This window comes from Oncorhynchus kisutch, linkage group LG6 (genome assembly GCF_002021735.2).
Source record: "Oncorhynchus kisutch isolate 150728-3 linkage group LG6, Okis_V2, whole genome shotgun sequence".
Taxonomy (NCBI): domain Eukaryota; kingdom Metazoa; phylum Chordata; class Actinopteri; order Salmoniformes; family Salmonidae; genus Oncorhynchus; species Oncorhynchus kisutch.
Window position 1 is genome coordinate 32941628 of NC_034179.2, and position 72089 is coordinate 33013716.

General features: G+C 42.3%; 4 protein-coding genes across 5 annotated transcripts in view; 1 reads left to right on the top strand and 3 right to left on the bottom strand.

Annotated features, from left to right (window-relative positions):
* The window catches only part of LOC109892722 (UV radiation resistance-associated gene protein-like), a 142685-nt gene extending 141845 nt beyond the window's left edge, over positions 1–840 (bottom strand). The window contains exon 1 of the mRNA XM_020485461.2: positions 385–840. Coding sequence (XP_020341050.1) covers positions 385–486 — 102 coding nt within the window. The 5' untranslated portion in view covers positions 487–840. The remainder of the gene's footprint in view (positions 1–384) is intronic.
* An 8406-nt stretch (positions 841–9246) lies between these two features.
* On the bottom strand, positions 9247–28765 carry LOC109892723 (diacylglycerol O-acyltransferase 2). The gene is made up of 8 exons (XM_020485462.2): positions 28440–28765; positions 25294–25425; positions 23372–23479; positions 19342–19412; positions 14086–14290; positions 13503–13677; positions 11289–11488; positions 9247–10855 (listed from the first exon to the last, which is right to left on the bottom strand). Exons 1-8 carry the CDS (start codon positions 28477–28479, stop codon positions 10701–10703), a joined length of 1086 nt encoding a protein of 361 aa, XP_020341051.1. The 5' UTR covers positions 28480–28765; the 3' UTR covers positions 9247–10700.
* A 13159-nt stretch (positions 28766–41924) lies between these two features.
* Positions 41925–51286, bottom strand: LOC109892124 (2-acylglycerol O-acyltransferase 2-A). Its single transcript, XM_020484545.2, has 6 exons — positions 51095–51286; positions 50027–50205; positions 44417–44621; positions 43772–43946; positions 42994–43193; positions 41925–42482 (listed from the first exon to the last, which is right to left on the bottom strand). The coding sequence occupies exons 1-6, from the start codon at positions 51186–51188 to the stop codon at positions 42328–42330; spliced, it is 1008 nt and encodes a 335-aa protein (XP_020340134.1). The 5' UTR covers positions 51189–51286; the 3' UTR covers positions 41925–42327.
* Positions 51287–56324: 5038 nt separating this feature from the next.
* LOC109892725 (microtubule-associated protein 6) overlaps positions 56325–72089 on the top strand; it is a 32644-nt gene continuing 16879 nt past the window's right edge. Inside the window, exon 1 of one of the 2 annotated variants that reach the window (XM_020485463.2) lies at positions 56325–57427. In XM_020485463.2, the coding sequence (XP_020341052.1) occupies positions 56712–57427 (716 nt within the window). In that variant the 5' untranslated portion in view covers positions 56325–56711. The remainder of the gene's footprint in view (positions 57428–72089) is intronic. The other variant, XM_020485464.2, reaches the window with a different exon arrangement.

The following is a 72089-nucleotide window of genomic DNA, read 5'->3' on the forward strand; positions in this document are numbered from 1 at the left end:
CCATAATAAGGCATTTGATTGGTTTGACGTGTTGCGAGGCATCACTGATTTGCACCGACTTCCAACCCCTCTTTAGCTGATTTCTGCCATTGAACTTCCCCAGGCTTCCAGCAGTGTTTGCGACAAGGCTAGGGCTAACTAAGCTGGCTAGCTAGTATATTCATCTCTGTTACTTGCAAACTAAATATCTAACAAAGATATCTAACATTTGCACATGTATCTAACTAGCTATTATAGACAACGTATAACTGTATCGCTACCCAAGAGAGCTGTAATAGGCCTGCTGTATTCATCTTGCAGTTTTGACATGTGACACACAGCATTATTACAGCATGAGAGTCAATCATAAAAACATTCCACCGAGCTGAGGGTCCATGTCCTTACCTGCTGAGATGTGAGTTCTACGTGCAAGCCTCGAGAAGATGAGGCTCCAGAGTTGACAGAGGAGGCGGGTACAGGGTGATCCCGACCGGTGATGGAGTTCATTCTCCTAACGGCACCAGAGGCGTTCGTACCAAACAACCCCGGATCATGTAAATCTAGATTCACCTTCTACGCCAGAAATGTATGTATCAGTGCAGTAATCCGCTTAATAAGAAAACAAAGCACTTTTGTAGCCGTCAGTTAGCTAGCTAGCTACGTGACATAAACAAAGTAGGACTTGCTCAGGAAGCTGTCATCCGTCTGTCAAAGAGCACTCTACGCGGGGTCGAGACAACGCGGATGTTTCCGGTTTTCAACCGAACTTCCGTTGCTACAGAAAAAACTAATATGGGGACTCCGCTCAGGTATCGTCACTAGTTAGCACAACCCCACCTATTCATACAATGTATATATATTTTTAAAATGTAACCTTTATTTAACTGTGCAAGTCAGTTAAGAACAAATTCTTATTTACAATAACGGCCTACCCCGGCCAAATCCTGACGACGCTGGGCAAATTATGCACCGCCCTATGGGACTCCCAATCACGGCAGGATGTGATACAGCCTGGATTCGAAACAGGGATTAGTGAGATGCAGTGCCTTAGGCTGCTGCACCACTCGGGAGTCCGATTTATCTTCTTACATTTTTAACCTAACCACACAGCCAATCGTATGCCTAAACTTAAATCAATAACAAAAAGTCACCTTTTGTTTTATTGTATTTTTACGATATAGACTATTTGCATCTTTATGACAAACGCCAGATTTGACCTTTCACAGCAGGTTAAGAGTATTAATGTAGCAGGTTAGTATAATTAGGTTAAAGTTAGGAAAAGGGTTAGGGTTAGCTCAAATTCCCCCAAAATAAAAATGTTACGTTCATTTGACAAAATCTGTATGTATACTCTTAAAATGTGATTTAAAACCGAATCTTAACTCTAACCGTATCCACACTGCTAACCGTGTGCCTAACCTTAAATTAGGACCAAAAGGCTATTTTGTTTTCATACATTTTTACAGCGTGGACAATTTTGACTTTGTGGCTGTGCTATCTTGTGGAAAGAAACTTCCTCTAAATATGAGGAAGTGAATGTTTCTGCATGTATGTATCTATCTATCGCGTGACCTGCTGGTGACAATTCACTTAAGTACGGTAGTGGAGAGTAATTGGTGAGGACTGTTTTTTGTTTGTCCTAAGCATTTGATTGCCTAATTGGCTAATTAACTGAATGGAGATAGAACATTTATTTTATAAACTTTGTCAACTGAAGTTAAGAACACAATCATATTACATGGGTCAAGGCCAAACATATTTACAACAAACTTGTACATATTTTCACATCAATCAAGCCAAATCAATACATACTTGGCCTATGTGTCCATACATCAAATGTACAAGGAACAAAAATATAAACACAACATGTAAAGTGTAGGTCCCATGTTTAATGAGTTGAAATAAAAGATCCCAGAAATGTTCCATATATACAAAAAGCTCATTTCTATCCAATTTTGTGCCCAATGTTATTTACATCCCTGTTTGTGAGCATTTTTCTTTTGCTAAGATAATCCATACACTTGACAGGTATGGCATATCAAAAAGCTGATTAAACGGCACGATTATTACACAGGTGCACCTTGTGCTGGGGGCAATAAAAGACCACTCTAAAATGTGCAGTTTTGTCCCAGCAGGCGGCCGCCCAGTGGCACCCTCCCCCACAGCAACTGAAGTTCAGCAAGTTGCTTCCCCATCGGATTCCATCACGAGCACCATCATTGTTGGCAGCTCGATGGTGGGTTTTGACCTGCCTACGATCTGTTGATCGACCAAGGTCCACTGTCACCCAGGAGCCCGTGTCCATGACATCAACTCCCTCCTGCCCACGGTTCTGGCCAACTAATCCAATATTGACACCCTCATCACTCACCGTAGGTTTTAACGACCTTCATTTTACGCGATCTGAGGGAGAACTACAAACATTTTTTAAAACACCCTCGCTAGGGAACAGGGAAGATAATAATTATCTCTGGCTCCCTCCCGTGCTACCGAAGGGATTCGGCAGACACACCACATATTGAATGTCTCAGTCTTGTCTCGGTGATGGATACATTTTTACTTGGTCTTGACTAGGTATTGGACAGTGAGGACTCGTAATTTCTTCCAGAGACCAGCAGAGTAAAAAAACTAATAATTATCCGCTTCCATTAAGTCAGCGCATAAAACCGCTTCACTAGGCCAAATATATACACTGCTTTCTTGAAACATCAATAGCCTATGTTATTGCCTATTGAAACCTGGGATTCCTATTTCACTTGTAACATTACTATTTTAATTGAAAAATATCCTCAAACTTTGTCATTGTTTCCTTGACTCGTTGGTAGGGAAGAGTGAGTGACATTTGAACATCTTGGCCATGTTCTGTTATAATCTCCACCCGGCACAGCCAGAAGAGGACTGGCCACCCCACATATGCTCTCTCTAATTCTCTCTTTTTTTCTCTCTCTCGGAGGACCTGAGCCCTAGGACCATGCCCCAGGACTACCTGACATGATGACTCCTTGCTGTCCCCAGTCCATCTGACCGTGCTGCTGCTCCAGTTTCAACTGTTCTGCCTTATTATTATACGACCATGCTGGTCATTTATGAACATTTGAACATCTTGGCCATGTTCTGTTATAATCTCCACCCGGCACAGCCAGAAGAGGACTGGCCACCCCACATAGCCTGGTTCCTCTCTAGGTTTCTTCCTAGGTTTTGGCCTTTCTAGGGAGTTTTTCCTAGCCACCGTGCTTCTACACCTGCATTGCTTGCTGTTTGGGGTTTTAGGCTGGGTTTCTGTACAGCACTTTGAGATATCAGCTGATGTACGAAGGGCTATATAAATAAATTTGATTTGATTTGGGGAACTGTGTTGGAAATTTGCACGCTCATTATTACTAAGGGGAGACCGGGGAAATTGTAACAGTCTATATTTATTATAGACATGTTTGCGCAGTGTCGAGTCTATTGGGCCTTCGGTATGTGACAGGCTTGTGATACTGAAAGGACAGCAACCCTAATATCAGAGCACTCATATAGGTCAGAGAGTGCACTAATTTGAATGGGTGTCCACACACTTTTGTGTATATATATAGTGTATATAAACATGTGTGCAGCACACAGCCTAGTTTCAGTGGAAAATCATCTGCAGGCAGCAAGAGCATGCAGCTCTCAACTGGTTGTCTCATGGAGCAGCTCACAGAGAATGGCATCGATAGCTGGTAGGTAGGAAAGATGTTTCAGCTTATATCTAGATGTAAAAAAGTAGTCACACTCAAAACCATGAAGAGGAATAACCCAGGGTGGCTGAGATGCAACGATAATATACAGTGCCTTGCGAAAGTATTCTGCCCCCTTGAACTTAGTGACCTTTTGCCACATTTCAGGCTTCAAACATAAAGATGTAAAACTGTATTTTTTTGTGAAGAATCAACAACAAGTGGGACACAATCATGAAGTGGAACGACATTTATTGGATATTTCAAACTTTTTTAACAAATCAAAAACTGAAAAATTGGGCGTGCAAAATTATTCAGCCCCCTTAAGTTAATACTTTGTAGCGCCACCTTTTGCTGCGATTACAGCTGTAAGTCGCTTGGGGTATGTCTCTATCAGTTTTGCACATCGAGAGACTGACATTTTTTCCCATTCCTCCTTGCAAAACAGCTCGAGCTCAGTGAGGTTGGATGGAGAGCATTTGTGAACAGCAGTTTTCAGTTCTTTCCACAGATTCTCGATTGGATTCAGGTCTGGACTTTGACTTGGCCATTCTAACACCTGGATATGTTTATTTTTGAACCATTCCATTGTAGATTTAGCTTTATGTTTTGGATCATTGTCTTGTTGGAAGACAAATCTCCGTCCCAGTCTCAGGTCTTTTGCAGACTCCATCAGGTTTTCTTCCAGAATGGTCCTGTATTTGGCTCCATCCATCTTCCCATCAATTTTAACCATCTTCCCTGTCCCTGCTGAAGAAAAGCAGGCACAAACCATGATGCTGCCACCACCATGTTTGACAGTGGGGATGGTGTGTTCAGGGTGATGAGCTGTGTTGCTTTTACGCCAAAAAGTTTGCATTGTTTCCAAAAAGTTCCATTTTGGTTTCATCTGACCAGAGCACCTTCTTCCACATGTTTGGTGTGTCTCCCAGGTGGCTTGTGGCAAACATTAAACAACACTTTTTATGGATATCTTTAAGAAATGGCTTTCTTCTTGCCACTCTTCCATAAAGGCCAGATTTGTGCAATATACGACTGATTGTTGTCCTATGGACAGAGTCTCCCACCTCAGCTGTAGATCTCTGCAGTTCATCCAGAGTGATCATGGGCCTCTTGGCTGCATCTCTGATCAGTCTTCTCCTTGTATGAGCTGACATTTTAGAGGGACGGCCAGGTCTTGGTAGATTTGCAGTGGTATGATAGTCCTTCCATTTCAATATTATCGCTTGCACAGTGCTCCTTGGGATGTTTAAAGCTTGGGAAATCTTTTTGTATCCAAATCCGGCTTTAAACTTCTTCACAACAGTATCTCGGACCTGCCTGGTGTGTTCCTTGTTCTTCATGATGCTCTCTGCGCTTTTAACGGACATCTGAGACTATCACAGTGCAGGTGCATTTATACGGAGACTTGATTACACACAGGTCGATTGTATTTATCATCATTAGTCATTTAGGTCAACATTGGATCATTCAGAGATCCTCACTGAACTTCTGGAGAGACTTTGCTGCACTGAAAGTAAAGGGGCTGAATAATTTTGCACGCCCAATTTTTCAGTTTTTGATTTGTTAAAAAAGTTTGAAATATCCAATAAATGTCGTTCCACTTCAAGATGGTGTCCCACTTGTTGTTGATTCTTCACAAAAAAAATACAGTTTTATATCTTTATGTTTGAAGCCTGAAATGTGGCAAAAGGTCGCAAAGTTCAAGGGGGCCGAATACTTTCGCAAGGCACTGTAATTAATTCAATCCATGCTCAAAATAATGCAAAAAGTGAAAGTGCAAGGTGCTAATAAAAAGAAACAGGACATATGGTATGTTTCGGACTTATGCCTTCATCAGCGCTGTACAAACATATTAAGAACACATACAGTACCAGTCAAAAGTTTGGACACACCTACTCATTACAAAGTTTTTCTCTACAATGTAGAAATGTAGTAAAGACATCCAAACAATGAAATAACACATATGGAATCATGTAGTAGCCAAAAAAGTGTTCAACAAATCAAAATAGATTTTAGATTCTTCCAAGTATCCACCCTTTGCCTTGATAACAGCTTTGCACACTCTTGGCATTCTCTCAACCAGCTTTTCCAACAGTTTTGATGGAGTTCCCACATATGCTGAGCACTTGTTGGCTGCTTTTCCTTCACTCTGCTGTCCAACTCATCCCAAATCATCTCAATAGGGTTGAGGTTGGGTGATTGTGGAGGCCAGGTCATCTGATGCAGCACTCCATCACTCTCCAACACTTTCTTGGTTAATACATGATTCCATATGTTATTTAATCATTTTGATGTCTTCACTATTCTTCTACAATGTAGAAAATAGTAAAAATAAAGAACAACTCTGGAATGAGTAGGTGTGTCCAAACGTTTGACATGTACTGTGCTTAAAACACCTTCTGTGTGTAACAGGCGCAAGCTGTGCAAGCAGATAGTTAATTAGAGACTAGAAAATAGGGAGTCAATGCATATTAACAAGGAATATATAGAAGAGTTTCAAAAATTGACCATCCATATGTCACATAGAATTGGGAATATACAACAGTTTGGGGATGGGGAGGGACTCCTAGTGTGAGTAGACAACAAGAAACATACAAGGTCCTCCTCATTAAGCCCTTGGGGGTGTAGAGTTTTTAAGTAGGAGACCATTAACATATCTACCAGTAAATGATAACTAAGGTAACAATGGGTATGCAAAACAGATATTGAAAATGTTTGGTCCGAAGTGTTGGTTAGTAGGCTATTTGTGATGCGGAATTTAGTAATCATACACTGTTTTCATAAATATTTAATGACTTCCCCCAAAAAAACTTCCCAATTAAATGTTGACTGCAATTTAGGCCTACTTGACAAAGTTATAATACTGATTTATATTAATGGGGAGGGCATTTGTATTGCTCAATTTAATTAAAATGCAACTACACCCTCCAAAAATATATTTTTTCAGTTTTTCCCAGATCTCAAACATGGTCTTCTGGTGTGGTTTAAGGATTGTTGTGAACTTAGAAGGTTTTTTTTTGTGGTTTTGAGAATGACATCTGAAAAAGGATTTTTCACACAGGGCACCTTTCCTTCACACAGGCCCCACTTCTCCAGGCATTACTACACCACTGCATAGGGCCGATGGAAAGACAGCAATCACACACAGAATGATGTTAATTAAAGGATAAGCAGTCCATTCACTTGGACAAAATAAGCCAGTAGGTCCCAATCATAAGAATACAAAAACACAACCATTAGGCTAAGCATTTCCTTATTGAAATGTACAACTATTACTTCCCATTGCAAAAAACATTTCACGTTTAGCACACAAAGTAACCTAAAGTTTAAATGCAACAATGTTTCACACATACACAAAAGTTATTTTAAAATAGATGGCTAACAACAGCATGCCCACTGCAATAAAAATCAAAGTTCCACTCACGAGATTATGATAATTTGAAAGTTATTCAAATTAGCAACAACATCTGTAGTATTATCTAAAATCAGGAGGCACGACAATGAGGTTCTAGCTTCAGCATGTTTACTAGCCTAGTCTGCGCATGTCATACATAGGTACGGATACCCCCAAGGGACATCCTACTACATCTTCCCCTCTCCAATGAACAAGAACTCAACATGCATAACCACTGAAGCATAACTGAAATGCAATTTGGAAACCAGTATTATTCTCTAGCATGCTACTTCACATCCTGAAATAGTGTGAAAGCATTAAATTACACAGTATGAACTTAGGTACAGTCTCTTTTTGGTCTTTTTTTACCAAGACCAGACGAAGAGCACACATTACACCCATTTTAAGGTCTCTGCACCGGCTGCCTGTGAGTTTTAGAATTAATTTTAAGATTGGTTTTTAAATCAATCCACAATTGTGCAGCCCAATACATGTCAGACATGCTTTTAAGTGATGTACCCAGTAGGTCCCTCAGGTCCTCTGGCACTGGCCTTTTATCTATCCCAAAGCATATGACCAAGAGGCATGGAGAGGCAGCCTTTAGTTATTATGCCCCCACCATCTGGAATAGCCTGCCAGAGAACCTGCCAGGGCTGAAACCATGGAAACATATTTCTAACTTTGCTTTTCCTTAGGGTGCTTTTTAGTTGTTCAGTTTGTCATTATTTTGTTTTTTATTTTATGTTTGTTGTGTAGTAAATATTTCAGCTTTTATTTTCATTGTTTTTTATGTTTTTTTTTCCTGTAAAGCACGTTGCGTTACATTCCATGTCTGATATGGGCTGTATAAAGCTTAATTTGATTTGATGTTGTGAACAGAGTGCCCCATTGTGGCAGTGGAGCTATGGTATGGGTAGGCATAAGCTATGGACAACGAACATAACTGCATTTTAACAATGGCAATTTGAATGCACAGAGATAACATAACGAGATCCTGAGGCCATTTGTTGTGCCATTCATCTGCCACAATCACCTCATGATAATGCATGGCCCTGTGTCGCAAGGATCTGTACACAATTTCTGGAAGCTGACAATTTCCCAGTTCTTCCATGGCGTGCATACTCACCAGACATTTCACCCATTGAGTATGTTTGGGATGCTCTAGACTGACGTGTACAACAGTGTGTTCCAGTTCCCGCCATTATCCAACAACTTTGCACAGCCATTGAAGAGGAGTGGGACACAAGATGCAGTTCATAATAATGGCCGGAACGGAGCTAATGGATTGGCGTTAAACACGTGAAAATCAGGTTTGATGTTTATTTATTTAACCTTTATTGAACTAGGCAAGTCAGTTAAGAACAAATTCTTATTTACAAAGACGGCCTAACCCGGCCAAACCCGGACGATGCTTGGTCAATTGTTTGCCACCCTATGGGACTCCAATCACAGCCGGTTGTGATACAGCCTGGAATTGAACCAGGGTCTGTAGCGACGCCTCTAGCACTGAGATGTAGTGCCTTAGACCGCCGCGCCACTCGGGAGCCCATGTATTTGTTACCATTCCACCAATTCCACTCCAGTCATTAGAACGAGCCGGTCCTCCCCAATTAAGGTGCCACCAACCTCCTGTGGAGTGGGACAACATTCCACAGGCCACAATCAACAGCCTGGTCAACTCTATATGAAGATGATGTGTTGTGCTGCATGAGACAAATGGTGATCACACCAGATACTGACTGGTTTACTGAGCCACGCCCCTACCTTTCTTTTAAAGTACCTGTGACCAGAGGATGATCTGTATTCCCAGTCATGTGAAATCCATAGATTAGTGACTAATGAATTTATTTCAATTGACTGATTTGCTATTATGAACAGTAATTCTGTAACTCGTAAAATCTTTGAAATTGTTGCATATTGAGTTTATATTTCTGTTCAGTGTGTTTGTACTAATGTATTCATGCAACAGTCCGTAGGACCTTTTTGTTTCTATTGTCCTTATGTCTTAAGAACAGCTCAAGGACAGCACTAATGATGTTCTGTATTATGTCATGTTTTATGTGAACCCCAGGAAGAGGAGCTGCTGCTTCAGGGGATCCTAATAAAATACAAAACACTAAAAAGATGCAATGTTGTTTCTATGATGTGATGACAGGAAGAAAATAAATGTTTACGAAGACATGTTAAGTTTTATTCTAAAAACAAAAAGTTTAATTTAAGTAGTCAGATTTTGCTCAAGCTATTCATTCACAACATAAAAGGCCTTGGCTGCTGTTTATTGCACGAGTTAAGAGAGTGAGATGTTTACAAGAAGTTCATGTTGAAGCTAGAAGAATTTGCATTTCAAATGACACTTCTATTTAGCACTCATCACCAACCTCAACATTTCACCACATTTGCAAAATAATTGTAGTCTTTTCATCTTGCATAATATATAAACAGTTCTGCACCTAAGATAATTGGCAGGATGATGGCATATCAAGTCTCAGTAATTTCGCTAACACTTCTTGGAAATTACCATGGGAGTTTGACTTTTAACTCTAATCCAAATGTGTGATAGAAAAACCCTTATACTGTACATTTACCATTTTACTCAATTGAGTAGAACCCCACAATAAGTGTATTTTTATGACATTCATCACTGATCTGCCCTCTGTGTGGAGGAAGAATTGTTTTTACATCATCAAAATCATCAACAACTACAGTACATGGGGCATCAAGGCACTAAACAACACTCTGCAGCCCAGTCAATAAAAATGTGACATTGAAAAATTCCTGAGGCACATTTTAGAGCAATACCTCAGAGGGTTGTAACAAATACAAAAAGTGCATCAATATATAAATTTATGGACAAGGGAGGACAGGTTTTTCCTTATTTACATAATACAATACTTAGTGGCATCATATAAACACATGTACACAATCTAAATCCATTAGAATTACTTCTCCTTCCAGTTTCAATGAAGTATGTGTGTGCTGGGAGGGGACACCCATCAGCTCTTTGGCTCAATTATCACACTATATTAACTTCTGAGTGAGGCCATACCCTTACAATTGCATTGTTTGTGCATTTAGCAAAAAATAAATAAAGGCCTCAAAACATCTGATATTGAACTTTTTTTTAGGGCCTAATATATGGGACAACTATATGGATACATGGGGGAAACAAACATGGTGCTTGTGTGTGTATATAGCCTTCTAGTGCCACCTAGTGGGAGTTCTACTGCACATGAAAGCAAGTGATCGTATCTTATCAAACTATACTCCCTCATCTCTTCTGTCATGGAACATATCTATAAATGTGGCATACGCTGGAGAGACTCCATTTGGAGACATTTAAGATAGTCAACTTTGCTATTGGCAAGGACTAGGTCAGGCGGAATAGTAAAGCAACCTAAAACATTAAAACCTGCCATTTTCACCCTGAGTGGAGTAGGGACGTGAGCCTTGTATACTGGATGAGGATGAGAGCGCGGGTGGGTTTATACACACCCACAACTTTATGTATATCGATTGAATTCCAGAGACAATCAATCAGATCCATGCACATGAATGGGGTGTCGAGGCTGAACAAACAGCTGCCACAGTTCTGAGGTTCCGAGGGGGTCCCGCTCACTCTTTTCTCATTGGATGTGCAGGATGTCACTCTCTTTCAATCCGAAGCGGGTCTTATACTTGTCAAAGAGGCTCCTGAGGGACTTGATGTACATGGCATGGTACAGTTCCACCATATCCCGAGTAGGCTCCTCAACTTTTGGTACCGTGATCGGTTCACCCACTAAGAGAAGGGGGTAAAAATCAATATCTGCAAAAATCAACTGATATTTAACTTTTTGGTTTGACGAACTGCAACATTTAACATGAACATGGCCTTTTATGCAGGGGAGAGAAAATTTACTGTGGATGGTTATGTTAACACAGAGGAGCAAGAGTTGCCCTTGAACTGCTTGGTAGTAACCATAACCCCGACCTAGCATTGCAATTACTGAAGATTTTTACAGATGGACAATAATCTACAGATCCTGGCTGACAGAACAATTTGAGTTGAGCATATATTTTGATAGATAAGATCAATAAGATAGATGGCTAAAGGGAGGATGGCTCATAATAATGGCCGGAACAGAGCGGTTAGCAAACACATGGACTGATCACTACCAGAAACGAAATGCCTGTTAGATCCTTTCAGTGGGGTCTTGGAGAGGGTTTCTCACCGATGGTGGTGATGGGTTTATTGTAAGGCACCATTCCCCAGGAGTCAGAGAAGAGGCCACAGCCATGGAACAGACAGGGAGCAAAGCCCAGAATCTTCTGCAGCCGCTTCTGAGCTAGCCGACACCAGGTTCCCTCCTCAAAGATCACCTGCTTGTACACATTGTTCTCCCCAAAGGAGTAGACCGGCACCAAGTCGGACCTGACAGAGAGCAAGGGTTACATTAGTCTTCAGAAGTTACTCATAGGGCATAATGGATATCATCTGATCTCTGAATGTTGAGCTGACTTGTTTTGGAGCTTCCCTGCTCTAATTAATTCAACATCTGTCATGAAAACACATGAGGAATTTAGAAAATGAACCTTTGGGAAGCATTTAGCCAGGGTAACATAGGCCTACATGCCACTTGTCTTATGAGGTCCTAAAAATATGAGCCAGTGACCCAGATACGTACTGTACATGCCAGGGGAAATTAGCAATCATGCATGTTATCGAAGGTTGTAATGAATGAGGGTCTACTCTACATAAAATGTTATACAACCTCTAAGACACTGAACCAGCGTATCTACAATCCACCATCAGACAATATTTATCACTGAAGTAGGCTTGTTTGGATAAGTTGTGCAAGTCAAAATGGCAGCCTAATGGCCCTGGAATAGAGTGGGATTCCCAGTTAGTCTGATCTGGTCTATACCAGCTCACTCAGTGTGCTGAAACAGTGTTCTCAGGAGTCACAATCTGAGGGAGTCTATCCTTTGGCCTTGACCCGGGTGTGTGTACTCTATGCCAGGAGGAGCTCTGAGCAATTGAGGACCAATTACCACACTAGTAAGTGTGTGCCAATCAGGGTTGTGGTCAATTCCAATTTAAAATTCCAATTAAATTCACTCATGAAGTGAAGAATTTACATTGAATTCAATATAATTTCAACAATGTTGAAATTAGACCGTATTGACAAATATTGAATTCTAATTAAATGCAGTTAATAAACTTAGTATCACAAATTGACTACAATTTAAATAATTTCAATATAGCTAGGTTGTCTGAACAATGACATGTTCAGCCTGAGGAAATTGGAATTTTCAGGGATAATATTGCATTAGAAATTGAATCCTTGGAATTGACCCAACATTGGAATTGAGAGGAAATTAATGTCTGAATTCAAAGATTGACCTGGAATTTTAATTAAATAGAATTTTCAGGGAGGGGGAATTTAGAATATAATTTTTAGACTTAACCCAAGCCTGGTGCCAATCAAACCTATTGTTGAGCCAATTATCTCGATTCAATCCAATTGGTCATAATGACACCCATGTCTGTGCTGCCCGATGAGATGTCTTACATAAAAACAAACACCATGTAGTCAGATCAATTGATGTGTGTAACAGATGTACACTTTATACAAATAAGTATGCAGACACCCCTTCAAATGAGTTGATTTGGCAATTTCAGCATCAACCTTCCAGCATTGGCTGGAGTGGTGTAAAGAGCACCGCCATTGGACTCTGAAGCAGTGGAAACAGGTTCTCTGGAGTGAATCACCACACTTGACCATCTGGCAGTCCGACAGACGAATCTGGGTTCGGCGGATACCAGGAGAACGCTACCTGCCCCAATGCATAGCGCCAACTGTAAGGTTTGGTGGAAGAGGAATAATGGTCTGTGGCTGTTTTTTATTTTTATGGTTCGGACTAGTTAGTTCCAGTGAGGGGAAATCTTAAAGCTACAGCATACAATGACATTCTAAACGATTCAATGCTTCCAACTTTGTGGTAAAAGTTTGGGGAAGGCCCATTCCTGTTTCAGCATGACAATACCCCCGTGGCCAAAGTGAGGTTCATACAGAAATGGTTTGTCGAGATCGGTATGGAAGAACTTGACTGGCCTGCAAAGAGCCCTGACCTCAACCCCATCGAACACCTTTAGGATTAATTGGAACGCCGACTTCCCAGGCCTAATCGCCCAACATCAGTGCCTGACCTCACTCATGCTCTGAATGGAAGAAAGTCCATGCAGCAATGTTCCAACATCTAGTGGAAAGCCTTCCCAGAAGTGGCGGCTGTTAAAGCAGCAAAGGGGGGGACCCACTCCTTCTTAATGGCCATGATTTTGGAATGAGATGTTCAACAAGCAGGTGACTACATACTATTGCTCATGTAGTGTATGTGTGTAGCCAGGATTTGTGTATGACGGAATGTTTGCGCTCTACTCTCACCCTTGCTGGAGGGCCAGCCTCACAAATCCCTTGCGGTTATTCAGGGTGACAGAATTCATGCCTGGAGCACAGTCCAGAGATTCTGCTGCTCCCCCGACAACGATGACCACTGCGTTGCCAGTTCCATTCTGAGAGAGGAGGTAGTCGATGGAGTTACGGTTCACTGGGCAGATACCTAACGCATGGGAGAGAATGGGGTTAGGCTCAGCAATCAAACATGGGCCCAAAGACCAAACCATAAAGTCTGTTTTCAGTAGACATTATTTAAGAGAAACTGCATACTCGTTGAGCACAGACACATATTATTGCTGTACATTTTACATTACACTGCAATACTACTCTAAATGACCAAATTAAGATAACCTGCACTGTTAGCTTTAGACAGAAGCAGCTCCCTACAATAGCGAGCTCAGCAAATACAGGTAGGTAGACAGAGGCTGGCTGTTTCGTCCTGGCTGCGTAATAGGACAAAGCTCAAGAGTTCTGCGAAATTACAGTCTGTAGCTAAAGGGCTGTTATCAGCAGTTTAAAGAGAGAAGAGGCAGCCTCTTCAGAGGGACAAAACTCCCAGAAACCATCTCACCCCCAGACATGAGATAGTCTCTAAGGATTGGCATCCGGAAGTTTCCAGCCAGGGTGGCAAGAGAAGGCTTGATGCCCGGGAACTTCTTGGAGAATCCAGTGGCCTCAGTCCCAAAGTTACAGAAGGCTCCGAAAGAGAAGATCCCATGGGGGTGGTACCCAAAGATGTAGTTTCGGCTGGGCAGCAGGTTATGTGTCTTGATGAGCTGGAAAAAAAGTTGACAAAAAGAGACATGATTAGACTGTTCTATCACACCAGTCTCAGAGGAGAGGAGGTTTAGAGGATGTGTTAAGACTATTTTCCTGTAAATGGAACAGCTTTTCATTTTAGCCCTGATATGATGCATCTTTTACGCTCAAGTAATAAAATAATTCACATGCAAATAAGGCAATAAAATGTGCTGTGTGTCTGGGATGTTTACCTGCAAGTTTCCACTAAATAAAATCAAATTTATTTATATAGCCCTTCTTACATCAGCTGATATATCAAAGTGCTGTACAGAAACCCAGCCTAAAACCACAAACAGCAAACAATGCAGGAGTAGAAGCCAGTTCCATTCTGAGAGAGGAGGTAGTCGACGGTTTACAGGGCAGATAGTGTGAACAGTAGTTCCATTACAGAGATGCAATACTTCTGCCCTGCTAGAGCGGCCCCGGTCAACTGTAAATGCTGTTATTGTAAATTGGAAAGGTCTAAATCAAGTAACATTTTATTGGACACATACAAATGGTTAGCAGATGTTAATTGGAGTGTAGCGAACTGCTTTTGCTTCTAGTTCCGACAGTGCAGTAATCTCTAACAATTCCACAACGACTACCTAAAATCACACAAATCTAAAGGGATGGAATAAGAACATGTTTTTTTATTTCACCTTTATTTAACCAGGTAGTTTAGTTGAGAACAAGTTCTAATTTGCAACTGCGACCTGGCCAAGATAAAGCATAGCAGTTCGACACATACAGAGTTACACATGGAATAAACAAAACATAGTCAATAATACAGTAGAACAAAAAAGGTTCTATAGTATGTGCAAATGAGGTAAGATAAGGGAGTTAAGGCAATAAATAGGCCATGGTGGCGAAGTAATTACAATATAGCAATTAAACACTGGAATGGTAGATGTGTAGAAGATGAATGTGCAAGTAGAGATACTGGGGTGCCAAGTAGCAAGATAAATAAATACAGAATGGGTAATATATGTACATATAAATATATAGATGACCGAGCAGCATAGGCAAGATGCAATAGATGGTACAAAATGTAGTATATACACATATGAGATGAGTAATGTAAGCTATGTAAACATTATTACAGTGGCATTATTTATTGTGACTAGTGATCCATTTATTAAAGTGGCCAATGATTCAAGTCTGGATGTAGACAGCAGTCTCTGTGTTAGTGATGGCTGTAACAGTCTGATGGTCCAGCTTTGATGCACCTGTACTAACCTCGCCTTCTGGATGGAAGCAGGGGGAACAGGCAGAGGCTCAGGTGGTTCTTGTCCTTGATTATCTTTTTGGCCTTCCTGTGACATCGAGTGCTGTAGGTGTCCTGGAGGGCATGTAGTGAAGCGCTGTTACACCTTCACCACACTGTCTGTGTGGGTGGACCATTTCAGTTTGTCTGTGATGTGTTCGCAGAGGAACTTAAAAACGTTCCACCTTCACTGCTGTCCCGTCGATATGGATAGGGAGGTGCACCCGCTGCTGTTTCCTGAAGTCCACAATCATCTCCTTTGTTTTATTGACGTTGAGTGAGAGGTTGTTTCCCCTGACACCACACGCCGAGTGCTTTCACCTCCTCCCTGTAAACTGTCTCGTCATTGTTGGTAATCAAGCCCACTACTTTTGTGTCATCTGCGAACTTGATGATTGAGTTGGAGGCGTGCATGGCCATGCAGTCGTGAGTGAACAGGGAGTACAGGAGGGGGCTGAGCACGCACCCTTGTGGGGCCCCAGTGTTGAGGATCAGTAAAGCGGAGGTGGCATTTCCTACATTCACCACCTGGTGGCGGCCCGTCAGAAAGTCTAGGACCCAATTTCATAGGGCGGGGTTGAGACCCAGGGCCTCAAGCTTAATGATGAGCTTGGAGGGTACCATGGTGTTGAATGCTGAGCTAGAGTTAATAAAAAGCATTCTTACATCGGTATTCCTCTTGTCCAGATGGGATAGGGCAGCGTGATGGTGATTGCATCATCTGTGGACCTGTTGGGGCAGTATGCGAACTGAAATGAGTCTAGGGTGGCAGGTAAGGTGAAATGATCCATGACTAGTCTCTCAAAAGCACTTCATGATGACAGAAGTGAGTGGTACGGGGCGATAGTTATTTAGGAACTTCACTGGACTCAGAGGGCTGTCGTGATATCTGCTTGGGATGGGATATACACGGCAGTGACAATTATCAACGAGAATTCTCTTGGAGCGACAATGGCTCAGCCACAAAGTGGTAGGCCACACAAGCTCACAGAACAGGACCGCAGAGTGGTGAAGCGTGTAAAAAGTGTCCGTCTTCGGTTGCAACACTCACTGAGTTCCAAACTGCCTCTGGAAGCAACGTCAGACCAGTAACTGTTTGCCGGGAGCTTCATGAAATTAAATGGGTTTCCATGGCCGAGCAGCCACACACACACACACGCAAGCCTAAGCTCACTGTGCGCAATGCCAAGCGTCGGCTGGATGGGTGTAAAGCTTGCCGCCATCGATCTCTGGACTAGTGGAAACGCCTTCCCTGGAGTGATGAATCACACTTCACCATCTGACAGTCCGACGGACGAATCTGGATTTGGCGGGTGCCAGAAGAAAGCGACCTGCCCCATTGCATAGTGTCAACTGTAAAGTTTGGTGGAGGAGGAATAACGGTCTGGGGCTGTTTCATGGTTCCGGCAAGTCTCCTTAATTCCAGTGAAGGGAAATCTTAATGCTACAGCATACGATGACATTCTAGATGATTCTGTGCTTCCAAAATGCCCATGTGCACAAAGAGAGGTCCATACAGAAATGCTTTGTCAAGATCAGTGTGGAAGAACTTGACTGGCCTGCACAGAGCCCTTACCTCAACCCCATCGACCGCCTTTGGGATGAATTGAAATGCCAACAGCGAGCCAAGCCTAATCGACCAACATTAGTGCCCGACCTCACTAAATGCTCAAGGCTGAATGGAAGCAAGTCCCTGAAGCAATGTTTCAACTTCTGGTGGAAGGCTTCCCAGAAGAGTAGAGGCTGTTATTGCAGCAGAAGGGGGGCCTTCTCCATATTAATGCCCATGATTTTGGAATGAGATGCTCGATGAGCAGGTGTCCACATAATTTTGGTCATGTAGTGTACCTTTGATAAGCAGCTAGCTAGATAAAATTGGCATTGGAGCTTTCTAAACTAATATCTGACGAACTCGGAAATATGAAGTTATTTCAGAATGAAAGTTAACTGGCTAGCGCATCATGCTTTGTGACATTGTTAGCTAGCCATCCTGGTGAAATCGATCTTTTGTGAGCTGACTGCTCGGTCTAAATAGTATAATCTAATCTGTTTAAAAACAGTGGCAGCATGTGTAGCAGTGGTTATTCAGTTTTTGATAAGCAAAAGTTAAAAGTGTATTTATGCTGTTGCTCAAATGCACAAATCTTTGAGAAAATATATTTTTTTATTTTAAAAAATATATAATTTTAAACTAGATTATATTTGTGTCATGCTGCTTTGTTGACAACTTCAACCACCTTGTGCCCCAGTTATTCAGCCAATAACCGGCCACCGCTGTATTTGATAACATACATGCAGTAAGTGGAAGAGAGAAGGAGCCCTTGCTGGCACTGCAAGATGTAAGCCACAGTCCCTGCATGCACTGACACCAGCCAGGCCAGACCAACAGCTGACATCCAACTGCATTAGTTGCACAAGCTAAAACAAGTTAAGCAACCATTCATCTGAAGCAGGATGTTGACATGTGAAGTTTCTAATGTGTCTCAAGCCCAACAAATACCTGGCATACAGTGAGTCTTTGAGTCAGAAAACCCTACAATTGAAGCCCCTTAACTCCACATTACAAAACAGCAGTAAATATCATCCTGATTACCAACCCAAAAAATAACAATACTGTAAGCCTCAAATCAATGCAAAGACATGTTATCAAACACAGCCATCTTATTCAGTTTGCATCAGAGCTACTTGATGCAAATAAGTGATCAAGCCACTCCGACAGAAACAGTCAGTGCTCAAAGTATGGATCACAAGCAGGGCCAAAGTCCATGCTCCAGAGGCAACACACACTTGAATCCCCCCTGGCTGTTAACTGTCAATAATTGAGTCATTATGGTTAAGACAACCTTTATTCTTAAATCGGCTTTAAGAGCCTTTGACTATACTTTCTATGTATGAGTGAAAACGATTGTATGGTAAAACATTTATTGTAGGGTTAATGTTTCTAAAATGCTCAATTTTAAACACTTAAATCAAATAGCTGAACTGACTGAACGACAATTAAACATAGCAGATGTCATTTGAATGCCGTTGGTTCATTGATATTCATGAGGAGTGTGAAGGCATACAAACAACTCAGCTAACTGTTCCTAGGCCGTCATTGAAAATAAGAATTTGTTCTTAACTGACTTGCCTAGTAAAATAAAGGTTAAAAAAATATATAAAAAAAATAAAAATAAAATAAAAAATTCATTCCTTGGTCAGGAGGGCAGCGCGAGAAAGCACAAGTGGAACTTGCCCAAAAAATCTGAAGGCAAAACATTTCTTGCTGTTAGGACACCAAGAGAACGTGTCTCCCAACAATCTCCAGGTGCGGAGGAGCGCAATAATCAGGGAAAAAAAGAAGAAAAAAAAAAACTCAGCAATGAGCTGTCGCCTATCAGGCGGGGCAAAGCCTAACCTTTCAACTGACACGTCAACTCCTTATTGCATCATCAGGGAACAGGAACCAACAGCTGACACTGGATACAGTCACAGATAAGCTTGTGCTACATCACACAATAATCAATAAAAACCAAAAGCACATTTTAGCATCTGTACAGGCAGGCATATCTATGTTGTATTCCATCACAAATTTCCAGTTTGATAGCAAACCTAATTATCTGGCCTTTTGACACCGCTTACACACTGACAAGTGAAAACCACCCCACTTTTATTTGTTTATACATCCTCCAATATAAGAGGTCAAGATGCTACATAGCACTGAACAGCCCATTCCCAAATTACACCCGTAAGTTCACACACTACACCTTTAAAATGTTAGGCCTATTCTTTTCCACTCACCCTGATGGGAAAGTAATCTCTGAAGTAAGTCCACACAGTCCAGTTCCTCACCCAAGAGGACCTCCTGCCACCTGAGAAAACCGAGGTAAAGGATAGATCTCCAGTCAGAATAATAAATCCCACATAATGATTAATGTAAATAAACAGTAACATAGTGCCAATTAACTCAATTTCCCAGCACAGCTCCTTATAGTCACAGACACAAACCACTGCTTCTGAAATTACATCAGTTTCACACACACACTCCCAGTCAAAAGTTTGGACACACCTACACATTCAAGTGTTTTTTAGATTTACACATTGTAGAATAATAGTAAAGACATAAACTGTGAAATAGACATATGGAATCAGGTAGTAACCAGAAAAGTATTAAACAAATCAAAATATGTTTGAAGAATACATGTAGCCATCCTTTGCCTTGATGACAGCCTTGCACACTTGGCATTCTCTCAACCAGCTTCATGAGGTCGTCACCTGGAATGAATTTCAATTAACAGGTGTGCCTTGTTAAAAGTTAGTTTGTGGAATTTCTTTCCTTCTTAATGCATTTAAGCCAATCAGTTCTGTAGTGACAAGATAACCCTATTTGGTAAAAGACCAAGTCCATATTATGGCAAGAAGAGCTAAAATAAGCAAAGAGAAATTACAGTCCATCATTACTTTAAGACACGAAGGTCAGTCAATACAGAACATGTCAAGAACTTTGAAAGTGTCTTCAAGTTCAGTCACAAAAACCATCAAGCGCTATGAGGAAACTGGCTCTCATGAGGACCACCACAGGAAAGAAAGACCCAGAGTTACCTCTGCTGCAGAGGATATGTTAATTTGAAAAACTGCACATTCAGATAGCAGCCCAAATAAATGCTTCACAGAGTTCAAGTAACAGACATATCGCATCAACTGTTCAGAGGAGACTAAGTGAATCAGGCCTTCATTGTTGACTTGCTGCAAAGAAACCACTACTAAGGAACACCAATAAGAAGAGACTTGCTTGGTCCAAGAAACACAACCAATGGACATTAGACCGGTGGAAATCTGTAATTTGGTCTGATGGATTTTTGGTTCCAACTGCCGTGTCTTTGTGAGACGCAGGGTAGGTGAGCGGATGTTTTCCGCATGTGTGGTTCCCACCGTGAAGCATGGCGGAGGAGGTGTGATGGTGTGGGGGTGCTTTGCTGGTGACACGGTCAGCGATTTATTTAGAATTCAAGGCACACTTAAGCAGCATAGCTACCACAGCATTCTGCAGCGATACGCCGTCCCATCTAGTTTGTGCTTAGTATGAGAGTGATGGAGTGCTGCATCAGACAACCTTGCCGCCGCAATCACCCAACCTCAACCCAATTGAGATGGTTAGGGATGAGTTGGACCACAGACTGAAGGAAAAGCAGCCAACAAGTGCTCAGCATGTGGGAACTTCTTCAAGACTGTTGGAAAAGCATTTCAGGTGAAGCTGGTTGAGAGAATGCCAAGAGTGTGCAAAGCTGTCATAAAGGCAAAGGGTGGCTACTTTGAAGAATATAAAATATTATTTAGATTTGTTTAACACTTTTTTGTTTACTACACTTCATAGTATTGATGTATTCACCATTATTCTACAATATAGAAAATAGTGAAATTAAAGAAAAACCCTTGAATGAGTAGGTGTGTCACACACACATTCAAAAGTTTGGGGTCACAAATGTCTTTGTTTTTGAAAGAAAAGCTTATTTTATGTCCATTTAAAATAACATCAAATTGAGCAGAAATACAGTGTAGACATTGTTAATGTTTCAAATGACTATTGTTGCTGGAAACTGATTATTTGTGGAATATCTACATAGTCGTACAAAAATAAAAGAATCTGACGTTTCCAGCTACAATAGTAATTTACAACACTGTATTTCTGATCAATTTGATGTGATTTTAACATTGACAACAAAAAAAAAGCAGCTTTTCTTTCAAAAACAAGGACGTTTCTAAGTCACCCAAAACCTTAACAGTAGTGTATGTATATAAACTCAGCAAAATAATTTTGTAAAAATCCAAATAACTTCACAGATCTTCATTGTAAAGGGTTTAAACACTGCTTCCCATGCTTGTTCAATGAAACAAACAATTAATGAACATGCACCTGTGGAACGGCCATAAAGACACTAACAGCTTACAGACAGTAGGCACAGTTAAGGTCACAGTTAAGAAACCTTAGGACATTAAAGAGGCCTTTCTACTGACTCTGGAAAAAAAAAAAAAGGATGCCCAGGGTGTCTGCTCATCTGCGTGAACTTGCCTTATGCATGCTGCAAGGAGGCATGAGGACTGCACGTGGCCAGGGCAATAAAATTGCAATGTCCGTACTGTGAGACTCCTAAGACAGCGCTACAGGGAGACAGGATGGACAGCTGATCGTCCTCGCAGTGGCAGACCACGTGTAACAAACACCTGCACAGGATCGGTACAGCCGAACATCACACCACAGGATGGCAACAGCTGCCCGTATTAAAACAGGAACGCACAATCCCTCAGACTGTCCGCTGAGAGAGGCTGGACTGAGGGCTGGGGCGGTGTGTCACAGCTTCATTGGACTGAGCTTGTTGTCATTGCAGGCAATCTCAACCCTGTGCGTCAACCCTTCCTGCAGGCTCATCCTGAAATGACCCTCCACAAATTTCTTGTTAACAAACTATGACTTGCCAAACTATAGCTTTGGCAAGTCAGTTAGTACTTTGTGCATGACAAGTAATTTTTCCAACAATTGTTCAGAGATTATTTCACTGTATCACAATTCCAGTGGGTCAGAAGTTTACATACACTAAGTTGACTGTGCCTTTAAACAGCTTGGAAAATTGCAGAACATTATGTAATGCTTTATAAGCTTCGGATAGGCTAATTGACATAATTTGAGTCAATTGGAGGTGTGCCTGTGGATGCATTTCAAGGCCTACCTTCAAACTCAGAGCCTATTTGCTTAACATCATGGGAAATATCAAAAGAAAGAGACCTTGGTCAAGGAGGTGACCAAGAAACTGATGGTCACTGACAGAGCTCTAGAGTTCCTCTGTGGAGATGGCAGAACTTTCCAGAATGACAACCATCTCTGCAGAACTCCACCAATCAGGCCTTTATGCTAGAGTGGCCAGAAGGCCAGACAGCCACTCTGTAAAAGACACATGACAGCCCGCTTGGAGTTTGCCAAAAGGCACCTGAAGACTGAGACCATGAGAAACAAGATACTCTGTTCTGATGAAACCAAGGTTGAACTCTTTGGCCTGAATGCCAAGCGTTCCGTCTGGAGGAAACCTGGCTACACCATGGTGCATGGTGGTGGCAGCAGCATCATGCGGTGGGGATGTTTTTCAGCGGCAGGGACTGGGAGACTAGTCAGGATTCAGATAAAAAGGTAAACTGAGCAAAGTACAGAGATCCTTGATTAAAATCTGCTCCAGAGCAAGTTTCTGAATGTCCTTGAGTGGCCCAGCCAGAGCCCGGACTTGAACATCTCTGGAGAGACCTGAAAATAGCTGTGCAGCAACGCTCCGCCTCCAACCTGACAGAGCTTGAGAGGATCTGCATAGAAGAATGGGAGAAACTTCAAAATACAGGTGTGCCAAGCTTGTAGCGTCATACCCAAAAAGACTCAAGGCTGTAGTCGCTGCCAAAAGGTGCTTCAACAAAGTACTGAGTAAAGAGTCTGAATACTTATTTAAAATGTGATATTTCCGGTTCTTATTTGTAATAAATTAGCAAAAATTTCGAAACATGTTTTTGCTTCGTCATTATGGGGTATCGTGTGTAGATTGAGGGGGAAAAAAACAATGCAATACATTTTATAATAAGGCTGTAACCTAACAAAATGTGGAAAAAGTCAAGGGGTCTGAATACTTTGAAGGCACTGTATAGAAGGGCACAATTTAACCACAATAGGGCAACGGCAGCCATTAAGTTAAGCAAGGAGCCGAAAGGTTGACAGTTCAAATCCCAGGGCTGACGGGGAAAAACCCTCTCAACCTGACCAGTATTAAGAGCCGGTTTGAGTGACCGTGGTACCTGCCTTGTTTGGGGGTGTTCCAGTCGAAGATTAGCCAGGTAGTGTACATGGCAGCGATCACCCAGAGGTCTGTGCAGAACATGTAGAGTAACAGCACAGTGCAGCTGATGCCTATGTAGTCAGATAGGAGAGAGAGCAGAGGAACAGCTATTCAGCACCTGCACTGTACCACACTTCACTAAATATTTTTCAAATGCAACATTCTCCTTATCCCTTATTTCCACACAAACACCATAAATATATACTGCAATCTGAAATTCAGGGACATACAAACTAACAGAAACATCCCTACGGCCCACCAATGAATCATTTATTCTCAGAAAATCTCTTGTAATAAGAGAGCGAGCTTACAGGCTTGATGTCCTTGTTGGAGACTTACAATATGACACCACAGGGCCACTATATCCTTCAGTAACTACAATATTGAACAAAAATATAAAAACGCAACAATTTCTACGATTTTACAAGTTAGAGTTCATTTAAGGAAATCAGTCAATTGAAATAAATTCATTTGGCCCTAATCTATGGATTTCACATGACTGGGAATACAGATACGCATCTGTTGGTCGCAGATACATGCCCCTGCCTTTTTAAGGTATCAGAAAACCAGTCACTAACTGGTATGACCACCACTCGCCTCATGCAGCACAACAGTTCTTCACATAGGTTTGATCAGGCTGTTGATTGTGGCCTGTGGAATGTTGTCCCACTCCTCTTCAATAGCTGTGCAAAGTTGCTGGATATTAGCGGGAACTGGAACACACTGTCGTACACAAATTCAGAGCATCTCAAACATGCTCAACGGGTGACATGTCAGGCGAGTATTCAGGCCAAGGAAGAACTGGGACATTTTCAGCTTCCAAGAATTGTGTACAGATCCTTGCGACATGGGGCCGTGCATTATCATGCTGAAACATGAGGTGTTGGTGGTAGATGAATGGCACAACAATAGGCCTCAGGATCTCATCACGGTATCGCTTCGCATTCAAATTGCCATCGATAAAATACAACTGTGTTCATTGTCAATAGCTTATGTCTGCCCATACCATAACCTCACCATGGGACACTCTGTTCACAACATTGACATTAGTAAATCACTTTCCCACACAACGCAGTCTGCCATCTGCCCAGTACAGTTGAACTGGGATTTATCCATAAAGAGCACACTTCTCCAGCATACCAGTGGCCATCAAAGGTGAGCATTTGCCTCCTGAAGTCAGTTAGGATACTGGACTGCAGACAGGTCAAGACCCCGGTAAGTACGACGAGCACGCAGATCAGCTTCCCTGAGACGGTTTCTGACAGTTTGTGCAGAAATTCTTTGGTTGTGCAAACCCACAATTTAATCAGCTATCCGGGTGGCTGGTCTCAGATATTCCTGCAGGTGAAGTAGCCGGATGTGGAGGTCCTGGGCTGGCGTGGTTACACGTGGTCTGCGGTTGTGAGGCCAGTTGGACGTACTGCCAAATTCTCTAAACATTGGAGGGGGCTTATGGAGAGAATTGAACATTCAATTATCTGGCAACAGCTATGTTGGACATTCCTGCAGTCAGCATGCCAATTGCACACGCCCTCAAAACTTGGGTCATCTGTGGCATTATGTTGTGACAAAACTGCACATTTTAGAGTGGCCTTTTATTGTCCCCAGCACAAGGTGCACCTGTGTAATGATCATGCTGTTTAATCAGCTTCTTGATATGCCACACCTGTTAGGTGGATGGATTACCTTTGCAAAGGAGAAATGCTCACGAACAGGGATGTAAACAAATTTGTGCACAACATTGAGAGAAAAAGCTTTTTGTGCATATTGAACCTATCAATCTTTTATTTCTGCTCATAAAACATGGGACCAACACTTCACATGTTGTGTTTATATTTTTGTTTAGTGTAGTTAGAGCCACACAGAGATCCAGTCACATACTCACCCATGGCGAGGAAGGAGATGACCCACTGAAGAACTGCGATGACCTGAAGATGTTTCTCCATCTTGGATCGAAGGGCAGGCCATGGAGGGGAGGGCAGGTCCTGCAGGGACGAGAGGATGCTATAGCCTGTGCCTAGAGAAGATAGACAGGGTCATAAATGAGTCATCCTGTACAGTACATCCACATCAATCGATTAAGTCAGTTGCAGTCAGTGAGAAGACTAGAATATGAAAATAATAAACTGTCAATCCTTTTCCCAGGTTCTCAAAGTCTGACAAATACAAACAAGGGACATTAGATTAGAAACTAGAGAAAATGAACAAAATATCCATCCCTTACAAAGCGCCGTGATCAGACAGACCACAAGCAATAAACATCACAGATCACGTCAAATTCCTCATGCCACTGCAATGCTATAGAGACAGAGCCACTTACCACCATGGTCTGATCACTACTCATAAAGAGCAGAGCCACAGTCCTGACAGCTACATGTACACTGAGTGTACAAAATATTAAGTACACCTTCCTAATAGAGTTGCACCGCCCCTTTTGCCCTCAGAACAGCCTCAATTAGTCGGGCTATGGACTCTATGAGGTGTCGAAGGCATTCAACAGGGATGCTGGCCCATGTTGACGCCAATGCTTCCCACAGTTGGGTCAAGTTGGCTGGATATCCTTTGGGTGGTGGACTATTCTTGATACACAGGGGAAGCTGTTGAGTGAGAAATATCCAGCAGTTTTTGACATACTCAAACCAGTGCACCTGGCAAATCTTGTATCTTGCCCATTCGCTCTCTGAATGGCACACACCCATGTCTCAATTGTCTCAAGGCTTAAAAATGCTTCTTTAACCTGTCTCTTGCCCTTCATTATGACTTCACATCCCATTGGGGATTGAGAGTTACCTGTCTAAGATGGCAAGACCTCTCCCCATAATAAAGCACTGCTCTGCCTTCTTAACAACAACAAGGCAGGTCCTACAGGCCCTCACCACTACTTGTTTTTGTAAGAATGTTGAATGCGCCGAGCTGTCTGTTTAAACTACTAGCACACAGCTCGGACACCCATGCAAACCCCGTAAGACATGCTACCGGAGGTCTCTTCAAGTCTAGAACAGACTATGGGAGTTGCACAGTACTGCATAGAGCCATGGCTACATGGAAAATTATTCCACATCAAGTAACTCACGCAAGCAGTAAAATCGGATTTAAAAAGCAGATAAAAAAAGCAGGGCACACACTTAACGCAAAATATTGTATAAAACCCTCAGTGTACATTTCGGTTCAAAAACTATTAGTCTTAGAAAGGTAAGATCGGGCCTCTAGGGCACTGCATCGCAGTGCCACCAGAGACTCCAGGTTCGCGCCCAGGCTCTGTCGCAGCCGGACGCGACCGGGAGGTCCATGGGGCGACGCACAATTGGCCTAGCGTCGTCCGGGTTAGGGAGGGTTTGGCCGGTAGGGATATCCTTGTCTCATCGTGCACTAGCGACTCCTGTGGCTAACCAGGTCGCCAGGTGCACGGTGTGTCCTCCGACACATTGGTGCGGCTGGCTTCCGGGTTGGATACGCGCTGTGTTAAGAAGCAGTGCGGCTTGGTTTATGGAGGACGCATGGCTTTTGACCTTAGTCTCTCCCTAGCCCGTACGGGAGTTGCAGCGATTAGACAAGATAGTAACTACTAACAATTGGAGGGGGGGATTCAGTGGGACTGTGGGATTCAGATACACGTGTCAGAAACAATGTGACTACTATGAAGACTGATGCAGCAAACCAAACAAAACGTTGTCTTATAGGAATGACATACATATGATGTGAAATCTGAAGTCTATCTATCCATTGATGTAAATATATGTCTGATTCCCAGCTCAGCACACAAGACAGCAGTAAGAGGCCATCATGTCTCTTGGCTACTTGGGTCTGGTTTGGGTAGTGAGTCACTGTGCCAAAATAGCTGAATGGATTTTTAAGCCTTTAAATGACCTTTGAAGTTCCAGAGTTTTTAAAATGTATTTTAAATAAGATACAGGTGAAGACAGGTGAAAATGACTAGCTGTCCTCCGGCTACACCATGGTGCTACCCTACAGTGCCATTGAGGCTACTGTAGACCTTCATAGCAACAGTGTGTTTAATAAATAACTATAATAAACATAAAATTATCTAAAAATAATAATTTTAATGTCTCACTATAATTTATGAAATTCACTGAGGATAGTATATATACTATAGTATACTGACGTATATAAAAGTAGTGACAGACCAGAACAAGAGCGAGCCACTGAGAAGACACTGCTTAATCTACTCAAGCTCATAGTGCCTCATCAGCAGATCTTTCCCATGCCACGGGACAACACAACCACGTAAACCAATGTTAATGGACTAAATAACACTGTGTCGTGCTGTCAAACAAAACACTGTCCGTTCTGCGCTCTGGCCCACACTTGCATAATTAAGTTAATAATGCTAAGGGTTTCAAAATCAGGGCTACTGGGCAGTATCAGCCTCAGGGGGTGAAAGACTTGATGTAGACTAGGGATACTACACAGTGAATCAGTCACTGACCCCACATCTTGCCCTTACCGGGCAGCATTCAGCAGGGCACAACGTTGTGGAAAGTTGCTGATATAACTATATTATGTTGAACAAACTTGAGCCTCTCTGGCATGTAAAATAAATTAACTTGTAAGCCCTATTCATGATATGTACTGTATAACTAGGCCCTGGTGTACACTTTTTCACTTCTCTTCCTTCACAGATCAGACCCCTAAAAATATACAAGCAACATGTATGAAAACTACTGTGCCCAAATACACTCTTCACAACACACCAATGTGTTGGTTTATTTGATGTCTTTCAGAACAAATGGCTTACATGACAATGACGTATTGCATCCACAACAAACAGCATCCCAAAAAACTTCTGATTATGTTTTGGGCTGCCATAGTTCTGTCATATTTTAATGTTTTGCAAGCTGCTTCTTCACCTCACGAAAACGGATTACCCGCCAACACAAGATTTGGAATATAGTGGAGATGATCCAATTATAAAATGACTGCCGATTATCAAATTACTGCCGCTTGATAGGATGATTGAAGTCTATGTGCAATTTGTTTGCAGTGCATTTGGAATGAGGGTGCATATCCTACCTTTTAGAGCACCGGAGTAGGCAGCAAGTATGGTCTTCATAACTGTGGCTCCGGGAATAAACAGATTACAAGACTTGGAAATACTTGCTGCTTTAAAGTTTGTCAACTCTACAGCTCCTCTATCATGACTGCCTTCCACTGTACTGCATTGAAGCACCGAGCGCGCATTTAACCGGTATGGGAGGAGCCAATCACAGTCAGTATGGGAGGGGGTGGGAGGTGTATTTTTATTTACAAACCGATGCGCTCCTGGAAAATAACCTAAGTGGATGCGAATTTGGCACAGTCTAACTAACACTTGGGCCTGAAGGAGGCAGGCACGGTTAACACTGAACGGGCACTGTCACTGTCTCACGGTGTGTATTTACTGGGCAGTCACGTGATGTCGGCAGTGATCAACGGTTGTGTTTTGACCATTTCCATCACATCTGACAGCCCGCCCCGCTATGAAATTCTTATAGATGTTTTACTTTTAGCACCACCCTTACAAAAAAAGATTGCAGTTTTTAAACTGTAGTAATAGTGCAGTAACTGCAGTCGTCTGTGGTATTTTGGACGCAGTAATTGCAGAATAACTACAGTGTACGTTATAGAGTACGTTATACGTTATAGAGCACTCTACAAAATTACTAAAAACACTGCAAAATTACTGCAGTAAATAAACTGTTATTTTGGACGCAGTATTTGCATCATACTGCAGTTATACTACACTCTAGTGTACTGCGCACCCGTACTGCGTACGGGCATTAAAGCTGAACATGTCAAACATGCTTAACAGGTCACTATGGTTAGCCAATGCCAAGTTGTTTAGGCTACTTTACGAGACAGGATTATAGAGATGGCCACGCAAGACACATTTAGCCTATCTGGTAGAATAATTGGCATGAGCAGTGAAGCTGAGGAAACAAGGGTAAATGTCTCCAATCACTTGAACATATTTTTGTTAGGACATGAGATGCATGTTGGTAAAGAGACAGCCTTCACTGCTCTTGAGTATGGTTTTATATTTTTTCTCAGAGTGGGACTTTATGGTATTAAGAAGGTATTATCAACATGTTCAGAAACAAATCAAGGAATCCATCAAGCTGTTGTTCAATTTGATTTGAACCATGGCATAGAAATGTCCCCCTGGCTTTTCGGTTGGTCAGTGTGCAGATGGGCAACTGTCAACAGTATATTGTGCAAGGCCCTGGTCAGTTCAGTGCCCTCCCCTGGGTGTTTCAGTTTCTGGCAGAGACTCCAGAAGCACTGCCTTTCAACCACTACCTCGTTGCCAAGCCTGGCAAACACACAGAACACATAGAAAGAACACATAGAATGGAAACCACTCGACAAGATTTGACACTGCCCACTGTGGACACATACTAAGCCATCTTAGATATGTTCTGTACAGTAGGGCTACAGTACATGGAATCGAAAATGCTCTTCTCAGATATTGCAAGTACATGTAACTTTATCATGCCCCTGATTCATTAAGGTCCAAAGAGTTGATCAGGCAATGCCAACAGAGATGGGGTAATGGCCACAGTCTAGACACACAGAAATCAAATGGGATCAGAATCAAAAGTGCATTTGGCTGATATCTACTGTACTGTCGTTGACCCTTGGGCATTTTTATTTTAGCATCAACTCATTACAACCCATCTGGGTGGTGTTCCAGTTTATTTGAAAGTGTTATATGCCTTTATGACACCCTCATATGTGTCATGATCTGTTATGATGCACTGGTAGGGTTTCAGTCATAGCCACAGGAAGTAGTTTGGGGGTGAATATTTGTCAGCGTTGAAGACGTCAATATTGGTCCACTAATACAGGACTAGTAAAGGGTTGTATTTGAGTGTTTACCAGCATTTGTAACTTGAGTCTGATAATTATCTGTACAAAACAGTTAATCTGATAATACTTGAGGAATATGAAAATACTTGCTTGATATATGTTTTCCCGTTTTCTTCATGATGATGAAAAGTCTACAGGTACAGAACTATATGACCAGCCTATGTACAATACAGTAATGTATATTTGCATGAAGTGGTTTGTGAGGATGGTAAATGAATACTGCACAAAAAAGTGGTTGTTTTCCATGTTATTTGATCAAGAAAAATATTTAATTTGATGTGGAGGTTTTATGTCTTTGCCCATAACTTTGCACCTTTTGATGTAAATGTTTGAGGACAGGGTTTTGTTCTTTCTGGATTCCATTAGAATGACAATCACAGAGAAAGGGACAGGGCAACAACTCCTACAATTCCAACTACTGAATCCTGCAAGACACTGTTCTTAATTATATGACTAACTATTTTGCCAAAGCTGAGATGCTGATATTTTTTTGTTGTTGCATGCTCTACAGATGTCTACATCAGTCCACAAATACGAATAAAGGCCCAGTGCACTACTTTTGTGAAATAATGTCCCCCCCCCAAAAAAAAATTCAGCAACATTGAAGGTTTTAAATGACATCCACTGTGCTCTTGATAAGTATGTATGTTTTTATTGATTTGTCGAAGGCTTTTGACACCGTGGACCATGCTGTGTTGTGGAAAAAATGTTGTGGAATTACTGGTCATGCTTTAGATTGGTTTATAAATTCCCTATCAAATTGTACACAATGTGTAATGGCGGATGGTTGTACATCTGAGTCCATAGAGGTGTGCTCAGGTGTTCCGCAAGGTTCTATTTTGGGCCCACTGTTGTTCATTTTGTATATCAACAACGTTGAGGAACTTATTGAAACAGCAGATGTTCATTTTTATGCAGATGATACTGTTCTTTATTCAAGTGGTAGTAGTTTATCTTTAGCTTTTGAAAATGCCCATAGAGGATTTAACATCATAGAACAGAATCTGTATGATTTAAAGCTGATTCTAAATTCGGGTAAAACAAAATGCGTGGTATTTTCAAATGCCAGGCATGTTACAAATCATGTCATTGCTACATTGGCTGGATATACTATAGAGCAAGTTAAAGTGTTCAAATATTTGGGTGCGTGGGTTGATGATAAGCTGAGCTTCATTGTGCATGTAGAGAACTTGATAAGGAAGCTCAAGCTGAAAATAGGATTTTTTACCCGCATAAGGCTTGTTTTTCTTTTGAGGCCAGGATGGAGCTGGTACGATGTACATTACTGTCAGTTTTAGATTTTAGTGATGTTATATATATGCAGGCCTCAGCCACTACCCTGAGTGCACTTGATTCAGTGTATCATGCAGCCCTCAGGTTCATTACACATCAGAAACACACATCATTGTGATCTCTACAGTGCTGTTGGCTGGTCGTCATTGACCGTGCGTAGGCTAAAACACTGGTATACACTGATTTATAAGGCCATATTGGGTAAAATGCCATTTTATCTCTGTTCTGTTTTAGTCAGGTCAGTAAATAAATATAAATTACGGTCCCATTCTGATTTGCTTCTAACAGTACCAAAAATTAGAACAGGTCATGGTAGAAATACTTTTAGTTACTTAGCACCGTGGTCCTGGAATTCTCTCCTGAACATTTTAAAATGTGATGATCTAGTTTCGTTGGTGGAAACACTTGATCGATGTATATATCATAGAAGAGTGTAATTGTTTTTAGGCCAGGAGTTTTTAGTCAAGACGTTTGTGTTTTTAATGTAATATGTAATTGTTGTACTGTATGTGTGTTTATAGTTTTGTTTAATGTTGTGTTAGTGTATGTCACGCCCTGACAATAGAGAGCTGTTTATTCTCTATGTTGGTTAGGTCGGGGTGTGATTAAGGGTGGTTTATCTAGGGGAATTATATACCTATGTTGGCCTGATTATGGTTCCCAATCAGAGGCAGCTGTTTATCATTGTCTCTGATTGGGGATCGTATTTAGGTAGCCATTTCCCCAATTGTGATTTGTGGGATCTTGACTATGTTTGTGTGTAGTTGCTTTCTGCAATGCATGTAGCGGTACGGTGCATTTATTTGCTTTATTGTTTTGTGCTTTAAGTTTTCTCTTCCAAAAATAAGGATGGAAACATACCACGCTGCATCTTGGTCCACTCCTTATAATGATCGTGACAGTGTATGTAAGTTTTGTCTGAAATGCATCCAACAAATTTGTAGAGTCACAAGCTTAATGTAGTCATTGCGTGCCATGAATATGGGACCAAATACTTAACAGTGTTTACTACTTTAATACACATATAATTGAATTTGTCCCAATACTTGTGGTCCCCAGAAAGAATTCATACCCCTACACTTAGTCCACATTTTGTTGTGTTACAGCCTGAATTTAAAATGCATTAAACGTGTCTTTTTCTCACACAATACCCCATAATGACAAAGTGAGAACATATTTGTAGAAATGTTTGCAAATGTATTAAATGAAATACAGAGATCTCATTTATATACTGTAAGTATTCACACCCTTGAGTCAATACTTTGTAGAAGCACCTTTGGCAGTGATTACAGCTGTGAGTCTTTCTGGGAAATTCTCTAAGAGCTTGTCACACCTGGATTGTGGAACATTTGCCAATTATTATTTTCCAACTTCTTCAAGCTCAGTCAAATTGGTTGTTGATCATTGCTAGACAACCATTCTCAGCTCTTGCCATAGATTTTCAAGTAGATTTAAGTCAACACTGTAACTCGGCCACTGTCTTCTTGGTAAGCAGGTCCAGTGTGTATTTGGCCTTGTGTTTTATGTTATCATCCTGCTAAAAGGTGAATTCATCTCCCAGTGTCTGGTGGAAAGCAGACTGAACCAGGTATTCCTCTAGGATTTCGCCTGTGCTTAGATCCATTATGTTTTATTTTTTATCCTGTAAAACTTTCTAGTCCTTAACGATTACAAGCATACTCATAACATGACGCAGCCACCACTATGCTTGAAAAAATGGGGAGTGGTACTCAGCAATGTGTTGTATTGGATTTGCCCCAAACACAACAATTTTGCAGTATTACTTTAGTGCCTTGATTCTGTACAGGGCTTCCTCCTTTTCACTCTGTCAATTAGGTTAGTATTATGGAGTAACTTCAATGTTGTTGATCCAATGTTGTTATCACACTCTGTAACTGGTTTAAAATCACAATTGGCCTCATGTTGAAATCCCTAAGCTGTGTCCTTCCTCTCCGGCAACTGAGTTGGGAAGGACGCCTGTATCTTTGTAGTGACTGAGTGTATTGATACACCATTCAAAGTGTAATTAATAACTTCACCATGCTCAAAGGGATATTCAATGTCTGCTGTTTTTTGTTTACCCATATATCACTAGGTGCCCTTTGCAAGGCATTGGAAAACCTCCCTGGTCTTTGTGGTTGAATCTGTTTGAAATTCACTGCTCGACTGAGGGGATCTTACAATTATCTGTATGTGTAGGGTACAGAGATTAAGTAGTGATTCAAAAATTGTTAAACACTATTGCACACAGTGAACTCATGCAACTTATGTAAATTTCTAACTGAACTTAGTTAGACTTTTCAATTTTTTTATGAATTTATCAACATTTCAAACCGTTCAGCTGATACGGAGGAAAATACCCTTCATTTAAGATGAGTCTGCACATTAATGTCATAGTCATTGTGTAATTTCAAATCCAGTGCTGGAGTACAGAGCCAAAACAACAAAGCATGTGTCACTGTCCAAATACTTTTGGAGCTCACTGTATATTTGAGACTTGAGACAAGAATAACGCTGCAGGAAATATACATTTTGATAAAGGCATTACAATATCCTTTTAAAATATCAATCTGATTTCACATTGACTTAACCAGGTATAACCCCATTGGACACATGTCAAATAATGCAGTTTGGGGCTAGCGACCCGGCTGTAGCCCTGTTATACACAATGTCTACCCCCCCCCCCCCCCCCCCCAAAAAAAGGAATTATGGATTGAGTTACTTGGAGTACTCTACAGGCCACTCTATACTCCTGTTGGTGTCAAATGTTATCACAGGGCAGGAAACTCTCCAAATAATCATCTTGCCAATCCTGCCAGGGGAGCCAATCCTGCCAGGGGAGCCAGACCATCTTTCCATGCAGGTCATTGTCACACACTCCCACACCATGTCATGCGGAACTTGAAGATGTTTGGAAATCAGTATTAGCGTTTAAATAATGGCTCATCAAAAAAATTGTGATTTCGTTTATCTTTCACCTGCTACTTTCTGCTACTTTCCTTTTTTTTGTATTCACGCTCTCATTCTCTCCATCCTCCTTTCCCCAGTTCAATGTTTAGTTTTGATTTCAATTTGGTTGCGTTGTCAACTAACGTGAATTAAATGTGAAATCAACAGAAAAAATAACATTCTTGGATTAAGGTTAAAACTTGAGTAAAAAACAGACAATTCCCTTACATTGATTACTTTTTGTAAATCCAATAATTTTCCAACGTTGATTAAATGTCGTCACCTTTATTTTTTGTTGAAATGCAAATTGTTGCCCAGTGTGCAGTTTATTGTAGTCATTTCTCTGTCTCGCCCTGTGCTTTTCTTTCTTCTCTTTCCTGGCCTGAGGGTCATTGGTCTCTGAAAGTGCCTGGATACTATCCAGGTCACACTAATGTGACCAGCTGCCAGTCTGCTGCCCGTTTGGAAACATTTTACCCTTGCCATTGCACTCATAAAAAAAAAAGTGTTGCGAAAGTCAGACAGCCTTATCGCTGAAGGACCAGATCCAACTCCAAGCTGTCACTGACCCTTGAATAATTTATCAGAACTGGATGACAGCTGTGTGCAAAGTTTATCCAGTGAATGAGACTTAAACACCTTTTATTAAAATAAATTAACTGGTATTACAATACAAATGTACAATCTTAGTGACAAATGGTATCAGTTATTTTAACAGATTTTATATTACAATATTAAAATAAATGAATATATGACCCTTCTGTTGAGACAGAGACATTGGGATTTTATAGAAATGGAAACTTATGAAATCAGAAATACTATCATTGTGTAAAAACAGTGAATACAGTCTTTTATATAGGAATCTAGAGGCCTCAAGTGAGGATACAGTGCATCAGCCCATTACATGAAATCTCCCTACAAATTCAACCTCTGACGATATGTGATAGGACATTCAACCTTAAGGCAATTCCACAGCTGAGACTCACCTTTTCATTGAACGTGGACATCAAGCATAAACCATTGATTGAAAAGTTTAACAAACCATACACCTATATTCCTTTTTTAAACAATTGCCACTGAACATTTTACTAAAACACTTTTACTTGAGGAACAGTGCAGATGCAAAGTTTGGTTACAAAATGACAGCAAAATCTCCTTAACTTTTTTTATGTCACCACGTTTTCCAAAAACTTCCTGCAGAAGGAATCGGATGTCAGCTGTGATATGACACTTTGAATTTGAAAAAAACTATTTTGGTTATTGAACTACAGTACATGAAGTGGATCAACACCCGGTAACCGAATGATGGTAACAGAACGGATGACATAACGGGTCCCTGATTTGTACTATACAGAAATGCATAATTGTTCATGTCATTCTCTTCATGGTGATGTATCTTAAATAGGTACACAAACAGTGCAGCTATTCCCTCCGCAAGGCTATCAAACAAGCTAAGCGCCAGTACAGAGACAAAGTAGAATCTCAATTCAACGGCTCAGACACAAGAGGCATGTGGCAGGGTCTACAGTCAATCACGGACTACAGGAAGAAATCCAGCCCAGTCACGGACCAGGATGTCTTGCTCCCAGGCAGACTAAATAACTTTTTTGCCCGCATTGAGGACAATACTGTGCCACTGACACGGCCTGCAACGAAAACATGAGGTCTCTCCTTCACTGCAGCCGAGGTGAGTAAGACATTTAAACGTGTTAACCCTCGCAAGGCTGCAGGCCCAGACGGCATCCCCAGCCGCGCCCTCAGAGCATGCGCAGACCAGCTGGCCGGTGTGTTTACGGACATATTCAATCAATCCCTATACCAGTCTGCTGTTCCCACATGCTTCAAGAGGGCCACCATTGTTCCTGTTCCCAAGAAAGCTAAGGTAACTGAGCTAAACGACTACCGCCCCGTAACACTCACATCCGTCATCATGAAGTGCTTTGAGAGACTAGTCAAGGACCATATCACCTCCACCCTACCTGACACCCTAGACCCACTCCAATTTGCTTACCGCCCAAATAGGTCCACAGACGATGCAATCTCAACCACACTGCACACTGCCCTAACCCATCTGGACAAGAGGAATACCTATGTGAGAATGCTGTTCATCGACTACAGCTCGGCATTCAACACCATAGTACCCTCCAAGCTCGTCATCAAGCTCGAGACCCTGGGTCTCGACCCCGCCCTGTGCAACTGGGTACTGGACTTCCTGACGGGCCGCCCCCAGGTGGTGAGGGTAGGCAACAACATCTCCACCCCTCTGATCCTCAACACTGGGGCCCCACAAGGGTGCGTTCTGAGCCCTCTCCTGTACTCCCTGTTTACCCACGACTGCGTGGCCACGCACGCCTCCAACTCAATCATCAAGTTTGCGGACGACACAACAGTGGTAGGCTTGATTACCAACAACGACGAGACGGCCTACAGGGAGGAGGTGAGGGCCCTCGGAGTGTGGTGTCAGGAAAATAACCTCACACTCAACGTCAACAAAACTAAGGAGATGATTGTGGACTTCAGGAAACAGCAGAGGGAACACCCCCCTATCCACATCGATGGAACAGTAGTGGAGAGGGTAGCAAGTTTTAAGTTCCTTGGCATACACATCACAGACAAACTGAATTGGTCCACTCACACAGACAGCATCGTGAAGAAGGCGCAGCAGCGCCTCTTCAACCTCAGGAGGCTGAAGAAATTTGGCTTGTCACCAAAAGCACTCACAAACTTCTACAGATGCACAATCGAGAGCATCCTGGCGGGGTGTATCACCGCCTGGTATGGCAACTGCACCGCCCTCAACCGTAAGGCTATCCAGAGGGTAGTGAGGTCTGCACAACGCATCACCGGGGGCAAACTACCTGCCCTCAGGACACCTACACCACCCGATGCTACAGGAAGGCCATAAAGATCATCAAGGACATCAACCACCCGAGCCACTGCCTGTTCACCCCGCTTTCATCCAGAAGGCGAGGTCAGTACAGGTGCATCAAAGCTGGGACCGAGAGACTGAAAAACAGCTTCTATCTCAAGGCCATCAGACTGTTAAACAGCCACCACTAACATTGAGTGGCTGCTGCCAACACACTGACTCAACTCCAGCCACTTTAATAATGGGAATTGATGGGAAATTATGTAAATATATCACTAGCCACTTTAAACAATGCTACCTTATATAATGTTACTTACACTACATTATTCATCTCATATGCATATGTATATACTGTACTCTATCATCGACTGCATCCTTATGTAATACATGTATCACTAGCCACTTTAACTATGCCACTTTGTTTACATACTCATCTCATATGTTATACTGTACTCGATATCATCTACTGTATCTTGCCTATGCTGCTTTGTACCATCACTCATTCATATATCCTTATGTACATATTCCTTATCCCCTTACACTGTGTATAAGACAGTAGTTTTTTTGGAATTGTTAGTTAGATTACTTGTTCGTTATTACTGCATTGTCGGAACTAGAAGCACAAGCATTTCGCTACACTCGCATTAACATCTGCTAACCATGTGTATGTGACAAATAAAATTTGATTTGATGTAATATCCTCCTTTGCATGTTTGGGTATTATCCTACACACTGGCTATTATACTAATGAGTTCCGCCTCCAAACAAGAACAAATAGAGTACAGTCCAGTAGATTGTACTGTACTGTACTCTACCTTTCTTTACTAAACTCTACTCTACTCCACTCTACTTTTCTTTACTTTACTGTGCTGTGCTCTACTGCAACTGTTTGTGAGAACTATTGCAGTCATTCTCTTACTGATTTTTTTTTTTTTTTTTTGTCACTCTGTTACACGTTATAATGTGACCTTTATAATCTCTTAATAATTCATAAACAAAATTGTTATCAGTGAAAACACTAAAGGATTGGTAAGTCCATCTCCCGGCTAGCTGAAGAGGTCCATCAGCCATTCCTGGGCTACAATACCTATTTTGCCAGTTGGCCTGGACCCCTTTTCTGCCGGTTCGGAACCCCACTGATCCTTCACGACTGGACTACTGACGTAATCTTCCAGAGTGTGTTCTTCCACTGGCTACAACGTCACGACATCCTCTGAATGCCCATCTGCTAGCCTGCTAGCCACGGCCCGCTAGCTGTCTAGAGCATATTGGACTGTTAGCTGAATAGGTCCATCGACCAATTTCTTGGGCCACTATACCCATTTTGCCAATTAGCCTGGACCTCTTTTACTACACGGAGCCCTGCTTATCCATCACGACTGGACTACCAACGTAAACGCACAAGGAGACTACTCACAAGGAGGCTATAACAGACTTCTTCTGTCGAGACCTCCTCTAAAGCCCTTCTGCTAGCTTGCAATCCCCGGTCCGCTAGCTGTCTGAATTTCCGTGTCTCTAGCCAGCCTAACTACTCAATGGACCCCTATGATCACTCGGCTACGCATGCCTCTCCCTAATGTCAATATGCCTTGTCCATTGCTGTTCTGGCAAGTGATTATTGTCTTATTACACTGTAGATCCTCTAGCCCTGCTCAATATGCCTTAGTTAACCCTCTAGTTCCACCTCCCACACATGCAGTGACATCACCTGGTTTAAATTATGTTTCTAGAGACAATATCTCTCATCACTCAATGCCTAGGTTTACCTCAACTGTATTCACATCCTACCATACCCTTGTCTGTACATTATTCCTTGAATCTATTCTATCGCGCCCAGAAACCTGCTACTTTTACACTCTGTTCCGAACGTACGAGACGACCACTTCTTATAGTCTTTAGCTGTACCTTTTATCCTACTCCTCTGTTCCTCTGGTGATGTAGAGGTTAATCCAGGCCATGCAGTGCCTAACTCCACTCCTACTCCCCAGGTGCTCTCATTTGTTGACTTCTGTAACCGTAAAAGCCTTGGTTTAATGCATGTTAACATTAGAAGCCTCCTCCCTAAGTTTTGTTTTATTCACTGCTTTATCACACTCTACCAACCCGGGTGTCTTAGCCATGTCTGAATCCTGGCTTAGGAAGACCAAAGACCCTGACATTTTTGCATCCTGTAGCACAAACTCAAAAGTTCTGGGACACTAAAGTCCATGGAGAATAAGAGCACCTCCTCCCAGCTGCCCACTGCACTTAAGCTAGGAAACAACGTCACCACTATAATTGAATATCAATAAGCATCTTTCTACAGCTGGCCATACTTTCCACCTGGATACCCCTACCCTGGTCAACAGCCATGCACCCCCCACAGCAACTCGCCCAAGCCTCCCCCATTTCTCCTTCACCCAAATCCAGATACATGTAGCTGATGTTCTGAAAGAGCTGTAAAAACGGGACCCCTACAAATCAGCTGGGCTAGTCAATCTGGACCCTCTCTTTCTAAAATTATCTGCCAAAATTGTTGCAACCCCTATTACTAGCCTGTTCAACCTCTCTTTCGTATCATCTGAGATTTCCAAAGATTGGAAACCTGCCGTGGTCATCCCCCTCTTCAAAGGGGGAGATCCTCTAGACCCAAACTGCTACAGATCTATATCTATCCTACCCTGCTTTTCTAAGGTCTTCGAAAGCAAAGTTAACAAACAGATTACCAACCATTTCGAATCCCACCTTCTCCGCTATGCAATCTGGTTTCATTCAGCTCGTCATGGGTGCACCTCAGCCATGCTCAAGGTCCTAAATTATATCATAACCACCATCGATAAGAGACAATACTGTGCAGTCGTATTCATCGACCTGGCCAAGGCTTTCGACTTTGTCAATCACCACATTCTTATCGGCAGACTCCACAGCCTTAGTTTCTCAAATGACTCCCTCGCCTGCTTCACAAACTACTTTTCTAATAGAGTTCAGTGTGTCAAATCGGAGGGCCTGTTGTCCGGACCTCTAGCAGTCCCTATGGGGGTGCCACAGGGTTCAATTCTCGGGCCGACTCTCTTCACTGTATACATCAGTGATGTCGCTCTTGCTGCTGGTGATTCTCCGATCCATCTCTACGCAGACGACACCATTCTGTATACTTCTGGCCCTTCTTTGGACACTGTGTTAACTAACCTCCAGACGAGCTTCAATGCCATACAACTCTCCTTCCATTGCCTCCAACTGCTCTTAAATGCTAGTAAAACTAAATGCATGCTCTTCAACTGATTGCTGCTCGCCCATCCAGCATCACTACTCTGGACTGTTATGCCTTAGAATATGTGGACAACTACAAATACCTAGGTGTCTGATTAGACTGTAAACTCTCCTTCCAGACTCACATTAAGCATCTCCAATCCAAAATGAAATCTAGAATCGACTTCCTATTTCGTAACAAAGCATCCTTCACTCATGCTGCCAAACATACTCTCGTAGTATTGACTATCCTACCGATCCTCGATTTCGGCGAGTCATTTACATAATAGCCTCCAACACTCTACTCAACAAACTGGATGCAGTCTATCACAATGCCATCCGTTTTGTCACCAAAGACCCATATACTACCCACCACTGCGACCTGTACGTTCTCGTTGGCTGGCCCTCGCTTCATACTCGTCGCCAAACCCACTGGCTCCAGGTCATCTACAAGTCTTTGCAAGGTAAAGCCCCGCCTTATCTCAGCTCACTCGTCTCCATAGCAACACCCACCCGTAGCACGTGCTCCAGCAGGTATATTTCACTGGTCACCCCCAAAACCAATTCCTCCTTTGGCCCCCTTTCCTTCCAGTTCTCTGCTGCCAATGACTGGAACGAACTCCAAAAATCACTGAAGCTGGAGACTCATATCTCCCTCACTAACTTTAAGCACCAGCTGTCAGAGCAGCTCACTGATCACTGCACCTCTACATAGCCCATCCAACTACCTCATCCCCATACTGTATTTATTTATCTTGCTCCTTTCCACCCCAGTATCTCTACTTGCATATCTATCACTCCAGTGTTTAATTGCTAAATTGTAATTACTTTGCCACCATGGCCTATTTATTGCCTTACCTCCCTTATCTTACATCATTTGCACATGCTGTATATAGACTTTCTACTGTATTATTGACTGTGTTTTATTCCATGTGTAACTTTGTATGCGTCGAACTGCTTTGCTTTATCTTGACCAGGTCGCAGTTGTAAATGTGAACTTGTTCTCAACTAGCCTACCTGGTTAAATAAAGGTGAAATAAAATTTAAAATAAGTAATGTCTCTTCGCTTTTGTTTGACATGCTCCTCCTATAAACTGCACATGTTGGTGCTCATGGGTCCTTTTACATGGAAATAACACTTACACAAGTCTCAAATCTCCCTGACAGATGTCACTTCAAATCCTCTTGACAGAAGTGAAGTGTGGATCTCGGATAATTATACTAGTCCCCAGTGTCCCCCTGTTACTATGTCCTGAGGAATGGAATATGCAAGTAGGCTACCATCTGAAAGAATTTGACATATTGAGCACTTTATCAGTGTACATTTTATATTTAAAAAAAACATTTTTATTTTGTAAAATATTTGCAGACATTACATTTTTATTAAGATGCGAAATAAGTAAATAAGTGCGGGATGGGCACATATTCAATACAGTGGTTTGCATGAAGGCAAAGATTTTTCCATATCTTGGCTAAGAATGTCCATATCAATTCATTGGTTTGCTTGTCTTCTTTAGTTTGGTCTGGATCCTTCAGTTGGTTATGGCAGTAAAGGTTTATCTGTTTGAGGAAAGTCAAGTGAGAGGATTTGGTGGTGCAACGCCAAAGGTGGTTTGGAAGCCTCTCTCCCCTCTCTTTCCTCTCCTTCTCCTCCCCTCTCTTTTCTCTCCCTTTACCCTCTCTCTCTCTCTCACTCCTGGTTGTGAGTTCTGCTCAGACGAAGCTAAGGTGTTGGTTCTCTGGCACTCCGTACTTGCCCTTGTGCTCCTCAAACAGCTGGCTGAGTTCTTCTGTGTAGAGCTGATGGAGGGCATCCAGCTCTTCCTCTGTGGGCTTTTCATTCTTCTCCACTCTGATTGGCCGTCCCACTGTGGAAAGGTCAAAGGGTATGCATGATGACATCACATTCAAATATAGGTTACTGTAGTAGTGCATAACGCGCAAAAATGTATTTGCTTTTTGGATATGATTTTTATTGAAGGTATTTGTTTCACATATGATGGCATTTTCAAGTTGGGATTGCCAAATAGATGTACACAGTGCCAGCCACTGTTGCTGAGAGGTTGCAGCCAACTGATGCAATCAAACTATCTAGCAAGTCAAATATATCCAATGGGCAAATGTGTCCCTCTCTGCCAGATGGTTTACTGCCAAAAACAACAATTGCCTTTGCAACATAGTGCCTTTTAAGCTAGAGAAAAGGATAAATAAATTGGGTAGATATAGTGAACAGCTACTGATAACCCCTCTGGCTTCAACTGGCAAGGCCCAACATTTCTAAAACCTTGCTTAGAGTTATCTGGTCTACTTAAGTATGAAATTGGAACATTGTCCTAGGCAGTAATTCAGAGTGACAGTGAAGATCAGACAGTGACTCACCCACAGTGTTGATGGGCTTCCTATAGGGTATGATACCAAAGCTGTACTGGAAGATGCCCCGCGCATGGAAGAGGGGCAGAGAGATACCCATGATGCTCTGCAGCTTGTCCTGAATCCAGCGGAGACAGGTGCCTCGAGGGTTCCCCACCTGGTCAAACAACTCGTTCTCTCCAAAGGAGAAGACTGGCACCAGATGGGCACTACGGAGGGAATGGGTGGAGGAGAGGAGGAGGGGAGCGGTGCGGAGAGGGGTGGAAGAGGTGAGTTGAGACAGGAGTTTTGTTACGGTCATCTCTGAGTTTGCAAGGTACAGTATATTTGTAGAACGCAGACCCATGCAGTTTCCATTTCACTACTAGGTGTTGAAGTTATTCCTAAACTACTCTACTATTGAAATTCACAAGCAGTCATGTAAAACACGTGATTTGAGCAAGCTTTGTGTATCCCACAAAATAGGTTGTGAGCGACTGTAGCTGGACTTGCTGTATAACCAGCAAAGTCAAGGGAAAACTGAATTGTGTAACACTGGTGTCACTTGACTCGTCCCTCTGCATGTCATACAGTGCTTGCACGCGGCCAATAGAAATTCCCAAAGGGCTTACACAAGTCACTATTTCAGGAAGCTGCCCACAAGTACACACTGTACATATTCATATCAAACTATGATGAAGTGATTGATACAATTGAAGTCCCTTGTGCAACCATGAGAATAGTTACAAGATTTCATCAGAGACAAAGATAATAAAATGTCCTTCTCCCCCTCTGGCACTGGTCTTACCCATGTTCCATTGCCAGTTTGACGAAACCTTTCTTATTGGCCAAGAGAATGTTGAAAGCGCCAGGGCGTGCGTCCAGGGCCTCGGGGGCTCCTCCCACTGCTATAACAACGGCATTCCCACCTCCCTGTCGACGTAACAGATAGCTGGCACTCTCCTTGTCCGAGGGAATTAGACCTGGGAAATACATTAGCCACACAGGTCAGGTGTTCGTAACAGTGGGGGGGAAATTTGGTACACTATTCTTCACTGTCGAACGATGATCAAACACAAAGATGTTAATTTGCATCATGCTGGTTGTCCCCAATCAATCAACTAGTGAATCCGATGTATTTATATTACCATCGTCTTTACAGCAACATACATTGAGCATACCAAACATTCGGGACACCCTCTGAATGGCACACATACAAAATCCATGTCTCAATTGTCTATAGGCTTTAAAAATCCTTCTTTAACTACTCTCCTCCCCTTCATCTACACTGATTCAAGTTGATTTAACAAGTGACATCAATAAGGGATGATAGCTTTTCACTTGGATTCACCTGGTCAGTCTATGTCATGGAAAGAGTTCTTAATGTTTTGTATACTGTATGTCAAAGTGTTTCACAGTAACCCGGCCTTGACCTAACCCCAACCCCACTAACCTGCCATCATGATGTAGTCTCTGAAAAAGGGGGCTCTGAACCAGAGAGGCAGCATCAGCAGGAAGCTGTCAAGGCCAGGGAACAGCTTCCTGAAACCTGTAGCGTACGTACAGAAGTTAATGAAGGCTCCAGCCACCAGCACCCCATGGGGATGGAAACCAAGGATGTAGTTCTTCCCGGGGTCCAAGTCTGCTGTCTTCACCAGCTGCAACACACAGGGGTTTCACTTGTGAATTCAATAGTCATAATAGATATGTAATTATATACTATACAGTAAACCGGGTGCATCACATTCATTTCTAAATCTGAATCTTTGTGAGAGATTTTCTGAAACGTTTCAAAGATATATTGAATGCCATACTCTCTAGGAAGCCTATGAATTGACTTCCAGGTATTTGGCCTATATCTTCATGTCATGTTCATCTCAAATGATTGCCTCGCCTGGTTCACCAACTACTTCTCTGATAGAGTTCAGTGTGTCAAATCGGAGGGTCTGCTGTCCGGACCTCTGGCAGTCTCTATGGGGGTGCCACAGGGTTCAATTCTTGGACCGACTCTCTTCTCTGTATACATCAATGAGGTCGCTCTAGCTGCTGGTGAGTCCCTGATCCACCTCTACGCAGACGACACCATTCTGTATACTTCCGGCCCTTCTTTGGACACTGTGTTAACAACCCTCCAGGCAAGCTTCAATGCCATACAACTCTCCTTCCGTGGCCTCCAATTGCTCTTAAATACAAGTAAAACTAAATGCATGCTCTTCAACCGATCGCTACCTGCACCTACCCGCCTGTCCAACATCACTACTCTGGACGGCTCTGACTTAGAATACGTGGACAACTACAAATACTTAGGTGTCTGGTTAGACTGTAAACTCTCCTTCCAGACCCATATCAAACATCTCCAATCCAAAGTTAAATCTAGAATTGGCTTCCTATTTCGCAACAAAGCATCCTTCACTCATGCTGCCAAACATACCCTTGTAAAACTGACCATCCTACCAATCCTCGACTTTGGCGATGTCATTTACAAAATAGCCTCCAATACGCTACTCAACAAATTGGATGCAGTCTATCACAGTGCAATCCGTTTTATCACCAAAGCCCCATATACTACCCACCATTGCGACCTGTACGCTCTCGTTGGCTGGCCCTCGCTTCATACTCGTCGCCAAACCCACTGGCTCCATGTCATCTACAAGACCCTGCTAGGTAAAGTCCCCCCTTATCTCAGCTCGCTGGTCACCATAGCATCTCCCACCTGTAGCACACGCTCCAGCAGGTATATCTCTCTAGTCACCCCCAAAACCAATTATTTCTTTGGCCGCCTCTCCTTCCAGTTCTCTGCTGCCAATGACTGGAACGAACTACAAAAATCTCTGAAACTGGAAACACTTATCTCCCTCACTAGCTTTAAGCACCAACTGTCAGAGCAGCTCACAGATTACTGCATCTGTACATAGCCCACCTATAATTTAGCCCAAACAACTACCTCTTTCCCAACTGTATTTAATTTTAATTAATTTATTTATTTTGCTCCTTTGCACCCCATTATTTTTTATTTCTACTTTGCACATTCTTCCATTGCAAAACTACCATTCCAGTATTTTACTTGCTATATTGTATTTACTTTGCCATCATGGCCTTTTTTGCCTTTACCTCCCTTCTCACCTCATTTGCTCACATTGTATATAGACTTGTTTATACTGCATTATTGACTGTATGTTTGTTTTTACTCCATGTGTAACTCTGTGTCGTTTTATCTGTCGAACTGCTTTGCTTTATCTTGGCCAGGTCGCAATTGTAAATGAGAACTTGTTCTCAACTTGCCTACCTGGTTAAATAAAGGTAAAATAAAAAAATAAAAATAAAAATGTGTATCTTCATCACGTGTCACCTGTGTGTTCTAGTTGTTGTTCGCCTGACTTCACAGGGGCTGTGAGTAGAGACTATCCTGCCTCTAACCAGTATTAACCAGTGTCGCATGTCTCTTTGCACGGGCAGATAGGAGATAAACAGGAGGAAGGATCATGCCTGTTGTCTCCCTTGATAGGATGGTCACAGGTTCTGGATGGGGGCAAAGTTTCTTGTTAGCTAGCCATGTGCCGGGAATGTTATGCCCATACACGTCAAACCAAAGCTGCTAAAAACACTTTGTATAGACCTCAGTGTTTGAGATTAGCAGTGCAAGGCCAATGAGCTCCAATAATCAAGTCCCCACCTATTAGTTATAGGGCTACGCTAACCTCTCACTAGCAAAACGAGGGTAGTCATAGTAAACACTAAGCAGGCTTTGGGTGGGATGCATTGACTTAATGGATTGAGATGATTCATTCAAGGATGAACCACCAATTGGTAATAACCCGTTTGACCTTCTCGTTCCTTCTCTTGTTTGTCTGTAGTCCTCTGTCTAATCATGAGATTTTGCTGTTTCCAAAAACAGATTACAGAATTAGTCAAGCTCTAAGACTAAATATGCCAATAATATTTCTGATTCTGTTGTCTGGGGCCATGCAGTCCTCTGATGTCTGGAGGTATATGGCTGACCCCAATATCTCAGCGTGGGGAATGCATGTTTGGGAGTGTACTGAATGTATATTGGGGAATGAAGCTTGATCCGAGTTTGGCTTATTGGCCAACAAAGAGGTCGCATGAGTGAGAATGGAGCACTAGTCATTGGTTGCCATAGAGAGAGAACACTGGCCAATTATTATTTTGGTCTGTACTGGAGACAGCCTCTATTTTTATCAGCTCTTGTTCCTCCATGTTTACAATCAAAATGGGTGCCCACTCCTATGCCCGCTGATACAGTGAACCTATTTTTCACATAATCTCCCACTCATGCTTGATATACAGTAACCTACATTATATTTAACTCTACCATTTGAACTCAGCAGAGGTTTTAGGCATGTTGTTGGATCTTGGCTTGGAGTTGGGTTCAAACATGACAAAAAGTGTATACATTCTCCAAATTCAAAGTGATGAGAGGAGTCTGTGTCTATAAACTATAGTCACTTGTTTTCAGTTTGCATGTCGGGGTGCAGGCGGAGGAAATGACGCTGTCATTAGGGATGGTAGTGGAGAACCAGACCTCAGTGAAACCGATGACACCCTCTGAAGGACACTGCTCTGTTCAGACTAACATTTGCTCTTTATTCCAGGCTTAATAATGCATGAAGTCAGATGCTCCGTTGGCATTTAGGGCATAATACAGGGGAAATTACATTCCAGGTTTGAAGAAGTGATCTTTGTTTGGTACTTGGTATCTGGTTGTGTTTAATGTACTGTATCTTTCCTTGAGAAATGAAGGAAAGTCCATATGAACTAACGACGATGATGCTCGTTGACTGTAAATTCCCGTGTGGAATCGATCTGTGTAAATTCACCATGTGGCATTCAGAACCAATTCATGTTTTGCTTGAGGGAGACATTACTCTCTCTAATACAGTTTTTCTCAGCGGTGTAGTGGAGGGTATACGCAAGTTTACGTCATAAACCCACTTATTTTTTTCTGCGTGCATTGCGTATACTCACTTCTTAATCCCCATGATGCATAGTAGTGTAGTGGAGGCATATGCCATATAAATTAACAAGGTTGATGGAACAGATCAGAATGTTTAGCTTTAAATGTTGATAAACTATACATTTCTTTACATTTTAGGCACAGCAATGTGCACACGGCGGTAGGCCTACATGCAAATATTCCAAAAAGCAATTTGCCGGGAAAACACCATTCTAAAATGTGCACCACACATGCAAACGGTTTCATGGACAAAGATGGAAATATTGTTAGAAATATAGAAAGAGGGAAGATCTAAAGATGCAAGAACTATCATGGGTTGCTAATATGACTAGGATAATAGGATAATGCCTTTGGCTGCTAGACAGTGAAAGAAAGTTGACAGAAAACCAATAGAACGCATCCGAGGAAGTCTTTATAAAGTAATAGCCTCTATAGGCTACTTTGAAGCAAGTTAAGACATGCCTCATAATATAAAGAAAAAAGTCCAGGTTTCAAACAATTTAAAGAACAAGAAAAATATAGCAATCCTAGCCGTCTTCTGGTAGATGGAAAGGCTTTCCCAATAACCTTCTCAATGAAATGTTAACTAGCTACAAACTAGCCTATGCCTACCTGTCAGAATGATATCATGATTATTTGCATCAATCCAGTGGCCATTTGACCACCAAAAGTGGTCTCTAGGTGTGGTATAAACATTGTTAAGGTTTACATTGGTATGTCCCACGTAGACTGTCCTTGGAGATTTAAACACATCTCTGAATAAGATAAACACTACATTTATCTGAGGCTAATTTCTAGGTCATCTGAAAATACCAATTTTATCTTTGATTACGATGATCAAAAGAAGCTTTAAAAAAAGAGACACTGTCACTCACTTCAAGCGAAAAAATAGGTCTATATCAAATCAAATTTGTCACATACACGTGTTTAGCAGATGTCATTGCGGGTTGTTGCGAAATGCTTGTGTTTCTAGCGCTAACAAAGTAACACAAAAACACCAAATACTGCAAAGTTTTCTAAGAGCTAGAAGCATGGGAGAACTGTCGGCTCCATTTTTATTACTGTCAGAACAACAATCATGGTTTTAACAATGGCAAAGAATTTATAATTACTCATGTGACCCGATTGAAAATTTGAAATAATTTATTGTAGATAACAACGTTCTGCATTGTAACTGGAAGGAGAAATACACTGCTGAGCCATTTTGTTGTTGATGTTCACATGCTTATCAGTGCTTATTAGTACAGAACAAAGTGCAAATTCTGACCAAGGGCAAGAGCGTGGACCCATCTCAGCAGAGACAGTTCTTAGGATAAGACCATTGATGATCAAATAAATTCCAACATATCTCTCAGCAGAACTTGTCTCTCTATGCACAATCCCTATTCCATCACTAGATGGAGACATCAACTAGCAACAGCTGTGGAAGGGCCCATCCCTCCCTCGTGTCAAAAAACATGCACTGACCTGAGCCCTGCTCTTTTATTGATAAGCCCCCCAAATAATACACACAAACACTTATATGTATTTTTCTGGCATCACTCCTAAGCTGAGACCTGACAAAGAATGAGATCTGACAGCAAATGAGCCAATTACAGTGGGATCAGAATGGGCAGCAGGAGGATGTGGCTATCATGAGGAGGGAGCATACATACCTCCACACAACAAGAGACCTCATTCTATAATTGGCATTATCAGTTGCACTGTCTGGCTGGGCCCTGCCTTCTCCTGTATAGAGATAAGGGCTGAGGAGCCACTGCCAGATCGCTGGCCTCATCCACTCTAGCCTCCAGTGAAAATAACACAGGGGGGATTTGAGATGAGGATGATAGAGTTTACTGGTAGCAAGAGATGTTGGGAGATACTGCCTGACCTCTAACCAATAAATTGAATAAAGGACGTTACATCTCCATAGTATATGCACTCCCACAGAGAATGTATGAGAATTGTCTGTATTTCTATTAAACATGTATTCTCAACTGAACATTAAAAAGATGACAACTCTACACTACAGTTCTGACTAAGTATTGTCATCAGCAGCTCGCAGTAAAATCAGTCAAATCTGTAAAGTCAGTAAAGTCATCCCACCTTGACAGGGAAGTAGTCCCTCATGTAGTCCCAGACACGTAGGTGGCACAGGAAGTGGAACCTGCGGCCCCCCTTAGACGGCGTTTCCCAGTCGACGAAAAACCAACAGGCATACAGCACGCTGATCAGCCAGAACCGTGTGAACATCAACACAAAGAACATCATGATGCAGCATGGCGCTGGAGTAAGACGACCAATGCAGAGAGACAGACCGACAGACAGACAGACACACACATAAACATTAGTCAACTGGGAATATTAGTGTTAAAAATCTATTTCACAGAAATTGAATACATGATTTGGTCGTTTGTATGAGAAAACAGTGGAAGTCTATAAGTTGGGGTGACTTGAGGTTGAGTTGCAGCTTTATGAGGTGAAGGGCACTGCACTATTAGGTTACAACTTAACCTGCTGACGTACTGAGCAGCAGAGGGACATGGAAGAGAGAAAAAGCTAGGCAGGGGTAGAGAGAGAGAAACCTTCTATGCTAACCAAGAATTGTACTACAACTCAAGCCATGAGTTTGACCACGTGACTTGAACAGATTAACCAATAACTAGGACCCAGAGTTTCTTGGTCATGAAAAACCAACACCAGGCAGTGAGTTCCCTCTTGTCCACTAGGTAACACTGATGTATCCACTGATGTATCCAATCCCTCTATGGGAGAATAAAAAGTGTGAATGGCCTAATGGACAAATCTATTGTGACACACACTGGCATGATATCATGCACGGAAGACCGTGGAGGTGTCTCCACTGTCGAACACATGTTATGTAAGAGTTAGTAAAGAGTAACTTAAGGCAGTGTCTTCTGCATGCACTTTCTTTGGTCCGTTTCAGGCACAACTCCATGGACTCATGGAAGTCAGCCAGCAGTGAGCCTGCCTGGCAACTCTCATAGAATTTGATTTCAGCTTCTCCACACCGAACAACCCATTAAATAAACAAAACTGTAAACGAGCCTCCCCACTTGTTACACAATGAGGAAGAAAGACTAACACCGTTGCACAGCACACAAACACACATAGACAGGTCAGGACAAACAGAGCAGAGACACAGACACTCACCCAGGCCCAGAAAGGAAAAGACCCACTGCAGCACTGAGGCCATCTGCAGTCTCCTGGTTAGGGGCAAGTCAGTAGGGGCAAATTGGATCTTCATGGTGAGGAACTGGAGAGAGCCGAGAGCTAGGCAGTGCAGGCAGATGGAAGGGTGAGGTCTGGGACTAGTACACCCAGGAGAGGAGTGAGCAAAGAGAGTCCAAAGTCTGCCTCTCTCCCTCTTTCTTTAGTCTTCCTATCGTTTTATCTCTGTACTCCTTTTAATGAATGGGTTGATTACTCAACCCATATCTATAGCTTCAAGAACTTTGATCTTGCTGTTACTGAGCAGCTATAAATGCCCTTCACTTTGAACAATAAACAAAGTAAAGTTATTGTACAGTGAGCTGTCAGCAACAATAGTGTGAAATGAGCCAGTGTACTTATAGATACTGCATACTTTGACAGCCTGTAGCCAATCAATATCTAAATTAGTTTTCCATTAAGTGTTTTTGTCTTCTGGTGATTGAACCTCTTGATATTCTGCTGTTCACCAATCAGTGCTCGGCCCCAATACGTTTTATCCAGGTGCTTATAAAAAGGGATTTGAGCAGTTGATTCACATTTTAGTCACTTAGCAGACACTCTTATCCAGAACATCTTACAGGAGCAATTAGAGTTAAGTGCCTTGCTCAAGGGCACAGACAGATTTTTCACTTAGTAGGTGTGGGGATTCAAACCAGCGACTTTTTGGTTACTGTCCAACGCTTTTAACTGCTAGGCTAGCAGCCACCCTAAAGAGAGATTAGCCCTGTGCTATCAATCTTTCTTTTCGGTGGTTTATATGATTAATTATTGATTGTGACTTTTCCATTTTCACATCATGTTGATTAATGGGTGGCTATCTATTACACCATAAACAGAAGAAAATCTGACATATCATAACTTTGAGGGAATATATTTGATGTCACTGATAACTATTCCTGTGAATACCATTCCTTATTTTTATGCTCTCACCAGCAATTTGGTGCAAATAACCCACTGGGCACACCACGTAATTTCAACACGGATAATTGTTTAATATTTGGTTGAGACATTGATCAATGAGATTACAACCAATATTCACTAACTTAAACAAAAGACAAAAGTGAGTTGAATTTCCAATGCATTATCACTATGCTTTCAACAATCTAAAAGTATAACCAAATTCCAACGGAAAAATAATGTCTGATTTTTGGTTTAGATGTTACCCAAATGTCTATCACTGTACTTTCAACCATTTAAAAGCACAGCAAAGTTCAAATGGGAATACAATGTCAGATATTTTGTATATTTATAGAACAGATTGTGTTATCACTGTGCTTCACCTAATAGCACAACCATATGACCTGGATTGCAGTTGAGACTACATTAAAAGTGTACGGCACAAGTGATGAATGCCGTTCAAGATTTCCGCAGATAATTAAAGCAATTGTGAAGATCTCCACCGACCTAAGATGACCTATGCATGCTATCTTGAATATGCATGCTTTATATGATTATAAGAATACGTTTATAGTTACAGTAACCTCAAAATGTGGCTATGGGTGAGTTACTCATTTTGAGGTTGAATGTTACATTAGTTTGTAAGATAGCCTTAACTTTAGGCCATTCACTGTATTAAAAAAGTAATATTGAATTGTGTTTGGTTGACAACACAATTTAAAGGATATGTACAGTTGAAATCGGAAGTTAACATACACCTTTGTTACGAGAAATGAGTGAGGAGGTGTGGAGTCAGGCGCAGAGAGCAAAAGATGTGGGGAAAAAACACGCTTTAATGTCCCGGAAACATAACATGAACCAAAAGTAGAAAAACAAATGATCAGAAATATAAACGGTCAGCGTGAAACCCAAATACAAACAAAATACACTCAAACAACAAAACAGACTAACAAGCCCGCACGAAACAGAAGCGGGCTGAACAAACTATATATAACCCTCCCCTAACAACCAAACAAGAAACAAGTGATACCAATCAGACAAAACCAAAGGAACACAGAACAACGGATCGGCGATAGCTAGTAGACCGGCGACGACGACCGCCGAGCGCCACCCGAACAAGAAGGGGAGTCACCTTCGGTAATATTCGTGACAGTACCCCCCCCCCCCCCGGGGGCGACCCGGGGGCCGAGGCGCTGGGCGATCCGGACGGAGGCGATGGAACTCACTCAACATAGATGGATCTAGAATATCCCTCACCGGAACCCAGCACCTCTCCTCCGGACCGTACCCCTCCCAGTCAACGAGGTACTGCAAGCCCCTCACCCGGCGTCTCGAGTCCAGAATAGCTCGTATCTTGTACGACGGGGACCCCTCGATGTCCAGAGGGGGCGGAGGAACCTCCGGAACCTCACCTTCCTGCATGGGACCAGCTATCACCGGCCTGAGAAGAGACACATGAAACGAGGGGTTAATACGATAATACGAAGGAAGTAATAATCGATAAGAAACCTCGTTTATTCTCCTCAGGACTTTAAATGGCCCTATACACTGCGGACCCAGCTTCCGGCAGGGCAATCGGAGGGGCAGGTTTTGGGTCGAGAGCCAGACCCTGTCCCCAGGTGCAAACACGGGGGCCTCACTGCGGTGACGGTCAGCGCTCTTCTTCTGCCTTATACTCGATCCATCCTCTCCATCATCTGATCCATGGCTGATCCTAGGCGATGGAGGATAGACGTGTGATGAAGGACTCTCTCCTCCATTGTAGGAAGAGGAGTGGTCGCTGCTCCTGCTGACTCCATATCGTGGTGCGGGCTTCTGTTACGAGAAATGAGTGAGGAGGTGTGGAGTCAGGCGCAGAGAGCAAAAGATGTGGGGAAAAAACACGCTTTAATGTCCCGGAAACATAACATGAACCAAAAGTAGAAAAACAAATGATCAGAAATATAAACGGACAGCGTGAAACCCAAATACAAACAAAATACACTCAAACAACAAAACAGACTAACAAGCCCGCACGAAACAGAAGCGGGCTGAACAAACTATATATAACCCTCCCCTAACAACCAAACAAGAAACAAGTGATACCAATCAGACAAAACCAAAGGAACACAGAACAACGGATCGGCAATAGCTAGTAGACCGGCGGCGACGACCGCCGAGCGCCACCCGAACAAGAAGGGGAGTCACCTTCGGTAATATTCGTGACAACCTTAGCCAAATACATTTAAACTCAGTTTCACAATTCCTGACATTTAATCCTAGTAAAAATGGTTGTTTTAGGATCAACACTTTATTTTAAGAATTTTCAGAATAATAGTAGAGAGAATGATTTATTTCAGTTTTATTTCTTTCACCACATTCCCAGTGGGTCAGACGTTTACATACACTCAATTAGTGTTTGGTAGCATTGCCTTTAAATTGTTTAAATTGGGTCAAACATTTCAGGTAGCCATCCAAAAGCTTCCCACAATAAGTTGGGTGAATTTTGGCCCATTCCTCCTGACAGAGCTGGTGTAACTGAGTCAGGTTTGTAGGCTTCCTTGGTCGTACACGCTTTTTCAGTTCTAACAACACATTTTCTATAGGATTGAGGTCAGGGCTTTGTGATGGCCACTCCAATACCTTGACTTTGTTGTCGTTAAGCCATTTTGCCACAACTTTGGAGGTATGCTTGGGGTCATTGTCCATTTGGAAGACCCATTTACGACCAAGCTTTAACCTTGCAGCAAAGCACCCCCACAACATGATGCTGCCACCCCCGTGCTTCGGGGTTGGGATGGTGTTCTTCGGCTTGCAAGCCTCCCCCTTTTTCCTCCAAACATAACGATGGTCATTATGGCCAAACAGTTATATTTTTGTTTCATCAGACCAGAGGACATTTCTCTAAAAAGTACGATCTTTGTCCCCATGTGCAGTTGCAAACCGTAGTCTGGCTTTTTAATGGTGGTTTTGGAGCAGTGGCTTCTTCCTTGTTGAGCGGCCTTTCAGGTTATGTCAATACAGGACTCGTTTTACTGTGAATATAGATACTTTTGTACCTGTTTCCTCCAGCATCTTCATAAGGTCCTTTGCTGTTGTTCTGGGATTGATTTGCACTTTTCGCACCAAAGTACGTTCATCTCTAGGAGACAGAATGCGACTCTTCCTGAGCGGTAAGACGGCCGTGTGGTCCCATGGTGTTTATACTTGCATACTATTGTTTGTATAGATGAACGTTGTACCTTCAGGCGTTTGGAAATTGCTCCCAAGGATGAACCAGACTTGTGGAGGTCTACAATTTTTATTCTGAGGTCTTGGCTGATTTCTTTTGATTTTCCCATGATGTCAAGCAAAGAGGCACTGAGTTTGAAGGTAGGCCTTGAAATACATCCACAGGTACACCTCCAATTGACTCAAATTATATCAATCAGCCTATCAGAAGCTTCTAAAGCCATGACATCATTTTCTGGAATTTTTCAAGCTGTTTAAAGCCACAGTCAACTTAGTGTACGTACACTTCTGACCCACTGGAACTGTGATATAGTGAATTATAAGTGAAATAATCTGTCTGTAAAGAATTGTTGTAGAAATTACTTGTGTCATGCAGTTCCAGCAGAGGCACTTGCTTGATCCTATTCTTCAACTTATTTTTGGAGATGGGAATCCAACATAATTAGTTTCAAAAGGATATTGAATTGTGTTTGCCTGTCAACGCAACCAAATATCAACATTTGAAGGAGATTTATCTTCTGCTTGGATAGTTCCATCATCTGTGCCAGTGACTTAGACTGTCTTCCATTCCAGTTTGTCTACACATTAATAATTTATATATTGGATTCACATTTCTATCCCAACCAAAAATCGTATTTAAAGAATAGGACTAAATCAAATCCAACACACTTTAAATAAGGTCTGATTTGATTTTAGTCCTATGGAGAAGGAGAAGAAGATGGAGAAGGGAATGCAGAAGGGAATGCAGTTATAAATATGTGGCCAAACTGGAATTAAAGCATATTATTAAGTAAAACGTTACTCCAAAGCCTCCATACAATGACACATAAATAAAGAAAAAAATGTCATCCAATTGCAGTATGGACAACAGCTCAGTTTATTCCCTATTTAATATGCTAAAGCACATCATCAACCTGTCATGCTTAATTACCTTCTTCAATTGTAGCCTACGTGAATGAGCCTACTACTAGCAGATTCTTGGTAATTTGCTATGGAAACATAAAACTATAATGGAATGGAATTGGTTGAAGCTTCAAAACGTCTCTCCTCACTGCAGACATTGCGTGATGATGAAGATGCCAGGTGATATTTCTCTGCTTCAATTCTGAACATCCATCCTGTCATGGGGGGATGCTAGCGCGTGGGCGGGGCAGACTTCCCTTGCAGTGTCCTGTCGTAGTGCAATGTGCATGACGGGGCAGAGCTGAGAGCAGCGCAAAAGGAAAACATCCGAGACAGTCATCTTTATATTTGGATCATGGATTTATCATTCGTCTATTATCGCTAAACATCGGAGATTGCACCATTCAATAACTCGGACATTTTGTTCCTCTTTAGCAGGATACCGGGGCCCATCAAGAGCCGAGGAGAGACAGTAATTTTCCCTGCTCGGATCCGTGGCATTTGAAGAATTGTATCGCGCGCAGGAGCTGAGTTTATAACCGACATCATGGCGTGGCCCTGCATCACCAGGGCGTGCTGTATGGCCCGCTTCTGGAACCAGTTGGACAAGGGGGACATTTCTGTTCCATTGGTTTTCACCAGGTACGATGTTTCGGAGATGCAGCATCTTAAACTGCAGCACCAACAAAAACAGCCGCATAACCAGGCACAAACGAGCGCAGTCGCCATAGAAACGCAACCCATTCACAGCGACCAGGCGGTAGCAGCTCGTGCGAACCCCGGTATCGCTGCGTCTGGGGAGCGCGCGTGTGGTTCTGTAATGCGGCAAGACTTTAAGCACTGGAAAGTGCGTCCTGAGCCATCTTGTAAACCTAAGAATGAATATCACACTCCCGAGATCCCTTTTAATAACAAGACACAATATCAGAAGGATTTCCAGCCGTGGCCCATTCCAAAAAGGAGTGACCATCCTTGGATTCCCAGACCCAATCCATCCATCTCCATCGGCGATGATCGCGTCCAGGATAGGTCCAAACAAGCGGAGGTTGACATCGGTGTAGAGAAATGCGAAATTGCTGACAAATTGCACGAAAAGGAAATCCTGGGAGGGAGTAAAAAGAATCTACCTGCAGAGAAGGAGGGTGAAAAGAAAGTTAACATCAAAGTGGAGCGAGAAGACGCGGCAGGGGCCAGAGGCAGGGCGGCACTAGATGCGCTAAACAGGCAGTTAAAACAGGAAGTTACTGGTGGCAGCTCATACAAGTAAGTTATAAACGCACTTCACAGGTAAAACCCAGAATCATACATTGCATCATGTCTTTGTGGAAGTTTAATGCGTTTCCAAAGTGGCTTTGCTCTGTGTTGCAGGTAAGTGAGTTCACCTTCAATAGGAGGTTGTGTGAAGGTCGTCGCATGTTAATGAGATAAGCAAATAGGCCTACATGTAAAATATTCCTGATATATCATTCAGTATCAGACATCAAACATGTTTTTTACCAAGGAATTCTAACCACTGCTTTCTATTCAAAACTTTGAAGCAGATTTGCCTAAATAAAGTAGCATGGATAAAACAGCATCGATCACAGAAATAGTGTAACAGTAAAACGTATTGTTCTGAAGGTCTTTATTTATACATAATGTTACATTCAAAAGGTTTGTGCTGAGGTAGAATTAATGTCCCTGTAAAACAAAATCTGTCTCTGTCCCAGTGTTATGCACTGTGCATGAATGATGGAGACCTGCCATGTCTCTGTCTGGCTCAGTGAGCTGAGCACTAAGGCCCGTGCTAGATATGCAGTTTACACAGACACAGCTTGGGGCAGCGGCAGTGCCATGTTTTTGTTATGCTCTGTGAACAAAGATGGTGGATAAATTGTTTAGTCATCTGCCACATCCCATTAGAGTTCCTTACAGAGTAGTTGCCAGGGAGTGAGTGCCACAAAGAGTTTGAGTGTTTGAGGATAACAACTTGAGAAAGTTTTGCCTTTGTTGTTCAAGATTCATCAGTACCACTTATTGCTTGTCCTATTTCAGTTCTCTGCTCAATTTGGCAAGAGTACAGTCCCATGACCAAGATATCACACTCCATAGGATTTATGCCTGAGCCTTAATGCCAAACACAGTACCTCTGGTCTGATGAATAGAAACACATTTCACCCAGTGAGTGTGACATGACAAAACTAAGCCTGACTCAGCTGTGAATTATATTAGAACACTTCCTTACTGAAGTTACCCACAAAGCATAAATTACTAACACTGAGAAGAGGGCTGAGAAGAATATTCTCCCTGACTTGAGGTGGTGTGAGAGAGGAGAGCAAATGCCTTTGATTTATCAAAAGCATTTGATTTAGTTGGCCGTGAACATTGTTCAGTAACATAACACGTTCAGTAACATTGGTCTCAGTGAAGGGGCAGTAAATTGGTTTAGGAACTATCTTTCTGACAGAACACAATGTGTATATGCGGACAATCACATGTCTAGCTTTCTTGAGATTAATAGAGGTGTGCCCCAGGGTTCCATTCTAGCTCCTGTATTGTTCTCAATTTGTATTAATGATTTGGAAATGGGATGCAACCAGCAAAGTTACATCTATATGCAGATGATACAGTCATATACTCATGTGCTCCTTCTCTGGTTCTGGCTGTTGAAGAGCTCCAGACTGCTTTTCAGTCACTGCAGGCCTCCTTTATGTTCTCAAACTGGTCTTGTATGTACAACAAACTAAATTCATGACCTTTACCAGAGCTCGCACTCAGCCAGAGAAGAGCATTGTCATATTATCCATAAAAAAGTGTCATCCTACAAATACCTAGGTATTTGGTTGGATGACAAGTTGTCCTTTAAAGTTCATGTGGATAATCTTGTGACAAAGCTTAAAATGATATTGGGTTTTCATTTTCCTAATGAAGCTTCAATCCCGCTTATGGCTAGAAAGAATCTTGTTCAGGCCACTTTTCTCTCTGTAATTGATTATGGTGACTTGTTGTATATGCATTCAGCCTCCTCAGTCTCCTCAGACTGGATTCTGTTTCTCATGCATCCTTGCACTTTAATACAAATGCTAAGTCACTCACCCACCATTGCACCTTGTACCAAATGGTAGGTTGGACCTCAACTTATATGCGCAGAAAGCTACATTTGTATGTGTTCATCTACAAAGCCCTTTTGGGTAAACTCCCTTTTTATCTCTGTAGTCTGGTCTCCTTCACCACCAGCAGTTACCATACCCGGTCTGCTAGGTGGTTGCTACTTAAAGTCCCCAGGACATTTACAGTATTAGGCAAGACTGCCTTCTCGTCTTGTGCACCAGAGGCATGGAATAGTCTACAATCCATGCTTCATCTAGATATGTTAGTGCCACTGAATTAATTTAAAATGTTGATAAAAGACTGTTACAGAAGAGTGTAAATGCTTTTTTAAAGCTGGATCATGTTTTTATATGTTTTAATTCTGTAATATATTGATAGTTGCTGCCTTCTTGGCCAGGTCTCCCTTGAAAAAGAGACTCTGGGTCTCAATGGGCTTTTCCTGGTTAAATAAAGGTAGAAATCTAATAAAAAATAAGTCTGGCAGCTGGTCACAGTGGAGAGCTCCACTGTTGTTGTGTCAGTATTGTTCTGCAGCCAGTGGGGACCAGCCCAGGGCGGAAAGAGACCTGCTCAGTCCTCACACGGCATGAAATGGCTGCATTGTGACAAGCAGGAGCCCTGAGTCTGCGAGCACTGAGAAAGAAAGAAGCAGGTCGGCTGTTGGTTAATCTCTGACACACACACACATTCACACACACACACGCATGATCACGCACGTGCTCACACATACACATATAAACACACACTGTTATGGAGAGCCTTGCCAATGGGGACTAGGCTCTTTGGGATGTGGGTGTCTGTGGACTGACAGACAGATATCCCAGTCTGACCGTGTTGAAGTTTACAAGTCCAATACAGACTTTTTTAATCGCAATATCAAATCATTTCTAGGTAACAATTAAGTACCTTACTGTGATTTATTTTTGACAATTTTAATTGAAAACAAACAAAAATAGCTTCTAAGCAAAGAGCAGTTTCTGAAGCAATAATTTTGCTAGGACTGTCTGGGAGTGGTAATGGGAAAACTGAAAACTAGGTGCTATTGGTCTATTATTTAATTTACCGCCAAAACTCCATCGAACCAAAACAGGCTGAAATTTCAGGCGGTATTTTCACAATATTATTCGAACCTCATAGTGTGAAAATATATATAAAACACAGGAAAATCACTTTTTTTCCCCTGCACTGGGCTTTTAACTGCTCAGAGTGGCTTCATTCACCTTGCTTTCATGATACTGTTTCTAATTGTGTATGATAAAACTTTGTGTCACTGTATGCCACTGCATGGTTGGAGATTGACGTGACATTCATACAAATGAGGGATGTGAATGAGATTTTCTGCATCTAGTGGTTGCTCCCAATTCAGCCATGTTAATGTAATTCTCCTCCTGGACCTACAACATATAAATGAGGCCTATTCAGAAAACCAGGACTTTTATCCAAGCTCTGTGTCATGATGTTCGTAGTAATGGTCGGACCAAGACTCAGCGCGATATGAGTTCCACATACTTTATTATTAGTGAAACTTAACAAAACAAAACCTTAAACAATAAACGAACAAACCGTGACTACTGAGGTGCTATGTGCACTAACTCCAAACATCAACAATATCCCATGACCCACAGGTGGAAAAAATGCTACTTTAAGTATGATACCCAATTAGAGACAACAATAGCCAGCTGCCTCTAATTGGGAATCATACCAAAACCCAAACATAGAAAATATAAACTAGATTAACACCCCTAGTCACACCCTGACCTACTCTACCATAGAAAATAAAGGCTTTCTATGGTCAGGATGTGGATATGGATATGAATAGAATATGAAGCTTCTTGACTTCAAGTTACAGATGGAACCTGACTGGATAGTTGGGCCACATCCTAATTTGTGTTCAGCCAGTCGACCATTTCTCCAAAACAATGGAAAATAGCTGTCTCTCAGAGGAGATTGTTTATGGCACCGTGAAGTAAATAAAACTGCCCTCACGGTACAAAAACAAAAGTACTGAAGCTGAACCAAGAGCTATGCCTGGACTGCAGCGGTCTTTTCACAATGTAGGCCATCTGAAATTATTCTGTGCAGCCTGCTTGCCCCAAAGAAGTAGCATGCACCAAAGAAGTAGCATTCATGATGAAAGCCTTGCTTTTATGTCCAGTTTCAGTCATTCCTCACTTCTCACCTTTTTATTTTGATTTCACAATAACATGAGTGCATGACATGGTGGATGGTATGGACTGTGACAGATGTGATCAAGATGGCGCCTGTGCAAGATGGAGCCGACAAGATGGAGCCTCACTTCAGGTCCTTAGGAAACTATGCATTTTTTTATATTTTTTTTAATGTATTATTTCTTACATTGTTAGCACAGAAAATCTCAAGTGTTATAACATACAAGAACTATTGGATAAAAAAAGCAATGTCAACTTACCAACATTACGACCAGGAATACGTCTTTCCCGAAGTGAATCCTTTATTCGGACCTCCACCCTGGACATGGGGTCTTATCCCAGAGGCCGACTCCAAATATCGCGGTCGCCGCAGGAGAGGCAGTCGGAGCGACCTAGTGGTCAGATTCAGAAGGCGAGCACACCATCCACCGCTTCCGAGCATATTACTTGCCAATGTCCAATCTGTAAATATCAAGGTGGACGAAATTAGGGCACGAGTTGCCTTCCAGAGAGACAGAGATTGTAATATTCCCTGTTGTCAGTTGGTACAGCCACCTGGTTTCTTCATGCATCGCACCAACAGAAACAAACATCTCTCTGGTAAGAATAAGGGTGGGGGTGGGGGTATGCCTTATGATTAACGACTCATGGTGTCATCACAATACAGGAACTCAAGTCCTTTTGTTCACCTGACCTAGAATTCCTTACAATCAATTGCCGACCACATTATCTTCCAAGAGAATTCTCTTCGATTATAGTAACAACAACCCCCCCCCTCCCTATGTAAACTGGAAACCATACATCCTGAGGCTGCATTTATTGTAGCTGGGGATTTTAACAAAGGTAACCTGCGAACAGAACTTTCTAAATTCTATCAGCATATCGAAAGTGCGACACGAGCTGTTAGCATTCCGGATCATTGCTACTCTAACTTCCGCAATGTATACAAAGCCCTACCCCGCCTTGCCTTTTGCAAACCTGAACATGACTCTATTTTGTTGCTTCCAGCCTATAGACAGAAAGTAAAACAAGAAACGCCCATGCTCAGGTCCATCCAACGCTGGTCTGACCAATCGTATTCCACGCTTCAAGATTGCTTCGATCACGTAGACTGGCGTATGTTCCGGATAGCCTCAGACAATAACATTGATGATGCATATGCTGACTCGGTGAGCGAGTTTGTTAGCAAGTGCATCGGAGATGACGTACCCACTGTGACTATTTTCCGTGGATGGATGGCAGCATTCGCCCAAAACTGAAAGCAAGGCGACTGGAAACATGACCGAATACAAACAGTACAGTTATTCCCACTGCAAGGCAATCAAACAAGCAAAGTGTAGAGACAAAATAGAGTCGCAATTCAACGGCTCAAACACGAGACGTATGAGGCAGTGTCTACAGTCAGTCACGGATTATGAAAAGAAAACTAGCCCCGTCACAGACATCGACATCTTGCTCCCAGACAAACTAAACAACTTCTTTGCTCTCTTTGTGGACAATACAGTGCCACTGACATGCCCCACTACCAAAGCCTGTGGGCTCTCCTTCTCCATGGCCAACGTGAGTAAAACATTTAAACGTGTTAACCCTCGCAAGTCTGCCAGCCCAGATGGCATCCCTAGCCGTGTCTGCAGAGCATGCGCAGACCAGCTGGCTGGTGTGTTTACGGACATATTCAATCAATCCCTTTCCCAGTCTGCTGTCCCCACATGCTTCAAGATGGCCACCATTGTTCCTGTTCCCAAGAAAGCTAAGGTAACTGAGCTAAATGACTATCGCCCCATTGCACTCACTTCTGTAATCATGAAGTGCTTTGAGAGACTAGTCAAGGATAATATCACCTCCACCCTACCTGATACCCCAGACCCACTCCAATTTGCTTACCACCCCAATAGGTCCACTGACGATGCAATTGCCATCACACTGCCCTATCCCATCTGGACAAGAGGAATACCTATGTTAAAATGCTGTTCATTGACTACAGCTCAGCATTTAACACCATAGTACCCTCCAAACTCGTCATTAAGCTCGAGACCATGGGTCTCAACCCCGCCCTGTGCAACTGGGTCCTGGACTTTCTGACGGGCGGCCCCCAGGTGGTGAAGGTAGGAAACAACATCTCCACCTCACTGATCCTCAACACTGGGGCCCCACAAGGGTGCATTCTCAGCCCTCTCCTGTACTCCCTCTTCACCCACGACTGCGTGGCCATAAACGCTTCCAACTCAATCATCAAGTTTGCAGACGACACTACAGTGGTAGGCTTGATTACCAACAACGACGAGACAGCCTACAGGGAGGAGGTCAGGGCCCTCAGAGTGTTGTGTCAGGAAAATAACCTCTCACTCAACGTCAACAAAACAAAGGAGATGATTGTGGACTTCAGGAAACAGCAGAGGGAACACCCCACTATCCACATCGATGGGACAGTAGTGGAGAAGGGGGGAGGTTTTAAGTTCATCGGCCTACACCTCACAGACAAACTGAAATGGTCCACCCGCACAGACAGCATGGTGAAGAAGGCGCAACAGCGCCTCTTCAACCCCAGGAGGCTGAAGAAATTTGGCTTGTCACCCAAAACCCTCACAAACTTTTACAGATGCACAATCGAGAGCATCCTGTCGGGCTGTATCACCACCTGGTATGGCAACCGCAAGGCTCTCCAGAGGGTGTTGCGGTCTCCACAACGCCTCACCGGGGGCAAACTTCCTGCCCTCCAGGACACCTACAGCACCCGATGTCACAGGCAGGCCAAAAAGATAATCAAGGACAAGAACCACCTGAGCCACTGCCTGTTCATCCCGCTATCATCCAGAAGGCGAGGTCAGTACAGGTGCATCAAAGCTGGGACCAAGAGACTGAAAAACAGCTTCTATCTCAAGGCCATCAGAATGTTAAACAGTCATCACTAACATAGAGGCTGCTGCCAACATACAGACTCAAACCTCTGGCCACTTTAATAAATTGACTTAATAATGGTATCACTAGTCACTTTAAAAAGCCCCACTTTAATAATGTTTACATATCCTACATTCCTTATCTGATATGAATATACTGTATTCTATACCATCTACTGCATTTTGCCTATGCTGCTTGGCCATCGCTCATCCATATTCTTATTCATCCCTTCACATTTGTGTGTACAAGGTAGTAGTTGTGAATTTGTTAGACTACTTGTTAGATATTACTTCATTGTCGGAACTAGAAGCACAAGCATTTCGCTACACTCGCATTAACATCTGCTAACCATGTGTATGTGACCAATAAAATTTGATTCAAAAGACCTCTATTTTCTATCTCCATCAAAGCCACCATTGTGTAGACCTCAAGGATTTGTATTAGCTGTGACTGAGGAACCTGCTGCCACTTCAGGCAGAGCAGAGGTTAAGATCCCTCCGCTCAGCTGCCTTCCTGCTTTGTTCCATGTTTACGTTCTGAAAGTCACTTTTGCATGAGAATAAAATGAGAATAACCCTAGGGTCAGGCCTCACCTGCAGTTGTTATGCTTTGTTTACTCCACTATCATTATCATCCACACCAACCACCAGCCTTTTTCTGCTGGGGTAATCAGACAATAAACACAGTGAGCAACAGCACAGACACTTCTTCTCTTCATCTCATTAAGCAGTTATTTTCCTTTGTTGCAATCTAATTAGAAAACAATCAAATGCTGGGCTTTCAGAGGCAATTACGTCTTCCTCTATTGCATAATGTGCAATAAGCTGTGGATGATGAATGGGGAGCAGGTAGCATTACTTTAAGGGAGACAGGTAGTTTAGCTTAGTTTCCTTTAGCTCAGAGGGGGCGAGACAGAGGCCATGAATTGTTTATTTGAGATGTTTTCAGGTTGCATCACAGCACAACATGTTCATGCCAACATTGAGTAATTAATTAATTAATTGCGATTTTTATTTTATTTTACAAACACCATTGACTCATTCAATACCCACCTCACTCTCATCATGGTTAGATGGACAACTGGCTAGTCATTCACTGGCCATAGGGACCTCTTCTCTGCACACTGCCAACCAGTCCAGGCCAGGGTGATCCCAATGCAGATGAGTGTGCCTGCAGAATGAATGTCGCATGTGAGCAGAGCAGCAGTAGCGGCTGAAATATTGTAAAGAGGCCAACAGATTTGAGTGGATTTAAAAATGATCCTCTTAGAAGGCCTGTAAAGCTCGGTTTTTCCACCGACATGCAGGCAATGCGTGCTGAATCACTGAATCTAACCACACAGGCTCTGACTGGGGAGAGAGTGATGGAGAAAGAGAGGGAGGGCAGGACATGCTGCTCAATCTCTCCTCACAAAGCTTAGCTTCCAGGAACTCCCTACAGATGCAGGCAGGTTAGGATCAGAGGTGTGGCATTACATGATAGTCTGAAGAAAGGATTCTCTAATTGAAGTGTTGAACATTAATTTTAGTTTTATGGTCATTCCGTATTCAGTTAGTGTCTATGCATATAATGTACTGTATAAAGCCAAGAAATTAGCATAACCAGCTTGAGGCAGTTTACATTGCTCTTTCTCACTTCTCACAAAACATGTGTTTATTTTGTGTACAAAATGTCACTGCTGCTATGAAATAGTTGGGAGAACCATGATGGCTAAGTTGGTAGAGCATGGCGCTTGCACTACTAGGATTGTGGGTTTGAGTCCTAGAGCCACCCACAAGTAAAACATATGCATGCATCACTGTAAGTTGACTAGGATAAAAATGTCTGCCAAATAACATTATTATACTAAATGCTAGACGCAGCTGACATTATTAAAGGTGTGGGTACATCCGAGGTTTAGCCATGCATCAGAACGTACAACACACTCTGTGGTGATTTCACTGAGTTGCAATATGTCACAGTGTAGCCAATAGCCATCTGACTGCATGGGCAATCTTGACAGGCTACAGATTCAGCTACCATAACGCCAGAGGCAAGCTGATCCCAGAGGGAGGAGAGAGTATTGATCAGGAACAATCAGCAGTTGGCTACATGTAATGGCTGACTGACACAAAAATAAGCAGTGTCAGTAAATCAAGGCACTGTTACTGTACACTGGGATTGATTGATTCACCTCAAGTGTTTAGAGAATGTCTGGCTGCGTTCCTCTGTTATGTACTGTATTATGTATAGATTTATTATTGATTCTGCCGTGTAGTAAATCGTGCAATCATTTCAGATGTGTATGTTATTGTTTATTGGAAACTCTGTGTCACAGTCGGATGGGCTTCAGATTAGAATTTCTGTCCTGCCAAAGTGGGATGTCGTAGGAAGGTAAATTTACAGTAAAAAAGACTGGCTGTGATAATTATGATTATGATAATTATTTGTATTTAACACTGATGATACTTTATTGTCCAATGTAAATGCTGCAATCAATTGGATTTATTCCATATCCTCTCATGAATGGATGTAACCTAACTGACATGGCATGTTTTAATTAAGGCTGAGAGATTTTATTTGGCAATAGATTTGTTCAGACTAGCGCTGTAGCTATTGGTCCTAATGGTCATTTTGCCGTTCTCTGCCCTTTCTAAGTCTCTAAGAGAGAAGTGCCAGATTGTTCCCTCACTGCCTGGCTGTTGCCTGGCATGCTATGTTAGAGAAGGGTAGCATGTGTATCTTAGCAGTGTTGTTCCCTGGCATCCCTCCACCACTTGTCAGTGCCAGTGTCATAACGTCATAGTGACGGCGCTTTTCACAACATATCTCACCTTTCCTGCAGGGTCAGCTCCAGGTACCAGGCAGAACCATTAGCGGATAGCCACACCGCAGTAAGAAAAACAGTATGTTAACTTGGTAAGACCTCATCAAATAACAGCTTGTTTTGGTAGAGGAAAGTTTCATTTTAGCACCATATAATAGAGTGAGTAAAGATACATAAAATGAGACTTTATTAGGGGTTTAGAGTTGTTAGAGGTATTAGATGTGTGTAAGAGGTGAGCAAGTATGTTCAAGAAACCTCGCAAATCACATCATATGTCAAACATTTTCATACTTGTCTTTGACAAAGATCTGTTTTGAAAGAAATGGAAGTAGACTAGGTACCAAGCACACACTGTCCTGGAAGACACTAGCTTAATTGTTACCAGTCATATGAGTATGACGTTGTCCAGCTTGCTATGTACAGTATAGACTTGTGTTTGACTCTCTCTCTGCCTACCACTACCCCGTCAATTGCACCCTGCGCGGGTAGTAGCATTCTGTGCCCTTGGCCACAGACATTGTATAATCTGACCTTGTACTGTCCCTCCTCTCTTTTCCTGCCCAAGCATTAAAAGTGGACTTCAATCCTTTTATGTAACAACTCTGTGATTCCATCTCACTTCCACTCCACTGGAGCTAGATCTATCTATCTAACCGCCAGCCGCTCTTACTTTAACCACTAGTCCACTCATCAACATCCTGGGCAGTTTTACTTTATGAGAAAATAAAATTGTTTGGGTCAATTTATCATATCTGACCAAATGCTTAAACTTTAGAGTTTGATGGGTAATTTAGTTGTATTGATAAATGTGGACTGATATACAGTATAACTTCAGTGTCCTAAGTTAGATATTTTTGAAATGCCACACAGTAAGATCTTATTATCAAATGCCAATAAAGGTTCAATTAAATACATGAACAACTTTGATAAGGTTACAGTTCTGAGGAGTGTTACACTACATCAAAACATTGGGGGCTCACAGAGATAGTGTTTCAGTCTATCTATTGGGTTAGTTAAAGGCAAGCTTCGTCATACATCATACTAACTGTTATAGGCCAATTTCAATTTTGCCCGGTTTATCAAAAGTGCTGGAAAAAACGTGTCAATAATCAACTGACTGGCTTTCTTGATGTCTATAGTATTCTCTCTGGTATGCAATCTGGTTTCCGCTCAGGTTATGGGTGTGATACTGCAACCTTAAAAGGTCCTAAATGATGTCAACATTGCCCTTGATTCTAAGCAATGTTGTGCTGCTATTTTTATTGACTTGGCCAAAGCTTTTGATACAGTAGACCATTCCATTCTTCTGGGCCGGCTAAGGAGTATTGGTGTCTCTGAGGGGTCTTTGGCCTGGTTTGCTAACTACCTCTCTCAAAGAGTGCAGTGTATGAAGTCAGATCATCTGCTTTCTCAGCCATTGCCTGTCACCAAGGGAGTACCCCAAGACTCGATCCTAGGCCCCACACTCTTCTCAATTTACATCAACAACAGAGCTCAGGTAGTAGGAAGCTTTCTCATCCATTCATATGCAGATGATACAGTCTTATACTCAGCTAGCCCTTCCCCGGATGTTGTGTTAAACGCTCTACAACAAAGCTGTCTTAGTGTCCAACAAGCTTTCTCTGCCTTTAACCTTGTTCTCAACACCTCCAAAACAAAGGTCATGTAGTTTGGTAAGAAGAATGCCCTTCTATCCACCAGTGGGATTACTACCTCTGAGGGTTTAGAGCTTGAGGTAGTCACCTCATACAAGTACTTGGGAGTATGGCTAGACAGTACACTGTCCTTCTCTCAGCACATATCAAAGCTGTAGGCTAAGGTTAAATCTAGACTTGGTTTCGTCTATCGTAATCACTCCTCTTTCACCCCAGCTGCCAAACTAAGCCTGATTCAGATGACCATCCTACCCATGCTAGATTACAGAGACATAATTTATAGATCGGCAGGTAAGGGTGCTCTCGAGCGGCTAGATTTACTTTCCCATTCGGCCATCATACTTGCCACAAATGCTCCTTATAGGACACATCACTGCACTCTATACTCTTCTGTAAATTGGTCATCTCTGTATACCCATCGCAAGACCCACTGGTTGATGCTTATTTATAAAATCCTCGTAGGCCACCCTCCCCCCTATATGAGATACCAACTGCAGTCCTCACCCTCCACATACAACAACTGTTCTGCCAGTCACATTCTGTTAAAGGTTGCTCCTTTTTTCAGTTTGTTGCAGCTCGCGACTGAAACTAGCTGCAAAAAAAATTTTGGACAGTTTTATCTCAATCTCTTAATTCAAAGACTCAATCAAGGACACTCTTACTGACAGTTGTGGCTGCTTCACGTGATGTATTGTTGTCTCTGCCTTCTTGCCCTTTGTGCTGTTGTCTGTGTCATAATGTTTACACCCTGTTTTGTGCTGCTGCCATGTTGTGTTTCTGCCATGTTGTTGCCATGTTGTGTTGCTACCATGCTGTGTTGTCATGTGTTGCTGTTATGCTATGTTGTTGTCTTAGGTCTCTCTTTATGTAGTGTTGTGGTGTCTCTCTTGTCGTGATGTGCGTTTTGTAAAATGTTCTTTGTTTTTTATCCCAGCCCGTCCCCGCAGGAGGCCTTTTGCCTTTTGGTAGGCCGTCATTGTAAATAAGAACTTGTTCTTAAATGACTTGCCTAGTTAAATAAATAAAACATAACTTTCCATATAAACATGCCATACAAAAGGAAGTGTTACTCTGTACATACAGTGGGGAGAACAAGTATTTGATAACCTGCAAAATCGGCAGTGTTTCCTACTTACAAAGCATGTAGAGGTCTGTAATTTTGATCATAGTTACACTTCAACTGTGAGTAATTAATTAGCATTTTATTGCATGACATAAGTATTTGATCACCTACCAACCAGTAAGAATTCCGGCTCTTTCAGACCTGTTAGTTTTTCTTTAAGAAGCCCTCCTGTTCTCCACTCATTACCTGTATTAACTGCACCTGTTTGAACTCATGGGCTACAGGACAATAGGCAAGCAGCTTGGTGAGAAGGCAACAACTGTTGGCGCAATTATTAGAAAATGGAAGAAGTTCAAGATGACGGTCAATCACCCTCGGTCTGGGGCTCCATGCAAGATCTCACCTCGTGGGGCATCAATGATCGTGAGGAAGGTGAGGGATCAGCCCAGAACTACACAGCAGGACCTGGTCAATGACCTGAAGAGAGCTGGGACCACAGTCTCAAAGAAAACCATTAGTAACACACTACGCCGTCATGGATTAAAATCCTGCAGCGCACACAAGGTCCCCCTGCTCAAGCCAGCACATGTCCAGGCCCATCTGAACATTGCCAATGACCATCTGGATGATCCAGAGGAGGAATGGGAGAAGGTCATGTGGTCTGATGAGATAAAAATAGAGCTTTTTGGTCTAAACTCCACTCGTCGTGTATGGAGGAAGATGAAGGATGAGTACAACCCCAAGAACACCATCCCAACCGTGAAGCATGGAGGTGGAAACATCATTCTTTGGGGATGCTTTCCTGCAAAGTCAGGACAGGACGACTGCACCGTATTGAGGGGAGGATGGATGGGGCCATGTATCGCGAGATCTTGGCCAACAACCTCCTTCCCTCAGTAAGAGCATTGAAGATGGGTCATGGCTGGGTCTTCCAGCATGACAATGACCCGAAACACACAGCCAGGGCAACTAAGGAGTGGCTCCGTAAGAAGCATCTCAAGGTCCTGGAGTGGCCTAGCCAGTCTCCAGACCTGAACCCAATAGAAAATCTTTGGAGGGAGCTGAAAGTCCGTATTGCCCAGCGACAGCCCCGAAACCTGAATGATCTGGACAAGGTCTGTATGGAGGAGTGGGCCAAAATCCCTGCTGCAGTGTGTGCAAACCTGGTCAAGAACTACAGGAAACGTATGATCTCTGTAATTGCAAACAAAGGTTTCTGTACCAAATATTAAGTTCTGCTTTTCTGATGTATCAAATACTTATGTCATGCAATAAAATGCAAATTAATTATGTCAAAATCATACAATGCGATTTTCTGGATTCTTGTTTTAGATTCCGTCTCTCACAGTTGAAGTGTACCTATGATAAAAATTACAGACCTCTACATGCTTTGTAAGTAGGAAAACCTGCAAAATCGGCAGTGTATCAAATACTTGTTCTCCCCACTGTATAGGATAGCTCGAGATAGAGGGCTGATGTAGATAGAAGACCAAGTTTGGATGTTGTGGTTAGGGCTGTTACGGTGACCGTATTACCTCCACACTGGCGGTCACAAGCCGTTTAGTTCAAGTAATTAGGCTTCTCCAAGCTCTGATGCTGCTGATGGTCATTACTAGCCTACCAAAACTTGCTAACAGCCTGGTACTCAGCACTATATTGTTCCTCTAATCACTCTGACATCAATGCAAATGTTATCGAAAATCTAATCAAACACTTCATGAGAGCCCATGTTGTGCAACATTTCTATAGGCTATGTAATTGCGTGAGAAAACAGAGTGATGGCCTCTATTAAAAAGAGAATCCCATCAGTTTTCTTTAAGCTAGGCTTACTATATGTTGATTTATAAACTTTCCAAATATTAAGCACATTGCTTCTCTTTAGAAACAGGAGTATAGCCTAACTGGCTGCCATTTAAAGGAACCACAATGTCACGTGTGCTCCCTCTCCAGTCTCTAAGTCACCAGGCTGCTTGTTATTGCGCACACCTGTCACCATCGTTACGCGCACCTGCGCATCAGACTCACCTGGACTTCATCACCTCTCTGATTACCTTCCCTATATACAGTTGAAGTTGGAAGTTTACATACACTTAGGTTGGAGTCATTAAAACTCATTTATCAACCACTCTGCAAATTTCTTGTTAACAAACTATAGTTTTGGCAAGTTGGTTAGGACATCTACTTTGCATGACACAAGTCATTTTTCCAAAAATTGTTTACAGACAGATTATTTCACTTTAATTCA

What these genes read in the sequence shown, in the direction of transcription:
- LOC109892723 (XM_020485462.2), bottom strand. Translation starts at nt 28,479, where the DNA reads ATGAAGACCATACTTGCTGCCTACTCCGGTGCTCTAAAAG. An exon ending in CTACTCCGGTGCTCTAAAAG is followed by an intron (nt 25,426 to 28,439) that starts GTAGGATATGCA and finishes TATCTTCTCTAG; the next exon opens with GCACAGGCTATAGCATCCTC. An exon ending in TAAACCCATCACCACCATCG is followed by an intron (nt 10,856 to 11,288) that starts GTGAGAAACCCT and finishes CCCTTCTCTTAG; the next exon opens with TGGGTGAACCGATCACGGTA.
- LOC109892124 (XM_020484545.2), bottom strand. Translation starts at nt 51,188, where the DNA reads ATGAAGATCCAATTTGCCCCTACTGACTTGCCCCTAACCAGGAGACTG. An exon ending in CTTTTCCTTTCTGGGCCTGG is followed by an intron (nt 50,206 to 51,094) that starts GTGAGTGTCTGT and finishes GTCTTACTCCAG; the next exon opens with CGCCATGCTGCATCATGATG. An exon ending in GAAGCCCATCAACACTGTGG is followed by an intron (nt 42,483 to 42,993) that starts GTGAGTCACTGT and finishes ACCTTTCCACAG; the next exon opens with TGGGACGGCCAATCAGAGTG.